Genomic DNA, 60,948 nt, shown 5'->3' on the forward strand with positions numbered 1-60,948 from the left:
TGTCAACACTTGGATGAACCAAAATTGTCCTTCTAAATAATGATTTTTTATGGCTAAAACAGTTATTGTCCTATTTACTTGGGAAATAAAAGTGCATGGGTAATTAACTTCTCAAAAAGCAAATAGGGCCTAAATGCATCAACCTAACTCTCTCTCTCTCTCTCTCTCTCTCTCTCTCTCTCTCTCTCTCTCTCTCTCTCTCTCTCTATCTATCTATCTATCTATCTATATGCCTAAATGCATCAACCTAATCTCTCTCTCTCTCTCTCTCTCTCTCTCTCTCTCTCTCTCTCTCTCTCTCTCTCTCTCTATCTATCTATATATATATGACTTTTCAAATTCAAATTTATTTTATTGCTAATCTTTCTTGATAATGCGCAATCCGGTCGGATCTAGCTGCCGGTTACCTCGCCTCTAACAGAGCTGAAGTTGCCTGAAACAATAAAGAAGTTGGGGATTTCTGGGGAGGAACTCGGTTGGAACACTCCGAAGCTCAACTTAGTGCTCTAGAGAAGGCAAGGGAAATAATGGATTTCGAGACCAGAAAGCACAAAATATCACACATACCTCTTTCTCTTGGGGGAGGAAGGCCTCTTATAGCCACCTAGTGCACTTACTCTCAAATTTCTGCTAAGTCAGGCATAACCGCCTCTGTGAGGGGGCAATCATAACCACCATTGTCTTCTCTGTCAGGGTCGTCTCTGCCATGACTGAAATGACGGTGGCAGGTGGCCGTTGCGGCGTGATTGCCGTTTGTCAGACCCACATCAATCAGGCATGCTGCCTTAGAGTACGAATGTCAGATATAGTTTCACAGTCGCACGACTTGGAGCCGAGGTGCCGGAGTGGTGTGCGAGGTGAAGTCTTGAGCTCGGATGAGCAGATCCTACTGTCCCGAAGTGTTGGCACATGATCCAAACTGGCTCAAGGTGGGCTGGCCCCGGCCTTGCCCCCCGTGGGCTTCGTTGTTAGCCTCGGGATCCTTTAGGGAGAGCTCAGGTTTCCTTTTGGGGAGCTCGGGAACTCGGGCCTCTTTGAGGAGCTCGGGAGTTCGGGCCTCTCTTCGGGATATGGCCGTGCTAAGTCATCATGCCGACCTAGCATTCCTGCCAGGTCATCTTGTCTTCTTCCACGTGCCGCACAGCCAAGGGGTCGGGCCAAATCTACCTCCATCAATTGCCCCCCACTCCCCATGTCCGGGGTCTTGACCGGCGTGGGGAGTTTACGGACTGACGAGTGAATTTGCTCCATGGCGTGCTTAGTCCAGTTCGGAGATTCCCCAGTCTGACCCGCTTATGTTCTTGGCTCAACTAGGGTCAGCGCGGCTCAACCAAAGCCAGATCGGGTTGCATACAGCTCACGCATGGACGTCAAACGATTTTTCAACTATCAGATGTCAAAAATTCGCGCTAAATTGATTTCACCTTGGGGGTCGTGCAACCGATTTTCCTAAGAGTCGTTGGATGGCTTCGATCTCAACTGTTGATGTGCGGGTACAACATGATGGATGAACTATTTAGAGGACGACCAAGAAGGGTTCAAGCCAAGACAAGGTAATGCTCATTATATTCCTAATGAGAAACTATTACCCTCTGTTTTGCAGGCCTCTATTCCAAATCTGAACCCGCCCATGATGGATGAAAGGGGAGCACACCGAAAGCTGCAACCAAGAGAGTTAGAGGATCCGATTCATGATAGGGAAGTTTGTTTTTCTTTTTCCTTTTGCTTTTAGGTTATGTTTAGGTCGTGCTAACAACAAAAAATTAAAATTAAAATTAAAAAATTAAAAAATAAAAAAAATAAAAAAAATAAAAAAATAAAAAATAAAATTTATTTTTTCTTTTGTTACTTAAGATTGTGTTTTTTACCTTTCTTAAGACCTTAATCATAGATAGCAGGGAGTCCTCTTAAATCTCTCTCCTTGTTTTTGCTATGCAGATTCCGTACATTGAGGACAATGTAGATCTTAAGTGTGGGGGAGGATTAAGGGGTTGATAAAATTTTTTCGAACTCTAGTATGCTTTGATCATCACTTTTTAACTTTTCCTTTTGAAATTTCTGCTCCTTAGAGACTTGTTTTTGAATAATTGCAAACCACCTTGAATCATGTGCTTAGGCAAGATAGACAGGAAAGGATGTAGGCAAATCTAGCTGAAATTTTTTGCTATGGAAGGTATCTCAGTAGTTTGAATGATCAACGGGCAAAATGCAATATAGAGTTGACCATTGTGAGCATTTGGTTTCTAACAGACAAACAGAGGTTGATTATTCCAAAACTTGTTTTGTTAGGTACGTTGAGACCACGATAATGAGTTCATGTATTGGAACGTGTTATCCAAAAAATAAATAAAAAAAAAACTCGTTTGAGATGGAGCATAAAATGCACTCACACCGAGAGAAAAAAAAAAGAGTTAGTGTGAGATGGAGCATAAAATACACTCACACTAAAAGAATAAAAGGGTGAGATGGAGCATAAAATGCATTCATCCCTAGATCCCAAACCCTAATTCACCTTTTGATGCATTGCACTCATGATAAGTGGTGGAGATGTGATACATAAGCAAGTTTAGGGTAATAACATTCATTGTTTCGTTCTGAAGAATCATGAGAGGGTATTTTTTGAATCCTGCCACATGTGATTATGAAAACAAAGAAGGCTTACTCTAATTCTAAATTATTCATGCGAAGAGATGCCTACTTCCCTTGATTGTCGATCTCATTTGGGGACATGAGGATTGGCGATTTAAGATTATTCTTGGACAAGTTAAAAAGGAAAAGAAGTGGATGAAGGGAAGAAGCATGGATACAGATCAAGGCATGCGGGAGAACAAATACGCTGTTGAGAGAAATCCAAAACAAATCTTTTAGTTAGTTTGTTCTTGTTTTAATTTTGTTTTGAGTTTTGTCTTTCTCGAGGACGAGCAAGAGTTTAAGTGTGGGGGATTTGATGAGAATAGAATTTATCATATTTTTATCCCCAATTATTCTGTCTTTTATACTAAATTAGCATCTAATTGGACCCATATTTCTTGTATTTTGATCCAGGGTATGAAAGAAGGCATCAAGAGCAAAGAAAGACAAATCGGATGATTTTTCACAGTTTCGACATCGTTCAGTGATCTGAGCTTAACTCGTGTCTCCGAACTCCGAATGGGCTGATTCAAGATCCTGGAAAGATAAGAGAAAAAGCTACAACTTTCGTGTTTTAGGCTTTAACAAATTCGGCCTGCATCGAAGTCAATTCCGGGCCCGAAGGCACGACAAATTCACAGGAAGGCCTAATCCGCAACTGAAGCCCAATTCGCAGAGGATGTCTATTACGAATCCAAGAACAAGAAACTAAGAAGAATCCTTCTAGATCCAAATTCTTGATATAATCTTAGAGTGAAAAAGGGATTGAGTTCAAGAGATAAAGAGATAATATTAGAATTAGGATAGGACTTTCTATTTCTTGTAAAGATCAACTTCAAGAGAAATTAGAAGACCACCCCCTCCCATTTAATCTATATAAAGGAGGGGGTGGGCCAGCTTTAGACATGACTGAATCACTGAATCATTCAATCATTCAACTTCTGATTTGAATCAAGAAGCAAGGAGCAATCAGTCAAGAAGGGTTCAAGAAAGGTCCAAGAATTCAAGAAACTTTAAAAAGAGGAGATCTCAGCACCATGGGCGAATTCATGATTTCCTTCTTCCCCTTTGTTTGTTTTAATTCTTCCATCATAAACTGATTTGTTTCTTGCTAGGGCTATGGAAAGCCTAACCATGTTGATGAATATATTTTTATGTTCTTGATTTATCCAAGATTGTGATTTCCATATAATCTATGAATTATTGTGTTTAATGCAATTAAGAGTTTGGCCACCTCTTAATTGATTTGAGTTATATGAATGAATTGAGAAAGGAATTCATATAATTGACAGAATAATTCATAGTGTGAATTGAATGGTGTATAGAGATATATATACATGATTCATCTGAATTTAATGGTTTTCTTGGACTTAATGCACTTCCATCTTTAGAACTTTACTCGGGAGATCGAAGGGTTACCTGATGGGCGTAGGTTTAGTATATCTCTCGAGAGAATATTAAATAAATTTGTGAAAATCTCAGCTTATGGGAATAATAATTAGTTTTGGATAATTGGACCTATCAATATTCATTACATTGGTTAGGTGGACCTAAAGTCCTAGAGATTCCATCATTTGCATATTCGATTAGTGATCACCCTTGTTTTTATTTTCTTTGTTGCAGTCTTTATTTTCAGTAGTTCTTGTTTCCTTAAATCTAAATTTCGACTATCCAAATAATTAGGGAAGACTGTGATTCTAATACTTATTTTGTTAAATCCCTGTGGGAACGATATTATTATACTACTTGATAACTAGTGCACTTGCTAAGGTTATATATTTATAGCTATCAGCCGCTCGGGAAGAAGGGAAGAACTTCTCAAGGAATTGCCTTTTCATATCATTCCATGTGGTGATGGAACCGGAGGGTAGGTAGTAAAGTCAATCCATAGCTTTATCAGCTAATGAGAAAGGAAAGGCGCATAGTTTGATCTTTTCCTCGGTGACACCTTGAGGCTTCATGCTTGAGCATACTACATGGAATTCTTTTAGGTGTTTGTGAGGGTCTTCACCTGTATGTCCACGAAAAGTAGGGAGTAAGTGTATAAGACCAGATTTGAGTTCGAAGGGTACCGCTAGATCTGCATATTCGATGCAGAGAGGTTGTTGGTGTAGATCCGGTGCGGCTAGCTCTCTAAGGGTTCTATCTTCATTATTGGCCATGACTTCTTCTTCAAGATGGTTGGATGGCTCAACGATTTCGATAGCCGACTTCACCCCGAAAGTTAGGGGTGATGCTGCTTGGTTGCGGCGTTGCTTGGCTTCTTTCCTCAAGCGGTGAACTATGTTCTGGATCTCAGGGTCGTAGTGGAGTTCACCTACACCAGAAGAGCGAGGCATAAACCAAACAAAAGGAAATAAACCTACTTAAGATGCCAATCCCCGACAACGGCACCAAAATTTGGTGGGTGTCGAGCCCAACCAAAGATAAATAGTCTTGCTCTGGGTTAATAATTTGCAGATAGTAATGAGCAAGGTCGTTCTCCACAGGGATTGGGTGGATTTATTTCCAAGTAGATGGATTAAGGGGGGTTGTAAAGCTAAGGAAAATAAGAAAATAGCAGAAAATAACAGAAAACAAAGATTAAATCGATGGGAGATGGCTTCCGGTTGAAGGGACAAGTTCAGCTTTGATTCGTAGCATTGATCATTGATGCAGAGATAGATTCATATGTTTATGAATAAATTGATTATAGCTATTAACAAATTCTAATAGCCAGTCTCTACTCTTATTATTCGACAACCAAAACAAGCTCTTTGATTGCTTCCCTTATTAGTAGGCAATCCTAAACAAGCTCTTAGGATTTAACCTATTAATAGCATTAAGAGGGGAGAGACCCAATTCTGGTCAGCGATCTCACAAGCTCGGATCGTTTAAACCAGATTATATATTTTCCTAACATAGATTGAAAATTTTTTTGCAATCAATTTATATTAGTTGCCACCATGATTGAACCTACTAATCATATACGAAACTGGAGGTTCAATCGCCCATGGGTTATTTCCATTGAATGAGCAAGGGGCCCTTCTTGCTTTATCAACAAAAATAATCATCACAGTTAATTCGCAGAAAACATATGAATACCCATAAACAATAAATTGAAATAAAAATCAGTTAGATCTCACAATGTTACAGAATCAAGGCTTCCCTAACCCTTCAACCATAAATAAAAACTTACAGACACCTCATGATGAAATCGCAGCTTCCAGATGAGAAAGGGGACGAACTCTTGCTTCTTCCTCCTTGATTGCTGCTTTTTCTCTCTCTGAAGACTGAAGCTCTCTTGGAGGAAATTGATCCTTGGGTGCTGGCCCGACCCCCTTTATATAAGTTTGGGGAGAGGGCTGCTCTCCAACTCCCTTAAGGAGATTATCCTCAAACTAGAAAGTCCTAGTCTAATTTGAACTTATCCTATCTAACTCTTATCTCTTATCTTTCTAGGATTACAAATTGAGAATTTAAATCTAATAAAACTCTTTTATTGAGATTACATTCAACTTCTATTCTAATGGGACTCTTGGATCTTGAATTCAAACTAGGCTTCTTTAACAATTTGGGCTTGCTTCAAGACTCTTCTGCGAAATGGGCTTCAGCTTGTGAAATGGGCCTTGCTACGAAATTGCTCCAACTTTGGGCCCGAACTTGTCTTCGATTCGGACTGGTTCTACCAAAACCCCAAACATAAAAGTGTGGGTCTTTTCCTTATCTTTCCAGTGCTTCTTGAATTGTCCAAATCGAAGTCTGGAATTGAGAGTTATGCCTAGATCACTGATCGGTGCCGAAACTGTGCAAAATCATCCGATTGGTCTTGTTTTCTTCCAATCGCCTTCTTGTTTGCCCTGAATCGAAATACAAGAGTAATGAGTCCAATTAGGTACCAATTAAGTGTAAAATACTGAATATTGAGGGATAAAGATATGACAAATTTTATTCTCATCAGCTGGCCCCGACCTTACCCCTCGCGAGCTTCACTGTTAGCCTCGGGATCCTTTAGGGAGAGCTCAGGTTTCCTTTTCGAGAGCTCAGGAACTCGGGCCTCTTTGAGGAGCTTGGGAGTTCTGGCCTCTCTTTGAGGAGCTTGGGAGTTCGGGCCTCTCTTCGGAATATGGCCGTGCTAAGTCATCATGCTGAACTAGTGTTCCTACCAGGTCATCTTGTCTTCTTCCACATTAATTACTTTCTCTCTTTCATTAATCTCTTTCCATTACTAATAAGTGTGCATGTGCTTTGCACATGAAATTCTAGGTGATGATAATGATAATAATAATATATCCAAAAATTTTTATAAACTTTATGTATTTTTATTTGTTGTTTTTATATATATTTTTTATTTTTTATTATTAGTTAGATGCAGATTGCAAAATTCAAATTTGATTATATAAACACCTCATCCAAATATATAATAATCGGATCAAGTTGTGAAGTTTCAAGTATCATTTGACAGGTCTACATGCTTAGCTAGACTTTTTTTTGTAATGTTCTATCTTTTTTGTGTATCTTTTTTTTATTCATTTATCAAAAAACTATAAGATTTAAATAGAGGGAATTGAATGAGGTGAAAAGTAGAAGTTCAATTTATAATTTAAACCTTAAAATTAAATAAGGACTAAATTAAAAAATGAGTATTTTAGTCAAAATAAAGTTCTACAATCTTATTCATATTTTTAATAGTAGTGTAATTATACAATTATATATGCATTCAATTTTTTTATAACTTTTTTTATATTTTTGTGTGTAAAAATAATTTTGATATGTCACACTTACTTTTTGTTTAATATGATAAATATATGATATTATACAAGTGCTTTTTTACAAAATTTATGTATTTTTTATATTTTTATATTTTATTAATTTTTGTTATTTATTTATGACATTAAAGGTTAATACATTTAACCCAAAAGTTGAACTTTTATTATTAAGTTTTATATTTCATTTTTGGCAAGTTCCAAATTATGTATTTCATTTTCATTATTAATAAAAACAATTCTTGTTTATTACACTTATTTTTTTAATTTTATTGATAAAAATATCATAAATGTGTCTAATTTTTCTACATTTTTGCAATTTTTTATTTTCTATATTTATTTCTATTTTAAAAATTTTATTACGTAACAATGCTTCCATAGGTTAATCAATTGATTCAAATGGTTGAATTGTTTAGCCACACTTGGATAAAGAATGGTTTTGTTTTTGAGTCAGATTAAAATATATTGGTTTATATTGTTAAAAATATTGGCATAGAACTCATAAGTAGCATTTATTAGTTAAAGTAACTTAAATATAGGAATTAATAAGAGAAAATGGGATTTAATACCTGAAATATAAGACTTAATGAGGGGATTTGATCGGGTGCAAAGTAACAATTGAAGTTACATTTTCAACCCTTACAATTAGAGATGGACTAAATACATAAATATGGGCATTTTAGTGGCCATTAAAACTAGCATTAAAGCAAAAATCAAATGACTTTTATACCCTTTCTCAAATAAAGAAATAATGGATAATTTTAGCCCAAAAAAAATTCACATTGCATTCACACTTTTATATATAGTATAGATTATTTCTAAACTGAATCCAAGTTTTGAATTTGAATATCAAATATGGCACATTATTCTAGCACCTAATGCCTATAATTTTGGGTGTAAAAACTGGAGTGCGCAATACGAAGGTTTAAACCATGAGCCCACCACTATACCTAAACATGTTTTATTGTTTAAATTTTATGCATTTTGATCCTTAAATAAACTTTCTCTTTCTAGTGGATATTTGTAGGGGTGATCATGGGCCAGGTTAAACCCAAGCCTTGTAGATATAAAATATTACATATATAATATTTATATTAAATGGAATATAATATGCATATAAACATTTTTTGATACATAATGTAATATAAATATTATATATATATATACAATTTATCTTGATTTTTTGAAAATCAAGGTATATATGTACACTTGTTAAAGTCCGTTTGGTTCATTTGAATAGGTGCTTGGAATTAGAATCAGAATGTGTCATTCTGATTCCAACCATTTGTTTGGTCAAAATGGGATTCCACTGTGCCTAGCAAAAACTTAACCCAACTTGAAAAGCAGGGTTAGGGTCTATATATATTAGCTACCTGAATTTGATAATGAACCCAACCCGAGGAAAAAAGTTGGGTTGGATCATGTGTCAACCCACTGACCAAGGTTCAAAGTATTGGAAACGTAAATTGTATCGGAAAGGCAATTTTAAGAGACATATTGGGATATGCCTCAGATACACACGTATCGGAGAAAAACTAAGATACACATAGATATGCTTGGAAACACTATAAATACTTTAATAAATCATAAAAATACATTAACAACACTAAATATAAGACCCCAATGAGGTGTATAGACATTAAATTTATATATTTTAATGGTTTTGTGAAGAAATATATTGTAGTTAATTATAATTTCATTAAAAATCCTATGATTAATGATAATTTACAAATTATAATTCTTAAGTTTTAATGTTTTATGGGATGGAAAAAAAACCCAACTTTCCTGTCCAACCAGAAAACATGCATTGGCACAACTTCTAAGTGAAAATATAATTAATAATTATTTATTACTTAAATAATTATTATATAATATATTCAAAAAATAGTTATTAAAGAATAAATTTCAATTGCTTTGTGGATACGATAGATCATCCATAAAATTATAATATATTCAATCATTGTGATCAAATGATAAAATATAATTATTTATTTATTTATTTTTAATTTTAAAAATATAAAAATAAAAAATTATTAAAGAAGAAATTCCAATTGGTATGTGGATATGATAGATCATTCTTAGAATTATAATATATTCAATTTTTGTGATCACATGATAAAATATAATTAATTATTATTTATTTTTAATTCTAAAAATATAAAAAATCAAAAAATATTAAAAAAGAAATTTCAATTGTTCTATGGATATAATAGATAAATCCATAGATCTAAAACATATTTAGTTTTTATACTCAGAGAAAAAATTGCATTTTCAAATTTTTTGTTAATTTATATTTTCCCCAAATATCTTCATGAAATTTCCATAAATCTATTGATAACACAAAAAAAAAAATTGTGTTTTTGAATGTAAGAAATGTAGGTCAGCGTAAATTTGTACATGCAAGAAAAAAAAAGAAATCACAAGATATTATAAAAAATTTGAAAAAAAAACCTACTTTTGCCATATTTTTTCAAAAATTGAAAAATCTTCAAAAAAATTAACGATTCATACTTGTTTCTTGCAAATATTTGCAAATGTAGCACTCTACGAATGAAGTTTGGAGTTTTAGAGTCATTTGAGGGGGGAGGGGGGTTGAAAGAAGGCTTATTTAAGGGAAAAGAAGCTTTTATTATTATTATTTTTTCAGTTTTAGTCATATCTTTTTGAGAGAATGACCGATAATCCTAGGATCAGAATTTGTAGGCTCAAAGTACATTTGGGGTAGGTGCCAGTTCGGAATTGATGCCAATTCACGGGCACGTATGGGTGCATAGAGTGAGGTTTTTGGACCTTCTGAATGTTTATAGCTTTGTAGTGGGAATCAGAAATCTACATTAGGCATGTCCATACTTTTCCATATCTTTTTTGTTGATACACCCCTGGTACGCCTGCGATATGCCCTGGTACGGGTCCAATATGCATGAAAAAAGATATGATACGATTTTCATGTGTATCCTATATCTGTTTTTCAAAGATACGATACGATACGCCCCCGTATCGGGTGTATCCTATCGAAATTTTAAACCTTGCATCTGACTCGATTATCATGTCTAATTGATACTATTTATATAATGTTAAAAGTTTCCACTCTTTAATCCTTACTATTTAGTCTTTATGCTCTGTTTGGGAAGAGGGTAAATGCAAATAAACATGATTAAGGTAAATGCAAGAGTCAAGCCGATTTTATGGTCATTTGCACCCATGGTTGTTTGGCTGGAAGAAAGTAAACTGAGAACGCAAATTTGCTAGTGTTCAAGAGTTTTTTACGTTGCAAACCCAGAGAAAGGATCCGACCATCATGCCTTGATATCTGACATTCGAGTATCAAGAATTAATGGTTTACTAGTTAGAAGAACGAGTGAGAGCAAGTGATATCTGGCCTTTGTCAAGCCCTGTTGCCTGCAAAACACACAAAAAAAAAAAAATTACAAAAACATTATTATCACTAAACATATATTCAGATTTGTAATCATAGAACTTTTTTCCCAAATACATGTGGGAACCAAGGGGAAAGTAGAAAAAATCCCCAAATATTGTGAAATATGGCAAGAACAACACAAGAACAATCATTGGTGAATAATGCAAGACCAAATACCCCAAATACTATGAAATATGATGATGTTCGGAGATCTTTGGTCTTGCCATCCCAGTGGATCTCCATGGGGAGGACAGATATACATACCTGAGATGTTAGGTAGCCATTGGAGCTCAAAATAGCAGTTCAAGTTTTCCATTTCCATTGTCGGAGGCCGAGGAGATGATAGGTAGCCGTTGGTGAGAAGCAACAATTTCTGTGGTGTTCCTCGACAAGAAGATGTGACAAAGAGAGCAAATCAGTCTTCTCTTTCCATCGATGGAAAGCTCAAACACAGGTTTGCTTCCTTTTTCTCAATGTGCATTTACACCCCAAAATCGAGGGAAATACTAATAAGATTGCATATTCCCTCAATTTTCGAGGTACATTCACCACTTTACCAAACAAGGAGAAAACTGATTTGGGGTGCATATTTCCCTCGAACCGGGTTTCGCACTCTTCCCAAGCGGAATCTTACTGTTCTTTGAATTGTTAAATGTTTAATTTTTTTTATTTTATTTTTGAAATTTAAAGGATAAATTTAGAATTTTTCATATAATTTTTCTTTATTTATTTTTTTAATTCCAATTATTTTTAGGGATGGCCCAAATTGACATGTGGGTCAACCCTAACCCAAACATTTAGGGTTAAGGTTTAACCCTAACCCATATGGGGGAATGTCTATTCTAGGCTCCCCATTTGAAATGGGATTCCCATTACATAGTCCATCAAGAATAATATGTTCGCAAATTAATAATAAATACTAAGATGTTAATTATTCTAATAAAACAATAATAAAGTACTAATTAAATAATAATATAGCAAAAATAATAAAATAATAAAACAATACTAATAAAATATAAATAAACTAATACATAATTGAAAATTTTCAGTTGATTTCAATTCCAACTCCAAATGAACCAAACAATAACAATTGAAATCCTATTCTAATTCCTGTTTGAACCAATTTCAATTCCAGTCCTGATCATAAACCAAAATGGACCCTTAGTTCTTCTATCATTTTTCAAAAATTACCGATTGTGTCCCAACATCTCACATTTTAAATAACCTATAGTTTTTTATGTTTAAATAACCTATATTGGTCATATATAACTTGCACTTATTGTTATTAATATACTTTTTAGGATTTATTTGAGTTTCCTATCATAGTTATGCCTATCTTGATTTTTTGTCTATATCTATGTATATCCTAATGTCTCTTAAAATCGTTTTTTCCATACACTCTACATTTCTGATAATTTAAACGTTGATGTTACCTCCATGGCCTACTATTATTTTAATGGCATGGGTCTATCATGTTAGTCTAGTCCCAATGTTAGGATTTTCCAAGCACCTCTTCCTCCCATTTTTTTTTTAAATTAATACTAATCTTTTTTTTGTAAGGAAATAAATTAACCAAAGTCTAACCGTGCAAATTTTCTTGTACCCGTTTCAACTTACAAATGGACTGTACAATCACATCAAATTTTTTACGACATATATAAATGTAAATTATAGAGACTCTAGCATTGACATGGATAAGAGGATTAAGGGATGGAGAGAGAATAGGGTGCACGTAAGGATGGAAAATTTTTCCCAGAAGACTAAGGCCTCGCCCTGAATTATGCAGATTTTCGTTGATCTTAAATGCCATCATGTCACAAGTTTTTTTCCGCCACTCCAGTGTTCAAGTGTGTGTCAAGGGTGGGCCATGCATGCACTTTTGTATGGGAGATTGCCAATAGCATTTTTTTAATTACCTGGTATGATTTTTCATCATTTTGATGTATCTTTATGTCACTCTCCCAAAAGCTTAATGTACTCTTTGAGGGGAGGTAGTTAGTCAAATGAGTCATAAGCATGTAAAGGTTAAGCACAAGATCCCCTCGACACTGAACTGTGTGCTTGTGCTTGCCATCCATTACTACAATACAAGTAGCTTTTTTGACTAATCCATGTGCCATTTTGTTGCTTTTTCTTGTATTGTTGCTTGTTACATAGGCTTATTTGTCACATTCGAGTGTTGCACGGGGCCCCAGCGACTAGCCCCGTGACAATTGGTATCAAAACCGGAGCTCTTACACACACATTGGACCCTATCTTCGCCCTTACTTCAGCACAATGCAGAACAACCGTGACATTGCCATGACACACTACACGGGCTGCACCAAGCCCACGACACCCATGAGGCTCCACTCGATGATCCTGCCAAGACACAAGCCTAAAAGGGCCACACAGCTAAATCTAACAAGCATGACAAATCTGTCGACCAACTAGTTAGCATGGACATGTGCATTCTATGCTGTGAGGCAATAGTAGGTGAGACTCGAGATCAGGTCGACGAACTCCGTCTCAACATGGAGACGGTAGAGAATGCTGTGGTGGAGTTGGAAAGCCGCTTTAACAGAGCCCTCCGAGATGGCCCTAACACTTTGCAGCAGTCACAAGCCAACTCTTTCCAAAGCAGCTTTCAATGCATGATGGACAGCTTCTAGGCACAATTGAATGAGATGAGGGCCGAGTCGACAATCATGAAAAGAGCTATGGCCAATTCCACTGGCCCTTCATCTGCTCCATCCGCCCACATCAAGGTGCGCCAATCAACTCCATATTCCAATGCTCGCGACGCTTGGGAGCTTGAAAACTTCTTGTGGCAACTTGATCAGTACTTCCATGGGACTGGCATCCATGATGACCAAACTCAGGTACATACATCTGCCATGTATTTAAATGATATTGCAATGTTATGGTGGCGTAGATGTTGCAAGGACATTGAAGGTGGCACTCGGACCCTCAACACCTGGGCCGATTTCAAGAGAAAGATCAAGCGACAGTTCCTCCCCGAAAATGTTGAGTACTTGGCATGAAGAAAGTTGAAGAACTTGAAGCACCAAGACTCATTGCATGACTATGTCCAAGAGTTCTCAGCCCTGACCCTTGAAATCTCTGGCATGTCTGACAAAGACCTTTTATTCAATTTCATGGATGGTCTCAAACCATGGGCGGAACTCGAACTACAACGGCGTGGGTTGAAGGACTTAGCAACAACCACGGCGGTGGCCGAGTAACTAGTTGATTTAAGGAAGTCAAAAGAGGAAGACCACCAACCACATAGCCCACGTACCAATAGCTTGAGTGGGGGAGATCAGAATCAACCTCTACACAGGAGAAACCAGTGCCCACTAACAAGCCCAACAATTACCAACAAGGGAAAAAGCCACAAGGAGCCACAAGCTATCAGGGCCACCGGTTCACTAGGAGACTAACTACTCCACCTGCGCCTTGTTACCTTTGTAATGGGAATCATTGGACAAGTGACTGTCCAACACAGAAGAAACTCACTACCCTCATTGCCAAACTCAGCGACAGTGAAGAGAGCGATGAGGAGAAACCTACAACGGCACTAAGAGTAGGCGCCCTCCAACTCATCAACGCCATGGTTAAGAAATAGGCCACATCCAAGTGGCCCACCAAAGTCCACAAGGGGCTGAAATATGTAGACATCACCCTCGATAGGAGGCCAACCCAAGCCTTGGTGGACATTGGGGCCACCCATAATTTCATCTTGCTTGCAGAGGCAAAGCGCCTCGGCTTAACCACCACCAAACAGACAGGGTGGATCAAGGCTGTCAACTCAGGGGCCAAAGCAGTAGAAGGCATGGCTCGTGGGGTAGATCTCCAAGTTGGGTCATGGAAAGGACCCATCAATCTATCTATAGTACCCTTGGATAATTTTCAGGTTGTCTTGGGAATGGAGTTTCTCGCACAGGCGGAATCAGCTCTCATGCCACACATAGACAGTCTGCTCATCTTGGATGAATGTTCTCCTTGCATGGTTCCAGTGACAACAGCCTTGAAGGTACATAGGAAGCAACTTTCGGCTTTGCAATACTATCAAGAAGCAAATACCCACAAAACTAGTGTCGTGGCTACAAGGAAGACCCCGCCTCAATCATCTCACATCAGCATTGGGATGGGTTGAGAAGTCATCACCAGGAAAAAGTCTCCCCCAAAGCCATTCCAACATCAGCGCCAGCATCAACATCAACAACAACACCAACGTCAGCGCCACGAGCCAACAACACAAAAGACTCCTGGAAGACCCAAGGTTGTCTCCAGCCACAACTAGTTCCACTATGACCATCATCGGGGAGAGCGAGTACCACCCAATCCACTTAGGTACCCTGTCCGCCACCACAATGATCGAACCAACCCTCATAGGAGCCTTGTGAGGAACAACCCTTGAGAAAAAAATCATCAGGGGGAACTATACCCAAAAATTCCAAACCTTCATTTTAACTTAGCCCTGACCACAAACCTTCCTTACACCAAAGCAAAACATCCAAAATCCTACCTTGAAGTAGCCAAGCAAGGACTTAACGTAGGGACTAGCCATATGTTTTCCCACCATCAAGAACACCCTAAAGACTTTCACCCATCATCATGCTCGAGTTTTGGAAGAGACAAAGTTCATGGAGCAGTTGAAGAACCCTCCTTCATCAACAGTAGATTTGAGCCTCGAGCAGAATCTAGTCTTCGATGACGAAGACTGAATTGAGTGGGGGAGACTGTCACAAGTGTTCTCTTCGCCATGCCATCAAGTGTCACCAGTCGTGCCTATAGCCGCCACTCCAGTGTCCAAGTGTGTGTTATGGGCGAGCTATGCATGTATTGGGGATTGCCAATGACATTCTTGTAATTACCTAGTATGATTTTTTATCCTTTTGATGTATCTTTATGTCACTCCACCAAAAGCTTAACGTACTCTTTGAGGGGAGGTAGGTAGTCGAGTGAGTCATAAGCATGTAAAGATTAAGCACGAGATCCCCTCAACACTGAATTGTGTGCTTGTGCTTGCTATCCATTACTGCAATACAAGTAGCATTTTTGACTAATTCATGTGCCATCTTGTTGCCTTTTCTTGTGTTACATAGGCTTACTCGTCACATTCGAGTGCCACACGAGGCCCCAACGACTAGCCTCGTGATAGTCAGGTGAGAACGGAGAAATATTATTGCCCCAAATCGAGGGCGGGGCGGGGGGATGGGGATTGCATATAAACATACCCCTGCATTTCTTCCAAATTTCTAATATCCTTGATCTCATAATCTCATTGTTTAAATATCTCAAAATTTCTATGATCCTATTTGTAATCCTCCCAAAATTTGATATATTTTAAGATGGTTGTCTCAAAAGATGAGAAAATTCAGGGATTCCCAATCCTTAGTGGAGAGGAGGTGCCACCCTCGATGATTGCAATTTAGCCACCCATGCCGACACATGGGCCTATGGCAGGCCAAGCCATCTTATGGGTTCAAATGAAATTTTTATAAAGGAAATATATACATACATACAGGAAATATATATAAATATATGTATGTATGTATGTATGTTTATACAAGTTATATCAGCCCATGAGCCTCAAACCCTTACCCCAACCTGGCCCAGGGATATGCATAAGCCATGCCAGGCCATTTTACACTTAAAAACAGGGTTGCAATTTGACACAAGTTGGGCTGTATTTAAGCTCAACCTAAGCCCAACTCCAAAAATTGGGCCTAAGGGCCAAGCCGGCACGACCCTAGGGTCAAGCCCTAACTTTGCAACTTGAGCCCAAAATACATTGAAGTTTTATGCACTCAAATTGGGCTTAGGTTGGTCAATCAGTCCACACTAAAATTTGATATAAATATACATGTATATACATGCATATATGTATATATAGCAAATATGCATCTAAATATGTATGTATATAGTTGAGCTAGGCTTGGGTTGAGAACTTGGAATAGGATAGCCCGGGTTTTAAACTACGAAGGGCTAGGCCTGGACTCTACCCAAAAAAATAAAAAAAGGCCCAAGGCCCAGCTTGAAGACAAAAGATCTAAGCCTAATTGGTGTAAAATAGTAACTGGGTCAGTTTAGATTTGGATTGGGCACACCCAAGTTGCACCCCTAACAGGAGATGGTTACTGAATACTGATACATTGTGCAGAAAATTTGTATCAACCCATTCCAAATTTTGATAATATCTGAAATGAAAATATTTTAGAACAAGCTAGATCAGTTCCAAACTCGCAATAATTCATTAATGCCACGACCCTAAAAGCTGTGCCATATTGTACAATATGGTACGGGATAGATACGTATCAATACTTTTATCACTCACCGAGGATTGAAATTGCCTTCACATTTTGTTAGGATTACTTGGCTGAGTGAGCGGAATTTTTAAAATAGAACATCCATTTATGACCCTTCCAAAACCACTCAAAGGAATGACAAATTAGCTTGGAGCTGAACATAAGTATACAAATTCTCTCTTAGTCCTCAACTCTCGATTGGAAGTGACTAGTTCAAATTCCTTGGTGGATTCGTAATGCCCTCTTTGGTTTTCAGGAACGAGGGTTGGGAATTGGTATTCCAATTCCGATTTCAACCATTTGATTAGGTGGAATTAAAATCACATTCCCAGTGTTGCTGAAATGACATTCCCTCAAATTATATTCTTACTGATTTCAATTCCCATTCTCATTCTCAATTCCTGCCCTTCTCTTAACCATGAAATTATATTCTTACTATTCCAATTCCCATTCCCAATTCCTGTTTGAACCAAACAAATTGGGGAATAGATCATTCTGATTCTAATTCTGAGTGTGAACCAAACGGACTCTAATATTCTGAACCATTGCAGAAAGGTCTCTCCCAATGCCCAGTGATTTTGCAAATAGGAAGTGTATTAAGGTGGCCAAGTATGTGTCACACTCTCTACACTCTTGCTCCATTCCACCTTTTCTTTCAAAAAAGTTCTCTCTCTCTATCCTGTTGTATTCCAATGCTCCGCCCCCTCCCCACCCACTACCCAGATACAACTTTCACCTTCACCCACCATTTTCACTGGTTTAGCTACCCCAGGCGGTCAGCCAGCCAGGCTCCAACTCCCCAATTCCCGAGCATTACTCACTCTAGTAAGTTAGTAACTCCTCTGCCTCTGTTAAGTTACAAAAACACCCACCCTTCACCACAATCAAAATTCAGAAAAAAGTAGGGCAAGAAGGGAGGGCCCCGGCGATTTCACCTTTTTTTTTCTCCTTTCTGGCTCTCATGTTGCAAAATAATGATAAAACTACTCTAGGGTCCACCAGATGAACAAAGTTGATGACTAAAATTTAATAACAACTCAATGATACCAACCCAAGAAGACATTCCACCAAATGACATCAATTCTTCCGACTTTGCTTCTTCTTCGTCATCTTAAGAAAAATGTATGACATTGACAAGAAATATGCAAGGTCATTTTTGTGATTGTGCAATTCCAGGATTCCACGGAGAACATTTGAGTAATGATATTGAGAACATCAAAATTTCTTACAAGCAATACAATTGGTTCATTTCAATTCAGGGAGTAGAACCAGTGATTAAGACAATTTACTGATTAATAGAAGAAATTAAAGAACCAACAAATGAACAGGGTGACAAACAATAATCAATGGTTGAGCGCAATCAGAAAAATGTGAGATCACACAGATCAGAGCAATCTCAGCATCCCCGATTCCAAAGCTTGCTTACCTTGTAGCAATTAGTGAAAAGTCCGGCTCAACTATACTGTAATTCTCAAAGGATGAATTTTAAAATTCAATAATCTCCATCCACATAACAATAGTAAACAAGAAAAAGAAAAGAAAATTGACACTCCAGTATCCCAAATTACACCCCTCAACTCCAAATCAATGCAAAATTCAAAAAAAAAACCAGAAGCCCACCTTCTGTACACCATGAAAATTATTAAAAAAATGGAGAAAATGCAGAAATGTAATACGGGACAAAATTATAAGAAAAGGGAAAATTTAAACAGAATAAACGGAAAACCGCTTTGATGAATGATGAGGTAGTAGAAAAGCACTACCTGTTGAAGCTTGCACCAACTTCTAAGCATGCATGGGACCTTGACTGACTGCTACCGGAGTCGGCGGGCTGTAAGTAGGTGGAACCGCTGTCGTCGCCGGAGTCGGGTTGGGATAGACCGGAGGACTGGGGGAGTTGGAATTTTCCGGACTCGGAGGACTGGGGGAGTTGGAGTATCCCGGACTCGGAGGACTGGGGGAGGTTGTGTCTCCAGGAGGACTGGGGGAGTTGGGATATTCAGGAGGAGTGGGGGAGTTGGAGTATGCCGGAGGAGTGCGGGAATCAGAGAATGCCGGAGGACTGCGGGAGTCAGAGAATGCCGGAGGACTTCTGGGGTCGGGGAATACCGGAGGACGGCAAGATTCGCCTTCGCATTTGTGGTTCTTCTGAAGTCCATGTCGAAAAACTCCGAAGCCCAACACCAGTCCGACCACAACTAGAGCTGCAACTATAAAGATAAAGATCTTTGTAGCTTTCCCCACATAACACATTTTCCTTCTTGTCTTTCTTCTCGATCACGACTCAGTCTCAGAGAAATCTAACAAAATAAAAAACGAAAATTAAAAAAAAAAAAGAAGGGTAAAAAACAAATCTGGGGTCTGTTTGTTTGCTTGTAGAATTGGTGGCTTAGGAAAGATAGGTTTTGTTCTTCCGCCTTCTCCTCCTTCTTGTCATCATTTTGGGTCCGTAAACGGAAGGGAGATCTGCATTTTGGGTTTTGGGGAACTTCTGGGAGAATCTGTCAGGAGGGTTAGAGTTTACAGAGTAAAGTAGAGCAGCTACTTTGCCAAAACAAGCGTATAGTGTAGCTAGCGTTTTCTAACTCCTTCCATCCCTTGTGATTTCAGAGTTGGAATGACACAATGTCCCTGTCATTACCTAAAATTACTGCTATGCCATAGGCCAATCCACAACCCTAACTTGGGACGATGGATTAGGGCATAAGGATCAACTTTGTGGTACACTGGTACCCCATTAAACTCTAGCAGCTGGGTTGCTGGGTAAGAAATCTTAATGGGCTAATGGGCTACGTACCTGAGAGATCCACAAGAAGGCAATCAGATGGCTTATATGGTCGTATGTAAGTCCACGGTTAGATTAATCGAATCATGGGCATATTTATCAAATCGATAGTATTGGTTTTTTTATTTCTTCAAATTGAAACTGAACTAGTATCATCATAGTTTCGGTTTTTAATTGATTTGGTTCTTCAAATTTTCAGTTTTTTATATTTATAATATATATTATAAATAATAAATGATATATAATATATTATGAATATTTTAAAAATATATAACATATAATATATTTATAAATAGATTATTATAAATATAATATAAATATATATATATTTATATATAATGAATATATATTTATATATAAGATATAAAAATATGTGATATGTATTAAAAATATATAAAATATATATATAAATAAATATATATATATATATATATATATATCAGTTGATTCAATTAATCATCGTTTTTTTATAAATTAACTAAAAACCGAACTCGATCCTTTTATTTTTAGAAAATTTTAAACTAAAAATGAATCAATCGGTTCGATTGACTGCATTTTGACATTCGATTTTCTCGATTCTTCATGAACACCCTTATACACCATGGATGACGAGGGGCAGGTGAGAGAAAAGAAGATAAGCCAGAAGCAGAGGGTATAATTGGGGCATCGAACTGGACAAGTATGTCTGCCATTTTTCTCTGTTGGGACAGAGGGTCACAGAGATGGTCTCGTGTGCTGGACTCTATTCTATTCGTGGAGTACCAATCGGTCCCGTCTGCATTACGCCAACCCTCATGTGCATGGCATGGAGATGGTTTATCAGTTCATGTTACCATATAAAAGCCATTAATGACGGGTTCTTTCTTGAAATATGAAACGTGACTATCGAATGACACGTGTCTGAAAAGATCACACCTGAAATGTAATACTTGTCACTGACTGGATGAAAGTGCAGGACAAATGCACTAAAAAAGTGCAGCATATTCCGACACTATTATGTGTGGACTTCGGAGGCACAAGGGTCGGTAACATCGCACCACCTATCCACTGCGCATATCTGATCATTAGTTTTCTAGGTCATAACTAATTTCTTCCGGTCTCTGCACTGAGTTCGCATCCTATGAAATAGGGAAGTGTGAACTGTGAACCACCAATTAAAAATGAGCGTATCTTCAACTTAGAAGATTATTAATATTAGAGAAAATTTCTGATTTTCTGTTAACATCTGTTAGTTATTTATATTTCATATGTGTCATTTAAAACTTTTAAAAAATATCAAAAACTATCTTTAGAAAGAAGATATTGTTCATTATCTTTTACCTTTAGAAAAATATTATTCATTGTCTTCTTGATTGAAATTAAACAAGACCAACGATCAATAGTCTCAAACTCTCTCTCTCTCTCTCTTTATTTGTTACATTTTCCAGGATGATGTTGACAGAGAACATGTTGATACACAACAGTAGTGCCTGGCCATGGCAGAAGCTTCGAATAATGTGGACTCGGTGTTGAAAACCTTAGCTATTTAATTTGATTATTAAATTATCATAGTTAACCTCCTAAATCCATTTAATCCCATCAAAAGATCACCAGCAAAATCGACAACAACATCCTTGATCTAGGTCTTTATCTCCCATTGAGGTGGAAAGTAGAAGTTTCTTGCTTCTTTTGAGTTTCGGCTTGTTGTTTTATGCCTAATACATGGATGTGAACTGGATAAAATCAATTCCGTTTGTTATGAAAAAATGGTAATTTTTTGGGACAGTAGTATGGTGAGACCAGAACTGAGACTTTTTGGTTGAGATACTAGGGGTTCTCCTATTTGATAGGGAAATCAGAAATGGCGAATTGAGAACTGAACTAAGATGTTCAAATAGTAGATGAAGAAAATAAGATGACACCTTATGGGTATTTTTGACATTTTCAAAATTAATTGACGGACTATTAATGGCAGGGATCTATTGTACTGCATAGACATGTTTTAAAGTTCAAAGATTGACTAAAGACAACCCCTAAAGTTCAGGGTACTGATAAGGAAATTTCCATTAACATTAATGAAATGACAAAACTAGGGTTGCAAGTCGGGCTGGGTTAGGTTGGGTTGAGGCCAACCCTAACCCAACCCTATGTTCTAAACCCCCAACCCTAACCCTAACCCTAACCCAACCCGACCCAACCTTCCCATCCCTTAAAATCTAGTAGAAAATTAAGTATTTATTTATCAAGAGTTATGACCTATGATAGAATTTTTCTCAAAAATATAAATTCATGAAATCAGCGATAATAAAACATAAAATAAAATTATGGAAATAAAATCACTAATAACAATTCATAGGATTAAGCAAATAATTTGAATCTATTTGATAGGTCACACATAAAAATTACAAGACACGAGGAAAAGGCAAGATGTCAAGTACATGTGAATAACTTAAAGAAAGGCATGATAGTATGTAAGGGGGGGCTATGGCATGACAGTATGTAAGGGGGGGGGGGGCTACACAACTATCATGCATCTAAACAAATCTGTGTGTGTATATATATGACATGTAGTAGATTTGTAGACTAGTAGACTAATAGTCTAGTACTATAGGGGGTCGGGTTCGGGTTGCCCGAGAGGTCAACCCTAACCCAACCCAAACTAAGGTCGGGTTCAAGAGTTTCAACCCTAAACCTAACCCGATCATCAACCCGGCCCAACCCAACCTGACTTTTTCGAGTTGGGTTCAGGCCAACCCAGCCCAAGTTGCAGCCCTAGACAAAACCTTATTTCTTTTAGTCATTTGGGATTTTAGAACTCCCTCCACTACATTTTCTCCTCTCCTCCATTGAGCCATAATCCAAAGCATTCCACCGATGTCCGTGAATGTGAATGCTACTAGCAATGGCAAGAAATCAACCAACAACCTTTCCACATCATCTTCTTCTTCTTTAGCTGACTATATTCCACGCTGATGAAGAGAACTGATGAGAGGTTAAGAAAAAAGAATACCATCATACCATGGTATTATAGATGAGGAAGATATTCCTCTCCTTTAATGCATTTCAACTGAAGCTAGTTACGACCGTAAGTCTTCCCCTTTTATACAACATTTCAGTTTAAGCTGGAAATAGCCATAGAGTCTTCTGCTACAACTCAGATGGTTTGATAATTTGACCGATTTATTTCATCTTTCATGGAATATTAACTTCAAGGACATTTTTGATAATTCAAAGAAAATTCCTCTTCCAAAAGTAATTTTGCCATTCAATGTAGCTTCTTGTTGACTAATTGAGGCTAATTTTGCTAAAATTTCTTCCTTTCTATATATTCTTCTTTTCTGGTTGATTAGTTGAAGCTTTGCCATCACAAGCCAAGATGGGAAGGCCTCCTTAACCCAACGTGAAGAGGGCTCTTTGGACTGAAGAGGAGGATGCCAAGATACTTGCTTATGTATCAAACTGTAGTAGACTAGGTTCTGATCAACTTGGCCAACCATCAGATTCTGTTCTAAAACACTCATGTTCTTGGGTTATCACGTCTCCGGCTGAAACCAAAGCCATGAATGTGCTTGGTTAACCATTAGGCTCTGTTTTCCTTTTATTTTTTGCATCAAAATATCGATATAATAGCATACATTCTCAAGGTTTGACATGCAGAAAATACAAGAGAGATGAATGAAACTGGGTAGGATGTGGGGAGGGTACCTTTGTTCTACTGAAGAAGAAGACAATGTGGTGAGGTTGTCGGTAGATTTCTTGTCACCGCAGGTAGTTTTCACGTTCACGGATGGCGATTTGCAATGAGATCACCGGTGTGATGCTTTGGATTAGGGGTCGGTGGAGGAAAGGATAAAATGGAGTGGAGGGAGTTCGAAAATCTCAAATGATAGAAAGAAATGAGGTCCAGATGTAGTAGGCACATTAGGTAAGCACAATGAGTAAGCACCTAATAATATCTGAATCAAAATTTTGGCCTGAGCAACAATGCTGCAAGAGACTTTTAATCCAATCAGACTTGGGATTGTTAGCACTCGACTAGTGATGATTTTCTTGGATTTCGGTCTGGATAGCCACCAGTTCGAACAACAGAATTCACAGATCAGGAGCTCAATTGATGATTAGAATGACAGAGCAACGACAGTGGGGTGATAAGAAAGAAAACTAAGGAAGTAAATGAGACCAGAAAAGGTTGGGTTTCTGTTAAAATCGAATGGGGAATCTGAGAAGGATTGCATCGCCGTAAGTCATCTGTTCTTGTTGATGGGGAACAACAAACATGGAGAACTGCGACTGTGGCTTGTGGGAGGAGGAGGAGGAAAAGGAAAGAAAAATGATAGAAAAGATAAGGAAAGAAAAGAATGAGGGAAAGAGATGGGAGAGGATGAGAGAAGAGGGATCACTAGGGAGAAGTTCAAGGTGGCTGCCGTTGGTTCGCATTCAGAGGGAGAAGACAATGAATAGTAGAAGAAAAATAATAAAATAATAGATAATTTTTATTTGAACAAAAACGTTTAGATGAAAATCACATTAGCTGGGACAAGTGCCACACAGCTATTAGTTGCTCACTCATTGTGCTTACCTAATGTGCCCACTACATTCAGATCCAAAGAAATGGGGTTTTGTCCTTTTGTGTTCGATTCAACCAGATTCCTTTAACTAACATGCAAACTCCCATTAAAGTTGAGTGATTTTCTAAGTTGTCGACGTGTTCATTTCTAGTTTGTGAATTCATGCTTCCCGTGAACCCACAGATTCACAAGATGCGAATTCCTCTACACTGTAAAAATGTCCTACTCGCTACACTTTATATCGACCAACAGTTCAACACTTTTTTTATCACCTTTTTTTAAGTTTTTTGTTGTTCATTTTAACTTTGAGAACCATCCACCTAGATTGATGTTTTACTCGAAAATCCAACACAAGGCGCTTTATAATCGTGGGTTCAAGACACTAGATCAATGGATCTTACTTCCAACTCCCATTCCTATTGGCTGCATTTGGAAGTGATGCAAATGGAGTGTAAATCCCTATTCAGGGTAAATTTGCACTCTGGTTCACTTTTGTCTGTGTTTGACAGTATTACAACTATACATTGACAAATGACAGAAAACATATTTTACAATGCATTTTTATGTTGAAAATAAGATTTAAAAGTACATCAAAAGAAAGCAGATTTGCATTCAAGTGGACTTTTGATAAAAAAGACATATACTTTATTGGAATTTATATTTGCATCCATTATAATTAAGTCTACATATTTGCAGCGTTTTCAAACGCAGCCATTGATGTAGATGGGCAGTGCCAAGATGATACCCGACCAAATTGAGGCCCAACAGAGCCAACAACAAAAAATACAACCCATGCCCAATTTGTAAAGATTTTTATACAATATGGCTTTCGCCCAAGCCTATCCCCAATATTGATTATTATGTTAGCTGATTGGTTCATTTTAGTATAAATGCAAATTCGATTCTCACAACTACCCCTAAAGTTTCTGACAATCATAAAAGTTAATCTCCCCTATAATTTCATTTTAATAAATATTTCCCCTGAACTTTTGAAAAACTTGACAAAAACTCCTTTCTATCACTAATCCAAACATAAAACATATAAATTTATAAAACTACCCTAACTAATCATCAGGCGTCATTTTGTATTTATTAAAATGAAGAAAAAAATTCCGAGGAACACTAATGAAAGGTCCTATAGAGGCTCTCCAACATCCAGACTTGGGTATGCGAATTACAATATAAGAAACGATGGGAATGTAAACAGAAGGGTTGTTGGAACTGTTTGCAGAGTTGCTACAACAAAATAGGCTTGAAGAACTTGTCATTGTCTTGAAACCTTTTGGGAAGGATAAGGTCTCTCCACGAGAAACAGCCATCTGGTTGGCAAAGAGTCTCAAAGGGATGGTGATAGTTGACTCTTGATACCTTGAGTGATGTATCAGATATCACCTGTAAGTTATTTTAGTTTCTTGCGATTTCTCTTATCATCTGTTAGCTTTTGACATTCGCCTATTCAAATTCCATTTGAATTACAAGCAGAACAGGCCAAGCCCTTTTTACCTTTCCTTAACAGTTTTTCTTTCCTTTTCTCTTGTATTCTTTTAATGGAAAAATCTGTTGTTATATATATATAGCTGCAATAGCGGGTAAAGCATATAAGATGATCAAAAGAAATATAATGACGAGTGGGAATTTGGCTGTCAAGTGAGCAAAGAAAACGAGAGAGAGAGTTGCATATAGAAGCTTGTAGCCTTTCCATGTTCAGGTAGTTGGCCATTGAACTAAATGATTGTTGATGCTGTGCGATCAGGTAGTTGGCCATTGAACTAAATGATTGTTGATGCTGTGCGATCTGGGTGTTCTTAACTGGCTAGAATCTGGCCCTTAATTGCGATTGACGGCATCTGAGATGAAGAGGAACGTGAAGAATTCCGGGTAATTTTTCTGGCGGGAACACTCTGATGCTTAAGTTAAAATTTTGAGAAGATTCAAGGAAAATGCAGAGAAAAAACAAAGAGTGCTGATTGCACTAGCTTCAATACCTTTGCTTCACGAGGGTTGGGGTTCTCTTATACTGAAGCCCTATCAAATTTGGCGTAACCGCCTCTGCTGCAGCCGTTACTACCAGGGCTGAGGTGACGGGTGCAGGCAGCCATTGCAGGATACAGATTTGTCAGGCGTGCCATGCTTTTCAGAGATGGCAGACACGACGCCGCCTGGTGAGAGACGTGGGCACTGCCTCCAGATCCGGTAGGTACGGCTGTCAGGCGGATCTTCTCTGCAGGTTGCCGAGATACTTTGCACCGAACTACCTTGGGCTGAACTACCATGCACCGAGGTGCCGAGGTATGCCGAGGTGTTTACACTGGAGGCGAACCTCAGGCAAGTATGGACAGGAGAGTTGACGGTGTTGTCTTGAAGTGTTCCTATCTCGGGACACTTAGCCAAAAGTCGGGGTGTTCCCCTCTTAGGAAGGAAGAGCTTGGGGCTCATTAGGAGGAGCTCGGGTCTCCACCCTTAGGGAGGATTTGGGATGAGCTGGGTCTCGCTTACCGGCAAGTTACCACATCCACCAAGTTGTTCGGCTGGTCCTCGGCGAGCTTGTTACGCCGAGTTGTGGCCAGGCTATCACGTTGAGTCGTCACCTATGCCAAGGCATGTCCACATGTCCCTGTGCTACGAGGTCGGGCCATCTCACCCTACATCAATTGCCCCCCACTCCCCATGCTGGGGGTTCTGACCTAGCGCGGGGAGTCCGCGGTGTGCCAGGTGGGTTTGGCTCAGAGCTTATGCCTTCTTGTCCGCCAAATCATCGATCAGACTAGTTCTCTACTCTGCTCAACCCGGAGCAGCCGGGTCGTGTATAATCTACACACTAATGTCACACGATTTATGGGCTCCACAGATGTCAAAAAATGCGCTAAACCGAATTCACTTCGGGGGTCGTGCAGCCGGTATTCATGAGAACCGTCAGATCATTTCAATCTCGACTATCGATGCCTGCGTATAGTGGCTATAAATAGCAGGGGTCCTGGCCATTTTTCCCTCGCCATAAGTCCTCAGCCTTTGTCTTGAGCTCGCGTCCAAAGCCTCCAGCTCGGGTCAGTTCTCTCTAGTTTGGCTGTCTTCCTTTGGTGAGTCACCTTAGCCTCCTTTTCTTCCAATTTCTTTTCATTATGTCTAGTTTCGATAGTCAGTTAGATGAGCCCGAGGTGGGTGCCTCGGCTCAGGGTGACCTCGCTGGAGTCCAGTTTCTCGAGGCGCAGGAGGCCTCGGGTAACCTGGTGGACGCCAGATAGGTTCGGTCCTTCCATTACAATCTTGGAGAGGCTCCGTTACATCATCCAACAGTACAATCTGCCTAGGGAGTACACCTACAGTCTACCCGCGGGTAACTTTTCATGGGAACACGACCTTGACGAGGTCGTGATCTTCCGGGAGCAGCTTATAGCTGGGCTCCGTCTTCCTTTCCACCCCCTCATTGTAGAGGTCATGAACCATTTCAATGTTATAATAGACCATCTTCACCCGAACTCAGTCCGTAACGTGGTCGGGACTATCTCCCTCTGTTGTGAGTACGTCCTCCCTTTGAATTTAGACATCTTTTGCTCCATCCTAACAATAAAGAAGAGCGCTTCATACGTTCTCCCCGAGCACAGGCTTCAAGCTGCTGCACAAGCTTCCTAGCAAAATCTTGGCCAGGAAGCAGGACTACTTTGTGGTCCGGAGCACTACAAGGTGGCCCTTCCCTACTCATTGGAGGGTGGCTATCCAAGACCCCGGCATTATTTTGGATAAGAAGACAAGGGAGATGCTCCAGTCGTGGGCTGAGCTCGGGTTCAATTACAAGGACTATGTCACCGAGAGCAAGCTCATACAGGGTGGCTTAAGCCCGGGTAGGTAGTCTTATTTAGTACCTTAGTCACTTGGCTTGCACCTCCCTTTCTCTTTTTTTTTTTTTTGTGTTTACTAATGCCGAGCTCCGTTGCAGGTCCCATGGAAGCAGAGAAGCTTAAGAGGGAGAAGCTCTTTAGCCACATGAAGGGGAAAAAGAAGTGGGCTGCCAAGAGAGCTCACGTTGAGTCCCCATAGGCCCCCACTCCTGAGGCCAAGCTCCCCCAGGCTCCTATTTCTGAGCCCGAGCTTCCTGGTGCTCCGGTCATCGATTTGGAGGGGTCCTTACCACCCTGGGAGCATGAGACCTTGGCTGAGCCTGCTACGAAGGCAGTTGCGGAGCGTAAGGTCATCATCGGGGCCGCCGATGCAGTAGTTGAAGCCTCCGCTAAGCCCATCCGCACAGTCGAGATGGCGATTTCCAGCTCAGGGATTCAAGAGGGAGCTCGAAGCATCCTGGTCCCTCAATGCGGCCTTCAGAAGAGCAAGGGTGCTGTCTACGCTGAAGAGGTCTCGCTCTAGGCCGAACTCACTCCTTCTCAACTCAAAGGCCGAGCTACTACCCACACAATGGTGGTAAGTTCTCTTTCCTCTCTTTTTTCTTTCTTTTTTCTTTTTTTTTTTTATTTATCTCCTCGGTGCTAACCGGCCTTTTTGTTAGGCGAACTCCATCGTGCATGCCTTGACCCTTCAGTCTGAGAGGAACCTGAAGCGAGCTCTGACTGTCGAGAAGTCATCTTGCGTAGCCCATGCTGATCTGATGGCAGCTCGTAGCCAAATCTACCGGTTGGAGAGCGATGCTGTTGCTCAGAAGAACGTCATCGCAGCACTGATGGCGGAGAAGGAAGAGCTGTCACGTGAGAGGGACGTGCTGAGGAGCGAGGTGGACGCCCTCAAAGCAAAGGCGAAAGACCTCAAAGAGAATAAGAAGGCCCTTTTGCACAAGGTGGAGTTCCTCAAGGCCGATATCGAGGAGAAGACCAAGATCTTCACTCAAGCCATAGAGGAGACAAAGATCAAGGCTGTTACGGACTACGTCCAATCGGACAAGTTCAATGCCATTTTGGGAGAGGCCTATCGTAAGGGCTTCAAGCTCACCAGGTGGTTAATAAGGCATACATACCCCGAGCTCGACACAAGTGCCATCACCACCTCGCGGATCACGAACGAGATAGCCTATTGAGCTACAGAGGATCCGGACTCCGAAGAGGATGGTGACGAAGAGGCAAATGTCGCCGACCGGGCTGAATCTTCTGAGGAGGTCCGATAGAGATGATGAGCCCTCGAAGTAGTTGTTCTTTGTACTCCGAGCCTGCGAGCTCAGTTTTAGTTTCTTTTTTTCCTTTTTGTCAAGCTCGTTGTATAGAACTATCTATTAAAGAAATTAGCTTTTTTGCCAAGTGTTATTACTCACCCAAGCGATTGTTTTACTCGAGCTATCGTAGTTAAGTGCACGAAGTAGGGTTTCTCAACCATTGCAACCTCGAACTGTCTCCCAACACCTCGCAGGGGTGGTTTTCATGACGTACACCGAGGTGACTAACATAGTAAGGCATATGCCCGAACTGTCTTCCAGTTCTATGCTGAGGTGGGCTAAGCATTGTGGAATCCATACCGATCTGCTTGCATCCTTGACATACTATGCACTGTGATGCCAAGCCCCTTGGTCAGCTCGGTACTTTACCCTTTGGCTAGGGGAGGAGTGGCTTCAACCACTCTTAGAGTTCGCTCGTTTCATAGAGGAAACTAAGTTATAACGCCGAGGTCTTTGTTAGTTCGGCATTTTGGCCCTTAGGCTTTGGGAGTGACTCATGGTCTACTCTTGGAGTTCGCCCATGGCATAGGAGCAACTAGGTCTTATCGCGCCGAGGTCTTTGTTAGCTCGACATTTTGGTCCTTAGGCTCTAGGAGTGACACATGGTTTACTCAGTTATTTATAGGTAATATTGCCTTAGGTTGATAATATTCCATACCCAAGGTACTTGTTTCCCTTCTAGGATTTTCAGCTCATATGTTCCTTCCCCGAACACTCGCTTTACTTGTTAAGGTCCTTCCCAATTCGGACCGAGCTTACCAACACCAGGCTCAGGCACCATAACCTTACGGAGAACCAAGTGGCCGACACGAAGAGTTCGCTTCTTGACCCTGGCGTTATAGTACCGAGCTACTCTTTGCTGGTAGGCCGCGGTCTTGATGTATGCGAGGTCCCATACCTCGTCAAGTAAGTCGAGGTTGGTACGTAGCTCGTCTTCATTTGCCTTGTCATCATATGCTTTTGGTCTCAGTGAGGGAACCTCGATCTTGGCTGAAATGACTGCTTCGGTGTCGTAGGTGAGGTTGAAGGGGGTCTCTCCTGTAGCGGTCTTGACCATGGTACGATAAGCCCATAATACGCTGGGCAGCTCGTCTGTCCATAGTCCCTTAGCTCGGTCTAGGCGTGCCTTTAGCCCACGGATGACAGCTCTATTTGTGGTGCACCACTGAGGTAAAGTTCTGTTGAATTCCCATGTCTTGGCACCAGTTCTGGAATTTGATGTCCTCGAACTACTTACCGTTGTCGGAGATCAGTACCCGAGGTACTCCAAAATGGCACACTATGCTCTTCCAAAAGAAGTTCTGCACATTCTGGGCTGTGATGGTTGTGAGAGGTTCAACCTCGACCCACTTGGTGAAATAGTCAACTGCCACCACTAGGAACTGAAGGGATAGGAAATCCATCATATGGACGCCCAAAGATTGCAGAATAAGGGGGCGATTCAAAATTTTTTTTCTCTCCCTTCAACTGGGAATCGAATTCCCTATTTAGAAAATCTTATTTTCAAGGATCATTCTTGAACCATAAACTGAACCAGATTTGAACCAAAAGGAGTAGGGAGAGATAATACCTGATATAGAGAAATAATACCTCTTAATGGAGGTGTTCACGCCCAAGGTAGGATCCAAAATATGCTCCCACTAAAGATAGCGCAGTACAGGGTGGAGCAGAATCAATAGTGTTCTTCCAAAAGAACTTGATCTTTCTCAAGAATCACCTGTTGTGAATACAACTCCCACCAATCTTTTCTCCAAAAGATTGGAATCAAGATCCAATCTTGATTTCTCCCAAGGAATGGAGATCGAACTGTTGTAGGCGGCGGCTGCAGGAAGGAGGCGGCTAGAGAGTATTTGCAAAGAGCATAATTCTCTCTTCTATGATTTCAGCTCTGAAGACAAGACTATCTGTTGCTGATGATTGTCTGTATTGTGTCTAAAGGCTTCCGCCCTCTCTTCCTTTTGAAAACTTAAAGGGATAAGCTCCTAATCCCATTAGGAGTTGCTAACCCAAATCATATCTGGATTAGAAGTCTCTTTAAGATAAGGGATAACCCTTATCTTATCTGCAGATTAGATCAGCCATCTCCTAATCTAATTAAGAAGTTTCCAGATCTAAATCTCATTTAGATCTGGGACTCTCTAAGTGGATAGGGTGTGGGCCCAATCCTATCAGCTGATCTTATCTCAAAATTCGCCCCTTAATGACTAATCAAAATAGCCCAGTTCGAAATGGGCTTAAGGCCCATTTAGGGTTATGTAATCATTTGGCCTTCCAAACTACTGCCCAGTTGGGCTTCCTTGTATGGCGTGGGACCCAAACATTGATCTACACATCAGCCACATGGGTTCAGCCCAGCCTTTGTTACAAGGCCTGGCTGAATACACTGTTATAGACAGTGCACCCCCTGAAACCCATCAGATGGGCTCTATGGGCCCAACACTTACCCTAAGTGGTCCCTGGGCCAAGCCACCTTGTAACACCCAGGGACTGTGGGCAGATGCAAGATTAGCCCATCAGGTATTATCCTCAATGGTCTTACACTTAATCTCTCAGCCCATTATGATCATACACTGCTCGACAAAAGAGGACCTCTCCCTCGGCTACAAGGAACAGTGTTGCACTCTCTCAAGTATGGATCCCGGGAATTAAAACCTTTTGCAAATCATTTCGAAACCATAATATATATACTTTTATATCTCATATAAAATATATTTTGCAAAACAAATTTCAACGATTGAAATCGGCTGCCGGCAGTCTTGGTTTCCATTAGTGAGAGTGCATCCCTGATCATTACCTTGTCCGACAAAGGGGCTGATCCTGTCACTATGATCACCCACTGAGATGAATTCTTAGACTGTCCCAACATACCCAGGTTTTGACCCCCGCTAAGGATCTCACTGATTGGTACATCAAAGACAGCCCAATCCGATACCTAGTGTAGTATCATAATTGAGTCTAGGGGTCGGGTGTAACTTTCCAGTTTTGCCCATCAATCTCCAAGGTCCAGGGTAATACTGGAAATCTGGTCCAGTTAAAATATTCAATTAATCCTACACTGTATGTGCCTAGGGTCTCACCCTGGTAGCTGAGACAAGCCACCCCAACCGACTTGGTGGCACCACAGTGTCAGCCTTGTCAGGATAGGTCTCCCCAGACCGACCCACTGGCTGTGAACATTCTAAACTAACACGATTCTCATTAAGTGTCCAGTTTAAGGGTATTACACAGAAACATACCAAGGGAACATGAATCAAATATGCACTTTTATTCATTTACAACAAACTCATAAAGTACATAATTTTGGTTGAAGCTAAGGGCATACAAAACTATCTAACAAGAACCTCCTTTGCCCTGTTGCTGGTGGGAATGACCCGACTATGTCAATCCCCCATTGTGCGAATGGCAACGGGCTAGTGAGGTATTTTAGGTTGGCGACAAGCCGGTGGTGGATGTTGGCATGCTTTTGATAATTGTCGCATTTTTTTATGAGCTCAGTCGCGTCTGCCTTCATCGTTGGCCAGTAATATCCCTGTCGCAGTGCTTTCTGGGCGAGGGCCCTACCCCCCAAGTGTTCGCTGCACAGGCCCTCATGAGTATCGCGGAGGACCAGCTCGGCCTCAGAGGGTCGCAAGCAGCGCAGATAGGGGAGGCTATAGGATCTTCGGTACAACCGCTCATCTATCATGACATATTTCGCTACCTGACGCTCTACCCATCTAGTAGCATTACGAGTGGATCAATCCAGATCGACTCTGCTTGAACTACAACCGCTCATCTATCATGACATATTTCGCTACCTGACGCTCTACCCTTCTAGTAGCATTACGAGTGGATCAATCCAGCTCGACTCTGCTTGAACGACGGGAGTGACCTCCTCTGCCCCCCCGAGAATGCTAGGCCGAGGTAAGTTCTCTATATACACGGTTCTCTATAGGGCATCGGCCTTAGTGCTCTCTGATCTTGGGATCCGCTGGATGAAGTGTGACTAGAAGTTGAGTAGAGCTCCTCTTACTTTAGCCAAGTAAGCTATCATGGTTGGCTCGCGGGCTTCGTACTCACCCATAACCTGGTTGACCATGAGCTGAGAGTCATTGCAGATGACAATGTGCTTGGCTTTCACCTCGTTTGCTAGATTCAGCTCGGCTAGTAATGGCTCGTACTCTGCTTCGTTGTTGAATGACACGAACTCGAAGAACAGTGCATACTCTAGTTTTACACTGCTCAGCACGTACGGAATGATCCTAGCTCTGCAACCCTGCTGATTCGACGAGCCATCTACGTGAAGGATCCAGGGCTCCTAATCCCAGTTCGCACTTGGTCTGACTAGGAGAGATGCCACACTGGTTGCTGCTTCACAATGCTCGAGCTCAACCAGCCTGGGAACCTCGGGCTTGCCCAAGATGGGGGCCTCGTGTTCAACCAACCTAGGGACTTCGAAGCTAAAGGTGCATTCTGCGACAAAATCTGCCAAGGCTTGGGCCTTGATAGTAGTTCGCGGTTTGTACTGGAGCTCGTACTCGTTGAGCTCAATGGCCCACTTTGTTAACCTTCCAGAGACCTCGGGATTGAGCAAGACTTTCCTTTGAGGTTTGTTGGTAAGGACGACGATGGTGTGAGCTAGGAAGTACGGACGGAGCTTCCGAGCTGCAATGACTAATGCATAGGCTAGCTTTTCTATCTACGGGTACCTTGTCTCTACTCCTTGCATTACTTTACTAACATAGTAGACGGGCCATTGGACACGATCTACTTCTCTTATTAGTTTCGAGCTGACCACCTCATCACTTGCCGAGAGGTATAACTCTAAAACATCACCCTCTTCGGGTCGGGTTAAGACAGGAACTGTGGTGAGGTACTTTTTGAGCTCGTCGAACGCGAACTGACATTCTTCAGTCCATTTGAAGCCTTTGCTTTTTATTGCCTTAAAGAAAGGCAGGCAACGGTCTGCCGACTTGGACATGAAATGACCGTTCAACTTCTGAACCTCTTTCAATTTTCAGGGTAGTCTCATTTCTAGGATAGCCTTAATTTTGTCTGGGTTAGCCTCAATATCGCGTCGATTGATGATGTACCCTAGGAATTTACCTGAGGTGACACTGAAGACACACTTATTAGGGTTCAATTTCATATTAAACTTACGTAGGATTTCAAAAACCGAATGCAAATATTGTATTAAATCGTGTGAAAATTGGGTTTTGACAATCATGTCATCTACATAACACTCTATTTTCCTGCCAATTAATGGCTAAAATAGTTTATTTACAAGTCTTTGGAAAGTTGTCCTAGCATTTTTCAACCCAAAGGGCATGACCTTGTAATAGTACAGGCTGAGCTTGGTTATGAAGGCAGTCTTCTCTTCATCAGCTGGGTCCATCCTGATTTGGTTGTAGCCCGAATAGGTGTCCAGAAAGCTCAGCAACTCATGCCCTGAGGTCGCATCCACCAAACGATCGATCCTGGGAAGCGGGAAGTAGTCCTTTGGGCAAGCTCGGTTTAGGTCAGTGTAGTCAACTTACATGCGTCATTTACCATTAGCCTTTTTCCCTAGAACGGGGTTGGCCAACTAGCTCGGGTAATGGACTTCTCTAATAAAATTGGCTGCAAGGAGCTTCCCGACCTCCTCATCGACTGCCCTCCATCGCTCTGGGGCTAGGTTGCATTTCTTCTGTCTAATGAGCCTAACTACATGATCAGTATTAAGCTTATGAGTTATAATGCTAGGGTCTATGCCGGGCATTTCTGCCGCGGACCATGCAAAAATATCCAAATTCTCGAGTAAGAAACTTATCAGTTGAGATCGCAGAGGCTCTTTAATAGAAGCGCCAATCTGAAGTGCCCGAGCTGGGTCCTCTGTCGAAGCCGGGATGGGGACGGTCTCTTCGGTGGGTGCGGCACTCTCTGCGCACTACTCCATGGGTCGCTCTAGCTCGAGGTCGTCTGCTACCTTGGCTTTTCCTTTGAGTGTGGCTACATACCACTTGTGGAACTCAAGCTGATCGCCTCGTATCACTCTGACTCCGAAGTCTATAGGGAACTTCATTGTCAAATAGTAGGTAGAGACTACTACTCGTAAGGCATGGGTGATGGGCTGACCTACTATTGCATTGTACGGGGAGGGAGTCGCGACCACCAGGAAATCATGGTTGAGCCTCACCACGCTAGGCCAGGTGTTGACCTCCACAGATACAATAACTCTTCCCAAAGGTCTGACATCCTCTCCGTTGAATCCCACTAGTGGAGTGCTTGCAGGCTTCAGGTCAATTTCTTGGAGCTGAAGTTGTTCGAAGGCTGCTTTGAAGAGAATATCCGCCGAGCTACCCGAGTCGACGAGGACACACCTGACTTCAAAGTCGTTGATCTTTATCTTTATGACGAGCGTGTCATCATGGGGATAGTGGACCCCTCGCGCATGGTCTTTTGTGAAGAAGATCGGTTCCTCCACCCTTGGCCGCTTTGGGGGATTCTATTATTCCCTGGCGGCCTTGTGAGCTGATGATCGAGCTGCATTCGAAGTGCAGCCTGCGACAATTGATCATCCGCCAATTACATGGATGGTTCCCCAGACTGGTCTCTCTTCGGGGGGTTGCCTCTGCGGCTGTTCTGCCTACCTACTGGACTCGGGAGCATCTCTATTCTGCTCCCCCTTCCGACCTGCTTTATTACTATTATTGTTTTGTACAAAATTTCTCAGATATCCATGATGGATGAGCTCCTCTATTTCGTCGCGGAGGTTTTTACAATTCTCGGTTTTGTGATCGTGATCTTTATGAAAACTACAATACAAATTTTTTTTCTAACATTAGGGTCGGCCTTTAGCCGAGGTGGCCACTTCACATACGGGACATCCTTGATCGCCATGAGGATCTCGGCTCGCTTTGCGTTGAGGGGCGTGTTGTCCCTTTCTGCTGCTGGAGCTAAGAAAGGCTGATTTGGCTTTGCCCCCCGATCTTGGTCCTTTTCAAGGGCCTGCTCGCCTTTCTGGTTGACCTCTTCTTCCGTCCCTATGAACCGATCTGTGAGCTTAAGGAACTTGGTCACAGTCTTGGGCTAATTGACAACCACGTGCCACTTAAACTCTTTGTGGGTGATGCCTTGCTTGGCCACAATGAGTCGAACTGCGGGGTCTAGGTCGGGTATTAGTAAGCAAGCGTCATTGAACCGCTTGATGTAGCTTCAGATGGACTCCCCTTCCTTCTTAACTATGCCAAGGAGGCTCTCTTGAGTTCTTGGGCTCCTCTTGCTAATGACAAAGTGGTGCCAAGCCCCTTGGTCAGCTCGGTACTTTAGCCCTTTGGCTGGGGGAGGAGTGGCTTCAACCACTCTTAGAGTTCGCTCGTGTCATAGAGGCGACTAAGTTATAACGCCGAGGTTTTTATTAGTTTGGCATTTTGGCCCTTAGGCTCTGGGAGTGACTCATGGTCTACTCTTGGAGTTCACCCATGGCATAGGAGCAACTGGGTCTTATCGCGCCGAGGTCTTTGTTAGCTCGGCATTTTGGTCCTTAGGCTCTAGGAGTGACATGTGGTTTACTCAGTTATTTATAGGTAATATTGCCTTAGGTTGATAATATTCAATGCCCAAGGTACTTGTTTCCCTTCTAGGATTTTGAGCTCATATGTTCCTTCCCCGAACACTCACTTTACTCGGTAAGGTCCTTCCCAGTTCAGATCGAGCTTACCAACACCGAGCTCAGGCACCATAACCTTACAGAGAACCAAGTGGCCGACGCGAAGAATTCACTTCTTGACCATGGCATTATAGTACCGAGCTACTCTTTGCTGGTAGGCCGCGGTCCTGATGTATGCGAGGTCCCATACCTCATCAAGTAAGTCGAGGTTGGTACGTAGCTCGTCTTCATTTGCCTTGTCATCATATGCTTCTAGTCTTAGTGAGGGAACCTCGATCTTGGCTGGAATGATTGCTTCGGTGTCGTAGGTGAGGTTGAAGGGGTCTCTCCTATAGCGGTCTTTACCATGGTACGATAAGCCCATAATACACTGGGCAGCTCGTCTGTCCATAATCCCTTAGCTTGGTCTAGGCGTGCCTTTAGCCCGCGGAGGATAGCTCTATTTGTGGTGCGCCATCGAGGTGAAGTTCTGCTGAATTTCCATGTCTTGGCACCAGTTCTGGAATTCAATGTCCTCGAACTACTTACCATTGTCGGAGATCAGTACCCGAGGTACTCCGAAACGACACACTATGCTCTTCCAAAAGAAGTTCTGCACATTCCGAGCTGTGATGGTTGTGAGAGGTTTAGCCTCGACCCACTTGGTGAAATAGTCAACTGCCACCACTAGGAACCTCCTTTGCCCTATTGCTGGTGGGAATGACCCGACTATGCCAATCCCCCATTGGGCGCATTTCTTGGGCTCCTCTTGCTAATGACAAAGTGGGAGGTAATTACTTGCACGAACTGCGCCCAACTTCTTATTGAACCAAGCGTGAGGTTTCGGTACCAGGTGCGGGCTACCCCTTTGAAGGTGGTGGAGAAGGCCATGCACATGCAAGATTCACTTGCTCTTGCCAGGTGCATCTAGGACTGAAAGGTGTCCACGTGATCATTCAAATCGAAGGATCCATCATACTTGTCCAGTGGGGGGAGCTTGAAGTCCCTTGGCATGGGGACACCAAGGAGCTATGGTGACAGAGGGGAAGGAACTGAAAGAAGCAGAGTAGCTTTTACCTCGCCCAAGCTTACCTCTTCCTTGCCTTTGAGTTTGGGTAGATCATGGGTGGCAGCTCGATGACGTCTCCACTACCTCTTAGCCGGCTCGGTGTTGGTGCTACTGGCCTCGGTATTACCGAGCTTGATGGGCCCAGAGAAAGGCTCGGACTACTGTTGGTAGCTACGAACTGAGGGACCTTGTCCCAAGTCGGCGGCCAACACCTCGAACTGGTTTTCGGCAAGTGGTAGCTCGAACTGCGAACGCTGAGGCGATGCAGGCCTAATTGGCTGGGAAGCCCCCGATCTGACTGCAGACTGCGAGGGGGTAGGTGGTCTCTCCTTTCTCCTGTGAGATGATACCGAGGTCTCTCCCTGGCAGGAAGGAAGTTCATTCCGGCGGTGTGGCCTGGTTTGCTGTGTGGTTGGACGCCGAGGGGGGAGTGAAGGAAACTGTTGCTGATACTGGTATTGGGAAACCTGGTGCAACACTTGCTGCTGATAAATCTGAAGTTGCTGGAATTGTTGCATTTGAGCCTGCATGGCTCGCATGCACTGCATCAGATCCTCAAGTTGACTATGGCTGGCCAGTGGAGGGGGGATGGTGGGTTTAGAAAAGGTTGTTCCGACCGTAGGGGGAAGTGGAACAGTCACGGGTGCCACTGTTTGAGGCACATTCAAACTAGGAACTCCGCCCGTAGAGAGGGGGACAGTGAACTATTTGATGCAGACAGTGGAAAACTGGGGTTGTTCCTCAGAGGCATTTTGGCATCCGGCATTGCTGGAGGAAGCCATGAGTGTTGATGGTGCTGATGAGTTCTTTGGAGAAACTTACACAGAAGTTAGAGGAAGTTCTTTCAAAGCGTTTCCCACAGACGGTGCCAAATGATGCTGCGCGATCCGGGCACTCCTAGCTAGCTGGAACCTAGCTCCTAGCTGCGACTGACGGCACTTGAGACGAAGAGGAACGTGAAAATTCCCGAGTAGCTCTCCCAACGGGAACACTTCGATGCTTAAGTTAGAATTCTAAGAAGACTTAAGGAAAATACAGAGATAAAACTAAGAGTGTTGATTGCGCTATCTTCAATACCTTTGCTTTGCGAAGGTTGGGGTTCTCTTATACCGGAGCCCTGTCAAATCTGGCATAATTGCCTCTGTCGTAGTCGTTACTACCAGGCTGAGGTGGCGGGTGCAGGTAGCCGTTGCAGGGTACGGATTCGTCAGGCGTGCCATGCTTTTCATAGATGGCAGGCATGACGCTGCCTAGTGAGAGACATGGGCGCTGCCTCCAGATTTAGCAGGTACGACTATCAAGCGGATCTTCCCTACAGGTTGTCGAGCTACTTTTCACCAAACTACCTTGGGCCAAACTACCAAGCACCAAGGTGTCGAGGTATGTCGAGGTGCTTACAATGGAGGTGGACCTCAGGAAAGTATGGGCAGAAGAGTTAACGGGGTTGTCTCGAAGTGTTCCTACCTCGGGACACTTAGCCAAAAGTGGGGGTGTTCCCCTCTTAGGAAGGAAGAGCTTGGGGCTCATTAGGAGGAGCTCGGGTCTCAAGGGGAGCTTGGGTCTCCACCCTTAGGGAGGATTTGGGATGAGTTGGGTCTCGCTTTCTGGCGAGTTACCACATCCGCCGAGTTGTTCGGCTAGGCCTCAACAAGCTTGTTATGTCGAGTTGTGGCTAGGTTGTCGTACGTTGAGTTTTCACCTATGCCAGTGCATGTTCACGTGTCCCCGTGCTACGAGGTTGGGCCAAATCACCCTACATCAATTATCATTTCGTGTTGGAGGTAGGTTCAAAATTTCAAGAATCTGTCTCCTCCCTATCTTGTTTTTGAGTTTGTCTTTTTCTCTTCCCACTCTTGAGTGCATGAGAAGACTCCTTGACGCACATTGCTTGGGAAAGGAGTGGAGGTAGATTATATCTATAGTTATACTCTCTCTATGGGTAGGAACCCATAGGAGGAAAGCACTATAGATATCCCATGCATGTGAGGGGGGTTGGGGGTGCTTTTTACACACACACACCGAGCCAAGCCAGGTCAAGGCGTAGGCGTGGGCGAGGGCACGGGCACACGATGCACCGAATTAGTTTTTGGTTCTTACCATTTGACTTTAAAATTCAAATTTACTTTTGAACGGATTTCTTTTCCTGTTCGTGTCTCTCATTTTTCTATCTTTTTGAACATGTCCATGTCCTTTCCCTTCTATGTCTCTTCGAATAGGTGCACTATTCTGAAGAGGCACTTGTCTAAACGGACACCTCCGTGTCCATTTGGGTCTGAGAACATTCTATAAAAGGAGTGTTGGTCGACCCAGTTTTCACACACCATTTTTACATTTTCGACAATCTTCTATCTTTTCTGCAAATCTGAGCATTATCTCTTTGTGGTTCGCAGAGGTCTAGTAAGCGAGTGCATGCCTACTATTGGCATATGGGCTATTTTATCTTGACGACTGATTTGCGATCACCCGACTGCACCCGTAGGGGGAAAATGTGGTTTTAAAGAGAATGACCAAGTGGCTCGACTTAGCCCTCATTCTCTCAGTTTCATAGTTTTGCAACATCACACTACTACAAGTTCTCAGTTTGGAAAGCGATTACTAATAAGTTCCATCTGCCTTCTTTATTATTTTCCAACATTTGGCACTAACCGTTTTGTCTGATATGAACATACTGAACCCTCCTGATACTATTGTGGCTAACCTAGCTTCCCAAGGATGTAGTATTGTTTGAAGACCAATCTGGTTTATGATCTCCACGTAAAGGGGAATGAGATTTCACCCTATCACCATTCATGCCCTCAACCATCCAAAGTAGGAAGAAATTCCCGTGGGAGAACTTGAGATTCTCCTTGTATGCCAATAAAATGTTAGACAGTCTTGTATGCCCTTAGCTTCAATCGAATTTGATGTACTTTTGTTATTTAGTGGAAATAAATTGAAGTGCATGTTTGATTCATATTGTTTGGTATAATTCTGTGTAAGACCCTAAAACTGGACACTTATAGAAACCTGTGTTAGTTTTAAATGTTCACAGCCATTGGATAAGTCTGGGGAGATTTATCCTACCAAGGCTGATACTGATGTGCCACCTGGGATGGCTTGTTTCGGCCATCAGGGTAAGACCCAAGGCACATGCAGTATGGGATTGCTTGAACCCTTGAACCGGACCAGATTTTCAGTATTTCCCTAGACCTTGGAGACAGATGGGCAAAACTGGAAATTTACACCTGACCCCTAGACTCGATTATGACACATCACTAGGTGTCAAATCGGGCTGTCTTTGATGTGTCAATCAGTGAGATCCTTAGTGGGGGTCAAAACCTGGACATGTTGGGGCAGTCCGAGAATTCATCTGAGTGAGTGGTCATAGTGACAGGATCAGCCCCTTTGCTGGACAATGGTAATGATCGGGAATGCACTCTTCTGATGGAAACTAAACTACCGGCAGTTGATTTCAATCATTGGAATTTTGTTTTGCAAAATAAGATATATATATATATATATATATATATATGTATATGTACGGTTTCAAAAGATTTGCAAAAGGTTTTAATTCCCGGGATCCATGTGAGTAGAGAGTGCGGCACTGTTCCTTACAGCCGAGAGAGAGGTCTTCTCTTGTTGGGTAGTGCTTGATCATTAAGGGTTGAGGGGTTAAGTGTAAGACCATTTAGGATAATACCTGATGGGCTAATCTTGCACCTGCCCATAGTCCCTAGGTTTTTATAAGATGGCTTGGCCCAGGGACCACTTAATGTAAGTGTTGGGCTCATAGGGTCCATGTGATGGGCTCAAGGGGGTCACTGAGTCTTTCAGTGAAATCGGCTAGGCCTTGTAATAAAGGCTGGGCCGAACCCATGTGGCTGGTGTGTAGATCAATGCTTGGGTCCCACGCCATACAAAGAAACCCAACTGGGCAGCAGGTTGGAAACTAGTTAAACACTGAACACTTAATGGGCCAAAAGCACATTTCGAACTGGGTTGATATGATCACCAGTTCATAGGGCGAATCTGAGATTAGTGTTAGTAAAAGGATTGGGTCTTTGACCTTATCCACTCTAAGAGATCAAATTCAAATTAGAATTGAATCTGGTAACCTCCTGATAAGATCAGGAGTTAACTAACTTAATCTGCAGATAGGATTAAGATTAACCTATATCCAAATACTGATTTGGATTGGGATAACTCCCAAAATATTGGGAGGTTTCTTAATCAAGAAGAAAGAGGAGAAAACCCTAGCAGAAATATCAGATTTCGAACTAGGGGGTTTGAGTAAGCAAGAAACACATCCTGCAATCTGAGATTTGATCTCTCACAGACTCCAGAGAGGAGACAATTCTGCCATCTTCGTCCCTGGACTTCTCCTCCTTCAGCCGCCGCCACCACCTGTTGGAAGATTGGATCTTTGCAGCAACAGGAAGTCAAGAAAGCAGTTCTTGACAATAGTCTTGCAAGAAAGACACTAGGATTCGGTGTTCAAGGTTTCTAGAGGGTTCTTCAGAAGAATCCAATGTGTAGGACGCACCCTGCTGGTTCCGTTCCATCCACAGCTGTGTCATCTTCAGCAGGAGCGGATCTTGGTTACTTCTTTGGGCATGAACACCAACTTTGGGAGATATTATTTCTCCGGATCAGGTATAATCCTTCCTGTTTCCTTTTGGTTCAGATCTGGTTTGTTTATGGTTCAAGTATGATCCTTGAATAATGTATTCTAAATTTAGGGAATATGATTCCCAATTGGAAGAAAGTAGGAAATTTTTTTGAAATTCGCTCCCCCATTCCGCACCTTTCTTGGCATCCATTAGATGGATCCTACCATTCTTCCAGTGGTATCAGAGCCAGGTTTGAATCTTGAACCAAAAGAAAATCAAATCTGACCCTACGCAGATAAACAGAAAATGTTCTGCCAAGATCTACGCAGATTGCTTTCCTTTTTTTTCAAGAAATGGTTTCTTGTTAAGGGCGTTTGATTTGAAATTAATTTTGTTAAATCCAAAAATTTATTTAGAATTTCTCTTTATTTATTTTTGATTTAATGGACTGTTCGAACCTGGAGATCGCAGTGCAGATTTGGCGCAGATAGTCTGCGCACCCTTTTTTCTTCCTTTTATTATTATTCGGTTTGTAAATAATTTTTTTTTATTTTTCTAGACTGAATGTATAGGATTTGATCAATAATGTAATTAATTAATAGAAATAGGATTTCTGTTTTTTATTTATTTTCTTGATTAAAGAAGAAGGAATAAGATAGCGGCGCTGGATATTTGCAGATGGAGAAATCGCATACTGCGATTTACAGTTTATGAAACTGTAACTTTTGTGATTAACCTTTGTTTTGTAGGTGGTACGAACAGTCCATATTTTTTATTTGTGATTGTCTAAAATAAAAAATTATTAATTTCAGATCTCTCTTGAATTAATTCTTGAATTGAAAATCAGTTTTGGACCTTTTTGGACTAGATTGGACCAAAATTGTTTGGACCGAATCTGAGATTCGAAGGGGGTTGTTTTTCAGTCCATATTTCTCACACTGATTATTCTAAATCTGATGTTCAATTACAGGGATTAATTCGGCCCACCTGTAAAGCCCAGTTTTAAAGGGTTAAAATTGTAAAAGCCCATTGTTGTGAGAAAAGCTGTATGGGCCGAACTGCTAACTGCAATTCAGCCCATACACCTAGTAAACATTAATTGTTAATGCTTTAAGTTTTAAATGGGCCATTCGATGGGCTTTACAGCAGTTAATTGATTGGATCAATTCTTCTTTTACATGTGATGTTTGGATGTATGATGTGCTGCGACCATGGGCCATAAGCACTTGGCCCATGTTAACTCGTTAGTGGCTCTTGCGCACACCATGGCTGAATGCACATCATTGCCATGGTGTCCTTTAAGGTCATTGGATGACCCCTCTCTCTACTTTGTGGGCTCCACAACCCTGAAAAGGGATGCGTACAGAACCCTTAGCCGATTGAAGCCCACAAAAAATCTGGCTTTATGAAAGTCAGTGGGAGCCACTTTGGTTTGACCTAAATTAGAATTAGGGCGTAATTTTGTTCCCTCCAAGAAAATATGAGTACGTGTGATAGGGAGATCCATTTGATGGACTCTCTAAAGGCCTTCCGTCATTAGCACAATGATGGGTCCATTAGTAATGAGGAAACGCACCATAAAATTGGGTTATCCATTTGCTGTTGGATCTGTTAGAGTGTTTCATTAGATGATAGGGGTGTTATAGACCGATGAGGGAGGGGATTCACCAGAAAATGGGAACTCTCTCACAATACCTTGGTGTAACCTGAATATGATGGGTGTGCACTCACTGGACATAAAGGTTTACCTGAAAACGGCTCTGAACCTTGTCTGACAGAGGCCAAAGGGAAACTCATCTGATGAATGGATATGATCCGTCATAGAAAGGTGGTGGGGTTATGCAGCTGAAACAGTTGGCTTCACGCACCCTATGTGATTTCCCACATTTCCAGAGATTTTCTGTTGTCTCCGTCACTGAGAAGGGAGGGAAAATCTCAGAGATGAATAAATGGGAATGGAACATAGATTAAAAGCCATATCTATGTAGGTAACATGAATCAAACTAAGGTTGTGGACTAACATTTTTGTTGTTTTATCAGAAAATGGCAAACGATCAATTTGCAAAGCTTCTAGATGATAACAAGCTTAAGGGCCCAAACTATGCCGACTGGTACAGAAATCTTATGCTGGTCCTAACTTCTGAAAAGTTAGATAAGGTGGTGAAAAATCCTGCCCCAGAGCGTCCGGGTGATAGGGCTTCTGAGGCCCGTAGGAGGGACTACCAAGATTGGGAGGATAAGAACTCCCTAGCCCGCTGCTTTGTCATTGCCTCATTGGACAACTCAATACAGAGGCAGTTCGATCAGATCGAACTAGCCAAGGACATATTGAACAGTCTAAAAACAATGTATGAAGAGCAGAACCGTTCTACTCGACAGAAGGTCCTGAAATTGTTCATGACTGTGCAGATGTCCAAGGGGCAAAAAGTTCATGACCATTGTCTTCGGATGATGGGATACATTAATGAACTTGAAGCTCTTGGATCCGGGCAAGATCTTGGCACGCAAGTGGATGCCATCCCGAATTCTTTGCCCTCTTCCTTCAATGCGTTCACTATGAACTACAATATGAATAAGCTGAATGTCAACGTCCAGGAACTCAGCAATATGTTGCAGAGGGCCAAGGATCTTTTAAAGAAGGATGAGCTTGTGGTTATGTTTGCTGAAACTAACAAATCGGGCAAGAAAAAGAGAAAGGCAAAGAAGCCCAAGAAGAAAGCTACCAAACCCAAGAAGCAGAAGAAAAACAAGGCATCTGATGTCTGTCACTTCTGCAAACAAACCGGCCACTGGAAGAGGAACTGTCCTGCCTACCTGGAATCTAAGAAATGAAACATCGAAACTTGTGTCATAGAAACTAATATGTTAGTTACTTCTGTGTCCTGGTGTGTTGACTCCGGGGCTTCAACTCATGCGTGTAACTCACTGCAGGGATTCAAAGTTATCAGAAGATTGAGTGATGGCGAGGTGACACTATTCTTGGGAACGGCTGCAAGTGTTGCAACTACGGCGATAGGAACCGTAGAATTAGTTTTTAGAGAAGGAGTCCTTGTACTTAAAGATTGTCTTTATGTACAGAACTTGAGAAGAAATTTAATTTCTGTTTCTAAACTATGCTGATGGATATACTATTTATTTTAGTAATATGATTACTGTTAAACAGAATAACAAATTCATCGCATGCGGGGAACTGGAGAATGGTCTCTATGTTCTACATCCTTCTCTAGAAACTAACCTAACCGAAACTACGTCGGTTGAAAATCCCAAGAAAAGGAATCGTGATACAATTAATCCCATGTGCCTCTAGCATTACCGACTTGGCCATATCGGTATTGACCGAATCACAAGACTGGTAAAGGATGGTCCTTTGGATTTTCTAACCGTAGAAAATCTTCCCACTTGTGAGCCTTGCCTTCAAGGTAAGATGACTAAGCGGCCATTTGACGGTAAGTCTGAAAGATCTGGACGCACACTAGACCTAATACATACTGATGTATGTGGTCCCTTGAGTGTTAGGACACGGAATCAACACGTGTACTTCATCACCTTTACAGATGATTTTTCACGATATGGTTACGTGTACCTAATGAGACACAAATTTGAATCCTTTGAAAAGTTCAGAGAGTTCACATAGGAAGTCGAGAAATAGTTAGGGAGAGAAGTTAAGGCCCTTCGATCAGATCGAAGTGGTGAGTATCTCTCTGACGAATTCAGGTACTACTTAAAGGACAATGGGATAGTGTCACAACTAGCTCCTCCTGCTACACCACAACTCAATGGTGTTTCAGAGAGGAGGAATAGGACTTTGTTGGACATGGTTCGGTCACTTCTCGTATGCTCAGAATTACCCACATCCTTTTGGGGATATGCATTAGAGACTGCTATCTACATGCTGAATCAGGTTCCAACCAAATTAGTTCCAAAAACTCCATATGAACTATGGACCAGAAGGAAGCCAAGTGTAAGAAACTTGAAGATTTGGGGTTGTCCTGCACACGTTAGAAGAACAAGTGCGGACAAGTTGGAATCCAAAACCAGTTGTTGCCTATTTATAGGCTACCCATAGGATTCAGTGGGTTATCTATTCTATGACCCAAGTGAGCAGAAAGTGTTGTGCAGTCGAAACGCCCAATTCTTAGAATCTGAATACATCATGGACACTCACCGTCAGGAAATAGTTCTTGATGAGGAGAGCTCACGAGTAGTGGGAGATGTCCCACAAGTTCTAGGTAATGACCAACCTAGAAGGTCCACCCGAGTATCCAGACCACCAATCCGATATGGTTATGACCATGATACCTACCTGGTGGAAGCCTTGACTAGTGAAAAGGATCCCGTGACTTACACGGAAGCTATGTTAGACATAGATTCCCAAAAGTGGGTGGAGGCCATGAGAGCTGAGATGAACTCGATTGAGACCAATGGAGACTGGACTCTAGTAGATCCACCCTCCGGGGTAAAAGCAATTGGTTGCAAATGGATCTACAAGAGGAAGAAGGGCCCCGATGGCAGGATTGAGACCTACAAAGCTCGCTTGGTGGCGAAAGGGTATACTCAGAAAGAAGGCATCGATTATGTGGAAACATTTTCACCCGTGGCCATGCTTAAATCCATTAGGATCCTGCTAGCTGTAGTAGCATACCATAGCTACGAGATTTGGCAAATGGATGTCAAAACCATGTTCCTGAATAGAGATCTTAGTGAAGATATCTACATGCAGCAGCTGCAAGGCTTTATTGCTGCTGGTTAGGAACACATGGTATGTAAACTCAACAGATCCATATATGGACTTAAACAGGCTTCTAGGAGTTGGAACATCCGTTTTGATTCTACCCTCAAAACGTTTGACTTTGAGCAGAATCCAGATGAGCCCTGTGTTTACAGGAAGTCCAGTGGGGATAAGATTACTTTTTTAGTATTGTACGTGGACGGTATCCTACTCATTGGGAATGATGTAGGAATGTTGACTTCGGTCAAGGTATGGATGTCACAGCAGTTCTCCATGAAAGATCTTGGAGAAGCTTCATACATACTAGGTCTTCGACTCTATAGAGACAGATTGAAGCGGATAATTGGATTATCCCAAGCTGCTTACATTGACAAAATTGTCAAAAGGTACAGCATGGAAAACTTCAAGAAAGGAAATGTTCCTTTCAGACATGGAGTAACTCTCTCCAAGAAGATGTCTCCCAAGACTTCTAATGAGATTGAGGGCATGAGAGACGTTCCCTATGCCTCAGTCGTAGGGAGCATCATGTATGCCATGCTGTGCACTCGCCCAGACATAGCTCAGGCGGTGAGTGTGGTAAGCAGATTCCAGGCTAACCCAAGGCAGGAGCATTGGACTGCTGTGAAGAACATACTTAAATACCTTCAAAGGACAAAAGAGTTTTGTCTGGTATTCGATTGTAGTTCACTACAAGTTCTGGGGTATACAGATGCTAATTTCCAGTCGGATCCAGATGATAGAAAGTCTATGCCTGGATAAGTTTTCACGATAGGATCGTGTATTGTTTCCTAAATGTCAGCAAATAGAGGTCCTGATTAGCAAATTAATAGTCCACAACCCAAGCCGAGCGCATTGCCGTAAGTGAGTTTGCCTTATGAATGAAGGTGTTCATTCCTGAATTTGGAATTCAGTACATCACCCATTCCACTGTTGTATGACAACACTGGACCTACGGGAGGATGATTTTAAGAGGTAGCATCAGCGGACAATGTGGTAGACCCATTGACTAAGCCACTAACACAGAAGGTGTTTGAGACACACGTGGAAAGTATGGGACTACGGCTTGTACCAGATTGGACCTAAGTGCAAGTGGGAGCTGTTAGACAGTCTTGTATGCCCTTAGCTTCAATCGGATTTGATGTGCTTTTGTTATTTAGTGGAAATAAATTAAAGTGCATGTTTGATTCATATTGTTTGGTATAATTCTGTGTAAGACCCTAAAACTGGACACTTATAGAAACTTGTGTTAGTTTTAAATGTTCACAACCATTGGATAAGTCTGGGGAGATTTATCCTACCAAGGCTGATACTGATGTGCCACCTGGGATGGCTTGTTTCGGCCATCAGGGTAAGACCCAAGGCACATGCAGTATGGGATTGCTTGAACCCTTGAACCGAACCAGATTTTCAGTATTGCCCTAGACCTTGGAGACAGATGGGCAAAATTGGAAAGTTACACCTGACCCCTAGACTCGATTATGACACATCACTAGGTGTCGGATTGGGCTATCTTTGATGTATCAATCAGTGAGATCCTTAGTAGGGGTCAAAACCTAGACATTTTGGGGCAGTCTGAGAATTCATCTGAGTGAGTGGTCATAGTGACAGGATCAGCCCCTTTGCTGGACAATGGTAATGATTGGGAATGCACTCTCTCTGATGGAAACCAAACTGTCGGCAGTTGATTTCAATCGTGGAAATTTTGTTTTGCAAAATAAGATATATATATATATATATATATATATATATATATATATATATATATATATATATATATATATATATGTATATGTACGGTTTCAAAAGATTTGCAAAAGGTTTAATTCCCGGGATCCATGTGAGTAGAGAGTGCGGCACTGCTCCTTGCAGCCGAGAGAGAGGTCTTCTCTTGTCGGGCAGTGCTTGATCATTAAGGGCTGAGAGGTTAAGTGTAAGACCATTTAGGATAATACCTGATGGGCTAATCTTGCACCTGCCCACAGTCCCTAGGTTTTTATAAGATGGCTTGGCCTAGGGACCACTTAATGTAAGTGTTGGGCCCATAGGGTCCATGTGATGGGCTCAAGGGGGTCACTGAGTCTTTAAGTGAATTCGGCTGGGCCTTGTAATAAAGGCTGGGCTGAACCCATGTGGCTGGTGTGTAGATCAATGCTTGGGTCCCACGCCATACAAAGAAGCCCAACTGGGCAGTAGGATGGAAACTAGTTAAACACTGAACACTTAATGGGCCAAAAGCCCATTTCGAACTAGGCTGATATGATCATCAGTTCATAGGGCGAATCTGAGATTAGTGTTAGTAAAAGGATTGGGTCTTTGACCTTATCTACTCTAAGATACCAAATTCAAATTAGATTTGAATCTGGTAACCTCCTGATAAGATCAGGAGTTAACTAACTTAATCTGCAGATAGGATTAAGATTAACCTATATCCAAATACTGATTTGGATTGGGATAACTCCCAAAATATTGGGAGGTTTCTTAATCAAGAAGAAAGAGGAGAAAATTCTAGCATAAATATCAGATTTCGAACTAGGGGGTTTGAGTAAGCAAAAAACACATCCTGCAATCTGAGATTTGATCTCTCATAGACTCCAGAGAGGAGACAATTCTGCCATCTTCGTCCCTGGACTTCTCCTCCTTCAGCCGCCGCCACTACCTGTTAGAAGATTGGATCTTTGTAGCAATAGGAAGTCAAGAAAGCAGTTCTTGACAATAGTCTTGCAAGAAAGACACTAGGATTCGGTGTTCAAGGTTTTCAGAGGGTTCTTCAGAAGAATCCAGTGTGTAGGACGCACCCTGTTGGTTCCATTCCATCCACAGATGTGTCATCTTCAGCAGGAGCGGATCTTGGTTAATTCTTTGGGCGTGAACACCAACTTTGGGAGATATTATTTCTCCGGATCAGGTATAATCCTTCCTGTTTCCTTTTGGTTCAGATCTGGTTTGTTTATGGTTCAAGTAGGATCCTTGAAAAATGTATTCTAAATTTATGGAATATGATTCCCAGTTGGAAGAAGGTAGGAAATTTTTTTAAAATTTTCCCCCCTCCATTCCACACCTTTCTTGGCGTCCATTAGATGGATCCTACCATTCTTTCATAAAAAAACATAGTAGATTGCACCATGGGCAAGAAATGAAGAGAGGAAGCTGGATTGGCAGAGTGGGAAACTTCACAACAGCCCATTGGAGCCCCATACCACAGTTTTTGTAGAGGGTATGGCCACACCATAAAACATTGTGCACATTCTCAACAATGTTGAAGGACTCCAAACATATTGGGCATTTCAATCCTTCTTCCTTGCTGACATTTGAAGAAACCTCATCATCTGAGCAGTTTGAAATAGATCGGCTTGGCTTTTCATTGCCATTTTCTAGTCCAATAGTCTAGTTGTGGCATTTGATGCAAACTCCACAGGGTAATGATATAAAGGAGTCAATAACTTGTGGCGAATTAGAAGATTTCATAAAGGAACAAGGAGAAGTGTTTATAAGGGAAGGAAAGAGCACAAGACACCTCCATCTTGGTCGCTCCCTTTCTCTCTCTACTGGAAGCTCTCAAAACAAGAAAAATCTTGATGAATCTACAATTTATCTATATTTTTATGAGGTTTTTGCATAAAATTTTATGTCAGTTTAATTAAAATTTGCCCTATTTTTAGCTTAATTGCAATAAAGATTTCAAGGGCGGCAATTCCTAGAAGTTTCTTGAAGAGAAGGAGGGAGCACTCTAGAAGGTTCATGAGGGGTGTAATACACCCAATTCTAGAGACTTCAAGAAGAGGCAAGAGCTTCCTTGAAAGCCTATATAAGGAGGCCTCTAGAGGGGGAAAAAGGGCCCAAGATCTGATTTCAAACTCTCCTTGAACTTTTGTTCTAAGAGAGAAAAAGAGAGAGAGATAGGCGCAAGGGAGGAGAAGAGATGAGGAACAAGCAACTTCAAGAGAAGAAGAAGCTGAATTCGAAGGGGGAGAAAGCAATTGGAGATCAAGGGTTTCATCCTCACTTGATTTCTGCACCATTTGGTAATCGAATTCAGTTAAGACTTATGTAATTTCTCCATCAAATTTTCCTTTCTTGTTGTAATCAAAGCTTGTTTTATGTAAATTCAATTCTGTAATTTGCTTTCTAAGTTCATTTGAGTAAAGTAGGTTCAATCTTGAAGTTTCTAGTTTGGAATTTTAATTGTGGTTTGTTGGCCGAACTGCTAGTCTAAAATCTCAGACTATGTTTTTTTATGAATTTACAAGGTCTGAATTGCTATTTTACAATCTCAGATCTGGAAATTCAGATCATGAAATAGTGAGATTCGAACTGTTTTTCTTTAAAATCGGATCTATGATTTCAGATCATGAACTTGTAATACCTGAATTACTTGAGAAAAATTCAGGTAGCTTTAATTCAGTCTGGCCGATTTGCTCTTCTTTCTTGGAATTCCTAGAGTGCTTGAGAAAGACTCTAAGAATTCAGATCTGCCAATCAAGAGCCAAATTGAGTTCAAGGTTAGAGATAACTTGCACAATTCGGTTGATATTCATTCAGCTGAGTTGATGATCATCAATTCAGTTGAAATGAAGCCCTAGAATTGCTAGATCTGAATGCATGCATGGTGATTAGATCCTTGATAGAGATATAAGGGCCATAACTCATGCATAGATTGAACATGCGCTCAAGAGAGGCTGTTCATTGCTTTGGGATTTCACCAAACCAAGGCTGAATCCTATTCTACTCGAATTGCCTAGAAAACTAGTTGCTGAATTTATTTTTCTATGCATCTTTAGCTTGTCTCCTCACTTGCATACAAGGTGTTTGATCCATGTTAGAGATAACTTTGTAGTTAGAATTTCAGATTTTCATTAGTGTTACATATTCGGCTGATCAGATAATAGTAGACTGATTTATTACTAGTAGTTGCTACATAAGTCCTCGTGGGACGATACCCTACTCACTACTCTATTACTTGAGCGGCTAGTGCACTTGCTAGTGTCACAATGAGCCACACATCAAGTTTTTGGCGCCGTTGCCGGGGACTTATTGTAGCAATATTATGAACCATTGGCCACTGTTAATCCGATTTGTAGCTTTGCATTCATTGCTGGTTTTCAATTCTACATCTTAAATTTCAGTTTTGAATGCAATGGCTTCGTTGATGGAGCCGGTTTCTTCCTTTAGTACTTGAATGCTCCATCCTTAATTTCAGTTTTAGTTGAGTTTATGTAGATATGATCACTTTCTTTTCTTAGCTTCATTATCTCAAAAGAATACAGATCTGATTGCATTACTTGTTGTTTCTTGAATTCAACAATGAGATCTGCACTCACATAAAAAGATTTTGGTTAGTTACTTTCTTTTCTTTTAGTTTTCGTACATCTTAAAAGAAAAAAAAAGGAAAAAAATGATGTATGCTTTCAAATATGAGCTTCAGATCTGATATCATATCTGAAATGGTGTGTGATTTCAGATCTGTAACTCACCCCCATTCGAAGCTACATCAGGATTGATGAGAAGCAAGCTAGAACAACTATTGTACAGACCTAAGATCAGTGGTATTGCTTGATTTCAGACCTGATATACTGATCTCAGATCTGTATACACCAATACACCCTGCTGAATTCTCATATTAGCCCCGATAGTTGTGGTTCTAGCTACTGAACTTAGCATCAGTAGCTGCTGAATTGCAAATTACAAATCTGAATGTGTAAAGGATTCTTGCATATACCCTCATAAACTTCAGATCCCAAGGTGTAGAAATCATGTACAACATCTGTACCCTATTAGGATGGAGGTGTGAACTCAGATTGAAGATCTGAAATCATCTGAGTTAAATGAATTGAGATCAGAGTTCATCCAAACTCAGACCTGAACTCATTTAACTCAGATATGAATTCAATTGCTATCAGTAGCACAGGTTGCAGACCTGATTTCAGGTCTCTGCAACTAATTGATGTATACAAGTTATACAAATAACAAGAAGCTTAAAGCTCTTGATTCCAGCCTTAATTAAGATCTGGTTGCAGTATATGGGAAGCAAGCTAGAACAGACCTGATTTGGAATCAGTGGATATGGATGGATTTAGACCTGATACACTAATCTGATCTCATGTTATGCATGATTTCAGACCTGATCCACTGATTTCAGATCTGAATACACTTGCACCCATTGCTGAATTTCTATATCAGTTTCAGTTTAGTTAATGTAGTAAATTTCTGGTTCTTTTATCTCAAAAGAAAAAAAGAATGTATAAACATCAAAAGAGTGCAGATCTGATTACTTACACTTGTGGATTTTGAACTCACAAAAGATTTTGTTATAGTTCAGTAGTATAGTTGCATTAATTCTTTGTGTTCTAATTATATTTCATCTCAAAAGAAAAAAAAAATTCAATGTATGGTTGAATGATGCATAGACGGCTAGTACAGTTCTGATTGCATTAACTTTGATTTATAAAATTCAGACCTGAACTTATTGCTATAATTGCTTGCATATTTTGTGGTTCAGATCTGATCACTTTTGCAATCAGATCTGAACACTTAATAAAGCATTTTTTTTCTAACTTAGTGTTTTCAATTCAGAGTTTCAGATCTGAAATCAGACCTGTATTCAAATCTCAGTACTCAACCACTTGCTCTGAAACCACCTTCACTCTAAAGAACTAGAAAATTGCTTTTAGATGCTTTAACGCACCTCTTTAAGGCTCTGTTTGGTTTATGGGAAGATTTAAGTGGGATGGGAAAAGATGGGATGGGATGGGATGGGAAAGTGTAAAAATTTAACTTTCCATTGTTTGATTTTATATGGAAAGTAGTAGGAAAATTGCCATTACAAAGCATAGTTTTACCATGGCAGAAAACCTCCAATCTGTGTCTGCGAACCCAGATCTAAGCTCTACCATGGCAGAAGCATCTTCAACGGTGGTGGCGGTAGAAGGTAGAAGGGCAAAGGAGATTACCAGCAATGGGGGTGGTGTTGATTACTAGCAGCGGTGGTGGTGGTGATTACCAACAGCGGTGGTGGCGGTGATTACCAGCAATAGTGGCGGTGACAGAAGGTAGAAGGGCAAACCCAGCTGCGGTGGTGGCGGTGATTACCAGCAATAGTGGCGGCGGCAGAAGGTAGAAGGGCAAACCCAGCTGCGGTGGTGGCGGTGATTACCAATAGCGGTGGTGCAGCAACAACGGGGCAAAGGATGAAGATGAAGAACTCGAGTTTTCTCAAGTTTTTCCATTGGGGTCACACTGTTTTGGTGAGACCTCGATTGCACAATTTTGGGATTTCACATCCCACTTTTTTCTCATCCCATCCCCCTATTTCCCTTGAAACAAATGAAAGAAAAAGGAATATTCTTGGAATATTCCCTTTTTCTCATCCCCATCCCACAAACCAAATGGAGCCTAAGCGAGCTTCTATAATATCTCTCCTCCTACCAGCGCTTGCTCCTCTAAACTCTCCCGCAAGATAATCAAAGAATGCCAGCGGCTCACCTCTTTTGTTGTCTGCTTTGCAACAGCCAGACCTGTTGCCTTTAGAACAGGGTTATTTTAGTAATTTTGTATATAAAATAATTTACAAAAGGTAGAATGGTTATTTGAAAGAAAAAAAATTAATGCATCAAGCTAATGTTTTCCCTATGGCCATGTTTGGTTTGAAGGAAAAAGTAGGGAAAGGAAGGGAAATGTGGAGAAACCTTTACAAACCTTGTATAAGTTTCCCTATGTTTCCCTTCATTTCCCTACCTTTTCCATCAAACCAAACATAGTGACAGAAGGGAAGTCTTTGTCAAGTATTATAAAAATTCAGAGGAGATATTTGCTAAAATAAAACTATAAGAGAGATTTTATGATTGTCAAAAAGTTCAGAAGAGATTTTTATATTTTACACTATTCTTTATTAGTGTAGTAAACAGTAGCAAATAGGCAAATACTAAAAAAAATATTGACTATCGAAGTCCACAAAATATAGAATCCAGCCCATTATAACATTGCAATATCACACTCTTTAATTATTTTGATTTGATCAAATCAGTAATACCATCAAGAGAGTACTAAACTATATATGTTTCATTAAGGCTGCGTTTATTTCTCTCTATTATCAACAGATTTTCACCTTAACAATAATATAAAGTCTTTAATAGTTTTTTTTTTTTTTTTATTAGAGCAAGCCTTAATAGTTAAGAGGTAGATATTTCCTGGCGTAATTTTAAAAATTCTGGCTCGTGGTGATGGGTCTTTTGGTTGGCAAAGATTTGCTTCTCAAGGGCCTGTGTCGAGTTGTGAACTCTGCTGGTTCAAAAGTCAAAATATGGACCACCCTTGGGTCCATGGAATATAATGGGACCCAGGCCAAACAATGAAAATTTTGTTTGAGTTTGTTGAAGGAACTAGATCCTGGAAATGAGAGACGTAAAGGAAATTTTTATTGAAAGAGTGCCTAACAGCATTTTGAAAAGTTGGTCATGACTTTGGGCCTGAGTTTCGTTACAGTGCAATTTTATTTTACATGCAAGTGCAAATGAAAAGAACGTATTATTCTGCTTTATGTTTTATTTTGTTTCATTTATAATGCAATCAAGCAAAATAATATAAAATTTAAAATAAAAATAAATCAGAATTTGCATTCAAATAAATTTTTATAAGAATCATTTGCACTACCATAAACTGGACAATCCCAAAGGGATCATTCTGATCAAAATGCTACCTTCCATGGTTCACTCTTAAAAAAGTCCCATTGGAATTTGCTCTGGAAAGTGAAAATTGATCTAAAAATCAAAGAGTTTGGCTTGTCAGTCCTTTAAAGTTCAGTCGCTTTTCTTCCTTTGAGGCAAGGTTAACTGGTTGGGTTGGTGTGCTTTGAACAAAGATTTAGTAGGAATTGAATTACCTCATTTATTATGCTTAATTTAAAGGATAATTTGGAAATTTTGAAGCAACTGTATTTTGGAAGGGACTACTTCTGATGTTTCTGTCCCTATTATCCTTATTGACAGCTTAGGAAAGATGAGGAAGCAGACTTTGCCTCTCGCATGGCAATTCACCCCGTTCGGTGAAAAAACGGGGAAATCTTCAGCTGTAACTCAGCCAAATAATGACTTTCTCATGAAAGTTTTTTTAGTGCCTTCTCCAGAGCAGTCCAATGAAAATGACTCAACCGAAGCTCAGCCCTCCCAAACGGGTCCTCAATTCACCCCGCACCTGAATAGGCGTGATCAAATCTTTGATGTGTGCATCCCGGTCGTCCAGTTTAGTCTTCACATGCGGCTAGTTGGGCTTGTATTACGGATCCGACGACCTGTATGCCATATGGGCTGGCTTGGACTTTTCCGATTTGAAGTATTTCCTTAAAACCCGGCCATGTGCAAGCCTATCCCTATCGTGGGCTGACGGAGCAAGCTTATCACCATTGGCTCCTGTTGAGGCAAATTGCTAGTGGACTGGTGGTTGCTGATTGCAAAATGGCTAGATTAGCCAGGTACAAAGTTAGGTTAACCCCTTTCCATCTTCCAGTCAAACTTATAAAATTAGAAACAAACAAGCCCAATACTGTTGTGCAATGTGTGAAAAGGCTCAGCTCAGTCCAAACAGATTCATATCAATAGATTGAAATCAGATTTGCTCCTTACAAATACATCGTAGCCGTGAACTAGGAACATCTTCCCATGAATGTCAACATTAAATATGGGAGATGTTCTATGGCTGAAAAGTGAAAACAATGTGATATTGGTGTGAGGTGAGGCGCTCTCCGCGAGAAGCAAATCATCCCCACCTCCTTCTAAGGATAAATTTTGGATAATCCATTTTGATCGTTTCCATTTCCATGTTGAAATTTGAAATCCAATGGTGACGACAACCACACCAAAGCACAAATCAAATTGCGCTAAAACTTTGTTCACATTTATAAAAAGATACACAAGCAACAATGGAAAAGATTAATTACGAAAAGATACACAGCCTAAATGTAATAGGTGGACGTGCCGGAGTGGTTATCGGGCATGACTAGAAATCATGTGGGCTTTGCCCGCGCAGGTTCGAATCCTGCCGTTCACGTTCGCTTTTTTATTTATATTTAATCATTCATCTGCTTCCTAGCGAAAGCTTATAAATCATCATCCATCAAAAAGAAAACTTCAACGAGAAGAAAAAAGTAAAATAGGGTTTTCTTTTGGAAGCCTAAAATGGGGGTTTTTTAAGTGTTTTACCCAATCAGAGGTAACCTGGGATTCCCACTTTCTCAGTGCTCTAATAAGTCCAAATAAATTAATCAAACCAAGTGACACCCCCGCCTACCAAACACTACAGAGACACCCAAATCACCTGCCCAAGCCCATACATAGGTGATAGACTATTACCGGCAGACTCCCAGTCCACCAGCTCTTTTGTCTGGGAGTTCCGAGAGCAACCCAACCACGTGTCATAAGTGTTTGCTCATTATGTGTAGGGTGATAACCCAACTGCAATGAGATAGGATTAGCTGAATAAAATGCCTCAGCCAGTGAAACCAATGATAAGTCGCGGAACGGAAATGGAAATTTACAACAAATTAATGCAACTCAAAAAAGAAAAAAAAAAAAGGTACAGACCAAAAATGTTCCTATCATCCCCTGTTTTAGATTTTAGAGCAAGTATGAAGTATCCAACATCAGTCCTTCATGAATCATTTACAACACAGATTTAGATACTAATTCAAAACCAACCTACTATTTCAGATTGAGAAACAACTCCACCAACCAACGTGACATCTCAACCTCTGAAGTCTAAGCTAGACAAACACAGAAGAAACACATTATTATTGTTTTTTTTTTTTTTTGGTATGTACAATCTGCTCTGCAATTCTGCATGCATCTCCATACTTGAACAACTAGCTTAGTAAGCTTTGCAGGAACGAGAACGAGAACGAATGGACTGAACAAAGGCACCTATCTTTCTCCTTATCTCTCCTGGATTGGCACCTACAAGCTTATCTACTCGGGCCCCCTCCCTCATCAGCAAAAATGTGGGCATGGCTTTTATATCCAGCTTGCTTGCTACTTCCTGACCAACAAAATACCAATATATAGAAGTCAAAACAGAGCCATGACAATCCACAAACTTTCATCCAAACCCACCATTATAATCTTATTTTATTTTCAGTGTTTTGGTCCATAAATCCGACATTATCTCAAGGCAAGAATGTTGTTTCTACAAAGTTTTGATATTTTGAATAAAAGACCCATTTGTCTCTTCACTCTTGCTTCATATATGAACTTGGAATTGCATAATATTTTATAATTATTATTTTTAGAAATATTTCAATTTGTTCGATATATATTTCTGTGGGGATAAAATTCTAACAGGAAGGAATATATGGTCAGAGAGAGAGAGAGATTACCTTGACTTCATCAACATCAACCAACAGAAACAAAGCATCCTGATAAACCATCGCCACTTCTTCGAAAAATGGGTTCATAGCAACCGAAGGAAAGCACCAGGCAGCCGTAAAATGAACCACAATCTTATAATGAAAAAGAAAATGATAAATCGAAGAAAAATAATAGTAAAATAAGATCGAATATTATTCTGTTGTTGAGGGTGGCTCCTCCTAAAAAATACAGAGTAAATTAATCATGCAGAGAGACGGCAGTTGCCCAATGCCACATGTAAAGTAAAACTATCTTATTTGTCACTGTAGGGATAAACACTTTTTACCAAGTTCTAAGCCATGCCTTTCCCTTCTTGTGATCAGAAGACAAATGTTCGCTCTTTCTTAATTCCCATGTCTGTTATCTCCTTTTGTTTCGTTACCTGTTGTTTTGTTTTGGGAAGTAACCAAGTATGCTATGTGAGAAATTCAGGAAAGTTTGAAGAAACTACATGGTAATACCCCAAGTCGGATTCATTGATAATAATGGGTCCATGTCTTTTTTCTTAGAAAACTTTGAACAAATCCTGTATGATATATAAACAAGGACTAAACCTTGATTAACAGTTCTATATGATGAGTGAGGTTAGGGTTTTATGATTTTGGTCGAGCAAGTGGCCAGTAGAGCTAATCTGAGTTTATATGCCACAACTTTTTGCATGGCTGAAGCATTGAAGAAATGGAGGAGGAGGGAAACAGAGAAACTTACAGGGCAGCCTTGCTTTTTGGCTTCAGTTACCATAAGTTCCCACGACTCAGAGGAAACCACTTTGACAACTCTTGATTTCATAACCTGCTGTTGGCTTCCCATCTTTCTTTTGTTCTTCTTAATTTCTAGGTTTCTGCTGATCGTTCCATCTCGTAATTTATAGAGAGCGGTTTGAAGCTATACAAGTATATAACTGGGGGTGCTCCCTGTTTCTTCTGGGGTGGATGGATATAGGAAGAAAGAAAAAATCGACTGAATTTGAGGGGGGGCCACCATGATAGCTAAACCACCCTAACTTTCTTTATCCACATAATTATATATCAACACTACTAGAACAACGAAAGCACATAATTATATATCCCCGTTTACCTTGTTTTTCCTAGTAAGCTGTAAGCCGTCCTAATATAACTCCCATAGTACTGTGGTGGTTTGTGAAGATGAATGCGTCCCCTGTAAGGAGCTTGTATGGTTTTGGCTCTGTCATAGTTGTGCCTTCAATTCTTTGTTATGACCCACTTTTATGGACCCGCTTTGAATTAAGTTGAGAAAAAATCCGAAATATATAATTCTTTATCTATCATCTATAGACTATCATACACATGAAGACTTATGTACTTGCAAAATTTTCTGAGATAAGTGTGAGATTTTGGGTGTATTTAGGGTTTTATGTGATTATGAGTGATAAGCTCTGTATTTTTTTCCATTATAGATTGGGAAAATTCCTAATCAGTATCATATGCTTTGACGGGTGATAATTTGGTTCCAAAACTTAAAAAATGTGATAATTTAGTATTCAAATTTTCAAAATGTGACAATCCAGTACCCGAATTTTCAAAATGTGATAATCCAGTATTTGTCGTTAATCGATTCGTTAATCAGCCGTTAAGTGATATTTGAAAAGTCAAAAATGCCCTAAGAATGCCATCTAATTCTCTTTATCAACCATTCAAACATTGACAATAAAATGAACAGTCCCAAATTCTAAATTCTCCTAAACAGTTTTTGGTCAATATTTGGATGGTTGATAAAGAGAATTAGATGGTATTTGAAGGGCATTTTTGACTTTTCAAATATCACTTAATGGCTGATGACAACAGGTACTAAATTGTCACATTTTGAAAGTTCGGGTACTGGATTGTTGCATTTTAAAGTTCGGGGACCAAATTGTCACTCAAGCCAAAATACAGGATACTGATCGAGAATTTTCCCTTAGAAATTATATAGTGCAGGGGTGGAGCTAGGATTTTTTATTGAGGGGGTCAAAACCTATAAAGCATAGATGGGGG

The 60,948-nt window shown here is 40.9% G+C and overlaps 1 protein-coding gene, 1 long non-coding RNA gene, 1 other non-coding gene and 1 pseudogene across 3 annotated transcripts; 1 reads left to right on the top strand and 3 right to left on the bottom strand.

Moving 5' to 3' along the window:
• Window positions 1–10,423: 10,423 nt before the first annotated feature.
• LOC148875548 (uncharacterized) lies at window positions 10,424–19,638 on the bottom strand. The gene is made up of 2 exons (XR_016112330.1): window positions 18,851–19,638; window positions 10,424–10,775 (listed from the first exon to the last, which is right to left on the bottom strand). It is a non-coding gene; the product is annotated as an uncharacterized LOC148875548 (long non-coding RNA).
• Window positions 19,639–25,554: 5,916 nt separating this feature from the next.
• LOC148875549 (uncharacterized) lies at window positions 25,555–54,454 on the bottom strand (annotated as a pseudogene).
• Window positions 54,455–57,520: 3,066 nt separating this feature from the next.
• On the top strand, window positions 57,521–57,602 carry TRNAS-AGA (transfer RNA serine (anticodon AGA)). The gene has a single exon. It is a non-coding gene; the product is annotated as a tRNA-Ser (tRNA).
• Window positions 57,603–58,141: 539 nt separating this feature from the next.
• Window positions 58,142–59,987, bottom strand: LOC148875551 (thioredoxin-like protein CXXS1). The gene is made up of 3 exons (XM_088984242.1): window positions 59,663–59,987; window positions 58,924–59,046; window positions 58,142–58,586 (listed from the first exon to the last, which is right to left on the bottom strand). The coding sequence occupies exons 1-3, from the start codon at window positions 59,762–59,764 to the stop codon at window positions 58,419–58,421; spliced, it is 393 nt and encodes a 130-aa protein (XP_088840368.1). The 5' UTR covers window positions 59,765–59,987; the 3' UTR covers window positions 58,142–58,418.
• Window positions 59,988–60,948: the final 961 nt, after the last annotated feature.

This window comes from Nelumbo lutea, chromosome 1 (genome assembly GCF_056320005.1).
Source record: "Nelumbo lutea isolate HS-2025 chromosome 1, American lotus-T2T, whole genome shotgun sequence".
Classification (NCBI taxonomy): domain Eukaryota; kingdom Viridiplantae; phylum Streptophyta; class Magnoliopsida; order Proteales; family Nelumbonaceae; genus Nelumbo; species Nelumbo lutea.

Excerpts from the sequence above, each read along its gene's own strand:
- LOC148875551 (XM_088984242.1), bottom strand. The coding sequence starts at position 59,764 with ATGGGAAGCCAACAGCAGGTTATGAAATCAAGAGTTGTCAAAGTGGTT. Across the intron at positions 59,047-59,662 it reads CCAAAAAGCAAGGCTGCCCT|ATTGTGGTTCATTTTACGGC; the intron begins GTAAGTTTCTCT and ends TTTCATTATAAG. Across the intron at positions 58,587-58,923 it reads TTGATGTTGATGAAGTCAAG|GAAGTAGCAAGCAAGCTGGA; the intron begins GTAATCTCTCTC and ends TTTGTTGGTCAG.